Source organism: Myotis nattereri (genome assembly GCF_964212035.1).
Source record: "Myotis nattereri genome assembly, chromosome: 15".
Classification (NCBI taxonomy): Eukaryota; Metazoa; Chordata; class Mammalia; order Chiroptera; family Vespertilionidae; genus Myotis; species Myotis nattereri.
In genome coordinates this window covers 41,638,066-41,710,154 of record NC_138090.1, presented here as the reverse complement: position 1 = coordinate 41,710,154, position 72,089 = coordinate 41,638,066, and the positions used below count along the sequence as shown (strand labels likewise).

Genomic DNA, 72,089 nt, shown 5'->3' with positions numbered 1-72,089 from the left:
TGGTGTACTGTTCTTAATATGTTTGCTCCCCTTCTTAGCGCTATGTGTTCTAGCCAGGGCCACCTCCCCGAGAAAGGACTTATGAAGAACTTGGACTAAGACTGTTGGCAATAAATTTGGGACTTGTTGGGCCCACATCCCCAGGGGTCTGCCCACCAGAGAAAGCACCAAAGCCTATACGCCTGGAGATCCAATGACACAGGGCAGTCCCAGGGAAGGCAAGCAGCGAGGCTGGGAGGACATAACCTTTACTGGGTAGGATAATCTCCTTCAGTCACTTCCTTGTAGCTTATCAGTAAAGCAGTAGAATAGTGACCTTGGAATAGCCCTTATAATGGAACACAGAGATTAACCTAGACAAGATTAAAATCAACAGAACAAGATAGAGACAGGATTATGGAAATGAAACTAGGAACTGTAGGAGGTTTCCCGAAACATACCATGATGTAATTATAGAGGCATGCTTATGGGATCAAATAGTATAAATATAGGTGTAACAGGACAATAAAAAAAAGAACCTGACCATGCTGACCAACTGAACGCTGCCTCCGTGTCCTTCATTCTTCGCCGACTCCGTCCACACCTTTGGGAACCCCTGGACCTGCTGGGGATGGGCCCCAACAGAACATGACCCGCGAAAGCAGCCTTTTCCTCGGAGGGGCTTATGCTGACTAATCCACACAACCACGTACATTGTCAGCAGTACGCTGAGGTGAAACACACCCAAGGGGGACTTGAACACCTTGAACTTTCAAGAAAGTGTTCTGCACAGGCATTGACACTGAGCAGCAGCAATATGAGAGCTTTGTTTGAACTTTACATCTGAGCAAGTCATATTGCTTCTAACCCAAAAGCAAGTGCAAACGCAGAAAAGAACAATATGCTAGTTGGGCAGCTTGTCAAATAAACAGAGCTTATCAGTTTGCAGGTTGAAGGAAGAAGGAAACCACGCTCTCTAAAGGCCGTTGAAGGCATGTTGGAAACATGGCAGATTGCCCAGCCTTAAGGTTTCCAAACCTCTTTCCCGTTACCTTTCACCACTACACAATTGATCTTATTGGCCTGTGACTTATTTACCGAATGCCCATGCTATTGACATACTAATTTTCTGTTCAGGCAGTTGTAAAGGATGTGTTTATATGAATCTAAAAATGCCTTTTATTGCTGAACAGCAAGATGGGGGAAGTACATGGAAGAAAGATTTAAGAAGAGTCTTGTTGATTGTACACCATTCTCTTCAGATCACACACATATAACTGCTTTTGAACTATAATCTGATGTAGAAATAACCTCGTTAAACAAACCATAATAATTTATTTAAAAACATAAATAAATAAAGTATTTTACCCATAAGACAGGTACAACAATGCAAAAAACATTCATTGATAAGAGTTGGAATAAGTTGAACTTATTCATTCAGATGGCTAAGCCTTTTATTAATTTTTAGAGAAGACTTTCAAGATTTATATTTGCCCTTGGTAAACACTTTTTAAGGAGATGGGGGAGGTGGTGCTTCTTAGGTAAGGCAAGTTATTAGTCAATCTTTTAAAAAAGCTCCTTTCCCCATTTTCCCTTTGGTTTTTTTAGCCTCAGGCAATGTGGGCTGTGTTCCCATCCCTGGTAGCGGTAGGAAGGCCTTAAATGTTTCTGAGAAGGCAGAGACAGAAGTTACTCTCAGAGAACATTCAGGGTGAATGGGTCACTGCGGCTGGCACTCACGGGGTTGTGGGTTTCACACTCATAGGGTCCTGTGTCATTTCTTGTGACAGGGAGTAAGGTGAGAGTCCTGGTGTCCTTGGGCAGCTGCAGCCTGGCACCGGCCGGGGGAGTCTGACTGCTGATCAACCACAGGTAGGTGGTGTTCTGAGTCTGAGGTTCACACGTTAACACGACAGGGTCCTTGTGCTCCTCAGGTCAGAATTGTGCCTCGTGATGTTAGGTTTGGGTAACTCCGCTGTGCAGATAACAGAGAGAACATTGTCTTTTGAGTCCTCCAAAGGCTTCTTCAATTGGAGTTGGCACCTCTCACCTCTCAGCCAACTCGAGTTCTTGGAGAAAAAGCACAGACTCTCAGGTGTCAAATGTCAGGGTTTGATCACAGAAAGACACAGGACTGGGAATCACAGACCACCCAGCACCTGTCCTGGTTCCTCACTGACCAACTGACTGCCTGGCCCTTGGGGGCGAGCTGAGTCCCTTCCAGCTACACAGACCTACATAGCTGTGTTGAGATGTGTTTCCACTGAAGCCTCACAGTCCAGGGTTAACCTAGAGATGAGTAATGATGGGCCACTCCACAGTCCTTAAGCCCAGAGAGGACTGGGCAGGGTGTCCTGGAACTGGGTGTCTGAGCAGAAACAATACACAGGGGACCAGAAGCAAGTCTGGCAGTGAGGGTGAGTTTAGTACCCAGGCTGTAGGGCCACGAGGTGTGGCCATCTGCCCAGGAGTTCACTGGTGACTGACATGAAACAGTGACCCCAGAAAGAGCAGAGCAGAGTCCAGGAATGATTTAGACAAGAGTGGGGGACGGCGGGAGCTGGCTGGCGGTGGCAGCAGAGCCATGCTCTCTGCCCTTGGTCTTTAATGTCCTTTCTGCCACTGCAGAGGGCAGGGATCCTTCCTCAACACGCAGACAAGTGTGGAGGTGGGGGAGCATGCAGGATGGTCTTAGGCGACCCCTGTGAAAGGGTCGTTCGACCGCCAAAGGGGTCTCGACCCACAGGTTGAGAACCGCTGGGTTAAAGCATTGATGACAGGATTTAAGTAAACATCTGACTGACTGCAAAGTGTATGTTATTTTCACCGCAACATGCTGCCTCTGTTGGCACTGTTAAATGCCAGGCTTCTGGCACAAAATCAATAAGGAAACAGCAGCCTTACATGACACACTAGACCAGATGATTTGATTGATGTTATCAGGGCATTTCACCCCAAAGCAGCAGAAGATACATTCTTTTCAAGTACACATAGTACATTTTCCAGGATAAACCACATGCTACGCCACAAAACAATCCTCAATAAATTTAAGATTGAAATAATATCCAACGTGGTATGGAACTAAAAATCAATTACGATATGGGGAAGGGACATTCCTCTCAGTCAGTCGTTTGCCCCAAGATGGAAGGGTGGGTGAGCCCCCAACCATTGCTGACTGCCAAGAGCACAGGGCAGGGGTGAAGTTCAACACCACTGAACCTGCACTTGTCTCTCATAGCACTTAGCCCACTCTGCAATTAAATATTCGTGTGGTTATTGACCGTTTTCTGCCTCCCTCACTAAACTGCAAGTGCCTTGAGTAGCGGGGTAGGAGGGAATATGCTTTGGCTGACTATCCTAGGCTGGACCTCTAGAGCTGACTCATGTAATAAACCGTCATTGAGTTGTTAATGGAATGCCTGAACATGCTTCATCATGATCCAGGTCAACAGGCATCACTGTTTTACTGACTACCTAGGCCAATTCTGTCTAATCAAAACATGAGGCAAGCCACATATCCAATTTTAAGTTTTCTGGTAGCTGTATTATCAGTTGAAATGTGTCCCTCCCTCCCCAAATCCCTGTATTAAAGTCCTAACCCCAGTACCTTAGAATGTGATCTTATTTGGAAATAGAGTCATTGCAGATGTAATTAGTTAAGATGACATCACTAGGATGGGCTCTAACCCAATATGACTGGTATCCTTATAAAATAAGGAAATTTAGCCTGGCTGGCGAGGCTCAGTGGTTGAGCTCCAACTTATAAACCAGGAGGTCCCGGTTCAATTTCAGGTCACTGCAAATGCCACAGGTGTGGGCTTGATCCCCAGTGGGTAGCATGCAGGAGGCAGCTGATCAATGATTCTCTCTTATCATTGATGTTTCTATCTCCTTCTCCCTCTCCCTTTCTCTCTGAAATAAATTAAAATGCTTTTTGTTTGTTTGTTTGTTTTGTTTTGTTTTTAAAGAGGGAATTTGGACCCAGAGGCAGAGACCCAAGGAGAAGGCCATGTGAAGGTTGGAGCTATGTTGCCACAAGCCAAGGAACACCATAGAAGCTTGGAGAAAAACTTGAACAGATGTTTCCTCACAGGCCTCAGATGGAACCAATCCTGAAAATATCTTGATCTTGAACTTCTGGCCTTCAAGACTGTAAGATAAGTAATTTCTGTTGTTCTAAGCCATCCAGTTTGTGAAACTTTGTAATGGAAAAGGAACCTAGCAAACTAATACACTACATTTAAAAGTAAAACTAGCCCTAGCTGGTTTGGCTCAGTGGATAGACCGCCTGGCCTGCAGACGTAAGGGCCCCAGGTTCGATTCCAGTCAAGGGCACATGCCCAGGTTGCGGGATCGATCCCCAGTAGAGGGCATGTAGGGGCAGCCAATCAATGATGTTTCTATCTTTCCCTTTCCCTTTTTCTCTGAAATCAATAAAAATATATTTAAGATGCATAACTAAATAAAAGTAAAAGTAAGCAGGTTAATTTCATGGTATTTTATTTAATTCAGAATATTATAATTCAACAGGTAATCAATATAAAATTATTAATGAGATATTTTACACTTTTTTCATTCTAAGTCTTTGAGATCCAGCAGGTGTTTTACACTCATAGCAAATGTCCATTTGGACTAGTCCTGTTTCAATGGCTCAGTAACTACATGTGGGGAGTGACTCCTACCCTGGGCAGTGCTGACCTGAGTGTTACAGAGCTGAAGATTGCCATTTAGTCATATCTCTAGGGAGGGTTTTCCCTCCATCATACAGAGGTGTTCTTCTGGGCCCAGTTGGGATATAAAGTCTACTTTGAAGAGTTGATCCAGAGAATGAGGGAAGCCATAAGGGCCCATAAAAATACAGGAGATAAATTACCCCAAATTTAGTATTAGCCACACATGATCTTTGAAGTTTCTCAAAGACAGGTAAGACAAGGCTTCAGAAGCAACCCACTGAAACTACCCATTTACAACTCTAAAAAGAAAAATCTTTACCCAGGTTGGAAAAAGAACATCTATTTTTCTGTTTATTAGGGGTTCATACACCCTGGTTCCTGAATTTTAGACCCAAAATTATGAACTTGGTACTTTGTGACCTTTATGGGCCCTTCAAGCCTCCAACAGCCCTGACACCTGAGGAGATAGAGACCCCACACAAGGGGCTGTGTGAGGATGTGGAATGTGTCCTCAGCTGCTCAGAGCAGGTGCCTGCAGTTCTCCAGCCTCATGTCTCTGTATAGGCCTCTCGGAGAGGGTCCGGGAGCCACACCCAGGGCCATGTCCTTGAAGACCACTGGTCCCTAAAATTTTAGTCACATGCCTCACCCATCCAACATCAACACCATGTCACAGGATGCAGTGCACACAGCACGGGGAATAGAGGAGGGACCAGAAACAAAGTGATGTAAAATTTGGAGAGTCCAAGGTCAAAACTTACAGCATCCACCTCTCCTTCACTCCATACTGCCCATTCCCACCACTGATTTGTTTTTTAAACTACACCTCCCCTACTGTGAGGAGATGCAGTGAGATTGTTGGAGACTTGCTTGGACCACTTCATGCCCAAGCCCAGTTTGTAGCCAGACTGCCAATTCCATGAGCTGACACAGCCCCCTTTGCAGCTAAACTCAACTTGTGCTATTTTATTTTTTTAAATATATTTTTTATTGAAACTCAGGCATGTGCCCTTGATGGAATCGAACCCCGGACCCTTCAGTCCACAGGCTAACATTTTGTCCACTGAGCCAAATTGGCTAGGGCAGTGGTCGGCAAACTCATTAGTCAACAGAGCCAAATATCAACAGTACAACGATTGAAATTTCTTTTGAGAGCCAATTTTTTAAACTTAAACTATATAGGTAGGTGCATTGTTATTAACTTAATTAGGGTACTCCTAAGCTGGCCTTTGCTAAAAACGTCCTCACTCTGATTGAGGTATGTTCGCTGAGATTGACCCCTTCCAACTCTCCCATCCACACTCGTCTTGTATACTTGGTTCGTCTACCTCCTTTCGTTCATCCTCTCTATATGTCCAAACGATCTCACCATACCTTTCTCAATCCTCGACACTACATCTTCTTTCACTCCACAACGAAAACCGACCTCTGTGCATGGGCCACGAAGTTTCAATCCCACTGTACGTGCACGCCCACATGTGGAATTTTGTGGAAGAGCCACACTCAAGGGACCAAAGAGCCGCATGTGGCTCGTGAGCCACGGTTTGCCGACCACTGCTAGGGCAACTTGTGCTATTTTAAACAAATGTAGGTGCTAACTGACCCAGAAATTCATCCTTAGGACAGAACCCTAAAATGTGCAAAGGCTTGAGTTTGGGGTTAGCAGCCACACCTCCACCACAGGCTGGAGAACGGGACGCCTTACTGTGCAGCAGCAAATGCTCAATTGCTGTTCGCTGTATCTGGGATTCAAATGTCACTGATTCAATGAACGTTCAGACACGGCTGCAGTCAACTTCATGGACATTTGACACGGTGTGCTTGTGCATGTCTGTGCGGGAGTGTCTAGAAGTGTTCTTGCTCCCTCTTAGGATATGCACATGTGTAACTGAGTGCTATTGAACTGCCCCAAATACCTTCCATTAGTTTGGCCTTAACAGTGCTTAGCACTGCCTGAGCCCAACTCCCCACCCAGCCTGGGTACTACCACCGTTCTCAATATTTTCCAAATTCTTGGACCTCCACAAACCCTACCATGCATTTAATTGATTTCTGTGTAACCCCAGACCCCCTTCTATGGAATTTCCTATAGCACTCCTTGACCATATTGTACTTATTTGTTTACATGTGTTAAAGAAAAAATTATTCTCTCACTTGTGAAAGACCATAAGGCACACTCTATTCAGAGTGACTACCGCACTGGGGTTTGCAACAAGGAAGTGAGATTGGGCTCAATACCAAACCAACAAAGGAAAGCGGGGATTTACAGCCAAGGAGCAGGATGGGCCATCAGTGGATGGAAAATCGCCAGGAGGTGGAGTAATTCTTGCTAAATGGACCTAACAGGATTCTTACCAGAGGCAGGCCAGTGTAACCAGGTATTATCTGGAATGCTGAGGGATGAGGAATTTGGCCAGATATGGAGGCTGATCAGATATCAAGGGTGGGGTATTCTGGCTAAACTGCCTTAGCAGGATTCCTGCTAAATCTGGATTCCACAGGGACGGAGACATATCCAAGGTCAGCTTAGTTGAGCAGAGGGCTCAGAGGAGCCTGGCTAAAGTCTAGCCAAGTAAAGGGTCTGTTTACGTGTTTCCCTCCATCCTGCACCATTCACTTCCAAACCATGGTGTTGAGAGAGGGAGAGAGAAAGGGATGAATAGATATATTGATATAAATTTAAAGGGCACATATCAGGGGAATATAGGAGAAATTTTATAATTTGTCAGAGATAACCATGAAAGCTATACCAATATTTTTAAAAATATATATTTTTATTGCTCTAGCTGGTTTGGCTCAGTGGATAGAGTGTTGGCCCATAGACTGAAGGGTTCTGGGTTCAATTCCCAACAAGGGCATGTACCTCAGTTGCAGGCCCCATCCCTGGCCCTGGTTGGGGAGCGCATGTGGAGGCCCCCCACACTGACGATTTTCTCTCTCCCCCTCCCTTCCATTCTCTTTAAATATCAATGGAAAAGTATCCTCAGGTGAGGATTAACAACAACAGCTAAATATATATATATTTATATTGATGAGAGATAATCATTGATTGGCCGCCTCCTGCACACCCCCCTACAGGGGATCAAACCTTCAACCCAGGCATGTGCCCTGACTGGAAATTGAACTGTGACCTCTTGGTTCATAGGTCAATGCTCAACCACTGAGCCACATTGACTGGGCTATGCCAATATTTTTTAAAACTTAGATTAGATTGACTGTTATCTAGAGAAATGTCAATCACTAAAACTGAGTCAAGAAAAAATGGATAATATGGATAGACCATGAACCATTAAAGAAATTAACATGAGAGCCAGTATTGTCTCTCTGCCAGCACAACAATGGCCCAGGAGTCTTCAAGGGTGAGTTCTAACACATCTTCAACTTAAAGATCATCCTCAACAAACTCTCTTAGAGAATTCAAAGAACATTTCCATACTCATTTTATGAGGCTAGTATAGCTGATACCAAAGCAGATACAAAATTATGGACCAATACCTACAATATCAAATTAAATATTAGTGAATCAAATTCAGAATTAATAACAAACAAAAAGTTATGACCTGGGGGAAGTCTGTAATAATGTCGACATTAAAAATTTTTCATAAAAAAATGTTACCACTACCAAGTAGGGTTTATATGAGAAATGCAAGTGTGTTTTAATATCAGAATGTAATTCTTCATGTCAATGGACTAAAGTATAACATTTTGGTCTCAATAGATTTTTAAAAATTATTTTATCATATTCAATGTAATTCATGAACAAAAATCCTCTCACTTTCCTAGTAACTGTTAGGGAAAACATAGACTCCTCATAGAGCTGAGACCAAACGAGTTCATAGAAGTAACACATCAGAGCAGAGCTGATACCCACGGAACCCTAAACAAATGTGCACCTATCCCGACACCACTTTGGTCTCACATCCCATCTCTGTCTTCTCCCTCATGTTGTGGCTGGTTTCCTCAGTTTGGTCTTTGAGCAATTACTTTCTGGTTATTCAGCAATTACACTGAATTTTTCTGTGTATATTTTTAATTTCGGGGAACTCTTTCTGACTGTGCCTTTTCATGGGAGTTCATCAAGGAATCTTCCTGAATCCCTAAAGCAGTGGTTCTCAACCTTCCTAATGTCGCAACCCTTTAATACAGTTCCTCATGTTGTGGTGACCCCCAACCATAAAATTATTTTTGTTGCTACTTCATAACTGTAATTTTGCTACTGTTATGAATCGTAATGTAATTTATATGTGTTTTCCGATGGTCTTAGGCGACCCTTGTGAAAGGGTCATTCGACCCTCAAAGGGGTCACGACCCACAGGTTGAGAACTGCTGCATAAGGAGGTTTAAATGTTTTCTTCTGTACTTTAAAATGAGGTTTCCCCCAGTCATGGGTCCACTTGGTTATCATCCATTTGTTCTACATCCTGCCATACTCAACATCCTTATGTGTGTGTCTTGGTTTTCTTCTTTATTGCCCCCTTTTTTGTTTTATTATGGATTATTCTCAAATGTGTTATGCTTCTTGGTTGTAAAGTCTATATTTATTAAGGACTCAGTTGATTATCAAGGGCATATGGTAAAGATCTGTTCTGTACTTATGGTCTATACTGGAGCTTTTTAAAAATATGTTTTTATTGATTTCAGAGAGATATAGAAACATCAATGATGAGAGAAAATCATTGATCAGCCGTCTCCTGCCCATCCCACAGTGGGGATCAAGCCCACAACCCTAGCATGTGCCCTGACCTGGAATCAAACCGTGACCTCTTGGTTCATAGGTAGACACTCAACCACTAAGCCACACTTGCTTGGTGAACTATTTTTTTCTTCTTAAAAAGGAGGACTGATGCTTGGCTGGGTGGCTCAGTTGGTTAGAGTGATGAAAATCAAAAGGTTGCAGGTTGGATTCTCGGACAAGGAACATACCTAGAATGCGGGTTCAATCCGTGGTCTTGCAGGAGGCAACCTATCGATGTTTCTCTATCACATCAATTTCTCTCTCTCTCTCTCTCTCTGTCTCTCTCAAATCAATTAACATTTTCTCAGGTGAGGATTAAGAAAAAAAGAGCTGGTCAAAAACTCAAAACATTTTTTGTTTTTGTATTTCATATTGAATATATTCAAAAGAATCATTTATAACATCTGCACAGGGCATGGAGAACAACAGTTTTTAAAAACCCCACTATGTGTCTTCACCCAGTGTAAGGATAAAGAGAACCAGATCCCCATGGGTCCTGTGTGCTCTAACCTCCCCAAACCCCGCCCCCCCCCCCCCCCCGCCTCCAGCAGCGGTACTCAAAATAGTTTCCTTCCTTTATCATTTTCAACCACATGCTGTTTCCTGAAAAGCCATATAGTTCATTTAGAGTCTTTTGAAACTTCATAAAAATGAAATTACACTGAATTTTCTGCTACTTGCTCTGTTCAATCAAAATTATGTTCCCAAGATCCACTCATGTGGACATGTGTGGCTGCTGTGGCTTTTGCATTTTCATCGCTATGTAGTCTCTCATTGTATTAATTGACCACATTTTATTTCTCTATAATTAGTCATTGGTGTGCACTTAGGATGTCTGTTTTTGTGTTGCCCAAACACTGCCACTATGAACACCTCTCTATATGTGTCTGTTGTTGCACACACACATTTTTGGGGGGTGCGACATCTTCAGCTTTCTACCGCGTGGTCTTTATCTTATTGCTTTGTAGGACTCCTTCACATATTCTGGATACAATTCTTTGTTACTATACGTGCTGCAGATCTCTTTTCCCCATTTGTGGCTTGTAGTTTTTACTTTTTTACATTGCCCTTTCCCAAATAGATGTTAATTTTAATCTAGTAGAATTTATCTCTTTAGCCTTAAATTAGTGCTTTTTCTATCTAATTTCCTGTATGCACTTGTGTGTGTGGCCAATTTTTCCAGAATCATTTATGAAGTGTTTCCCTTTCCAAATTTATCTGTAATTCTATCTCTGTTATAAAGTTTCTGTGTGTGGGGAAGCGGGTAGCTCTCAATTTTCTACAGTCCTTCAGTGTCCCCTTTGTACTCTGTCTTAAATAGTGCAGTGACAACCCATCTTCTCTCTCTCTCTTTTTGGGTTTAATCCTCACCTGAGGATATTTTTTCATTGTTTTTTAGAGAGAGAGTGGAAGCGAGGGAGAGATGGGGAAGAGAGAGAGAGAGAGAGAGAGGAAGAGGGAGAGAGAGAGAGGAAGAGAGTGAGAGAGAGAGATGTGTAAGCAACACATCGACTGGTTGCCTCCAGCACATGCCCTGACCAGGGGCTGGGAACAAACCCTCAACCCAGGTCCGTGCCCTTCAGTAGGAATCAAACCCATGACCTTTGGTGCCTGGGCTGACACTAACTGCCGAGCAATACCAGCCTGGGCAGAACCATCTTTTTAAAAAAATGCTCACTCAAGGATACACTTATTGGAGAGAGAGAGAGAGAGAGAGAGAGAGAGAGAGAGAGAGAGAGAGAGAGAAACATAAATGTGAGCAACATCAATGGGTTGCCGCCTCTATGTGTGGCAACCAGAGATGGAACCTGCAACTGAACTGAGGTATGTGCCCTGGCTGTAAATTGAATCCGCAACCTTTTGGTGTACTGGGTGACACTCCAATCAACTGAGCCACCGGCTGGGACAGTTAGGATATATCTTGACAGCTAGTATGACAGTTACTACTTTGAGACTCTTCTTCAGGGTCCTTTGCTAAACTGTTTAATTTTGGAAATGGCTTGTCAAGTTAAAGAAAATGACTAGAATTCAATCTGAAAGCACATAATTCTATAGATTATCTGGGGAGAATGGAGATTTTCATTGTAGAGTTTTCCAATTGTGGACGCAAAGGGGCCACATGTTAACCTGACTAGCTCAGGGAAGGCCTGTGTGGTGGCGTCGCAAACTCAGAGGCCTAAACTAACCACAAAGGGTGGTCTGAAATAAAAACTTTTAAAACTAAAAAGCAGTTTATGGTGGGTAGTCATGTCCTAGGTCAGTATCTTCCCTAACAAAGGTCAGTCTTTACCTTAACTGAACCTGCCTATTGTCTTTTTCCATCTATGATAACATATCATTGTAATGTAAAAGCAAATTTCCTTTTTCCAGACCCCTCAAAGCACCGGGACCACTCTATGGAGACAATAAATCCCCTAATTGTTATTGAATTAATAACTATCCTGCACCCACCTAAGTAAAAAAGATGTATGTGTCTATAATTTTACTCTTTATTCGATCCTACAGGTTTCCCCGCTTTGCTTTCTCCCACCTCCTTAATCTATCACCAATGGATTTCATGTAACCCACTTACACATCCTTTTTTGATTGTAATGTATAAAACTGGGTGTGAAACTGCCATTCTCTGGAGCATTATCTTAATTCATTGAGAATTTGCTTCTAGGTATTTGTTGACAGTTTGGCTCAAATAAACTCACAAACATTCTTCACAGGTTTGAATGATTCTTACGTTAACATGACTTGGTGTAGTGCAGCAGGGTTCCAAAGAAGCTCACCCAGGACCACCCTGCAGACTGGACCTGGTGCCAGGATCCAGCAAAGGGCCTGCTGAGCCCTCTGACTCCTGTCCATTGGGTAAACTAGGGTGAGTCGTCTTTTGGATCAAGGACCTTCCCTTGCTTGTGGTAGAGGGTCTGACTTTATTTGAGATGTATTTTTAAATCCTTGAGGTGGAACTAAGTTTACGGGTTGACAGAACCCAGGTTAAGGCTAGACAGGAGGAAAAATGGGTGGCTGGGTTTTAACTCTGGCTTTTCAATTGGAAATGCTTTCTGAGAGTCCGAGCAAAAACCTCTACTGTATAAATGAGAGCTGAACTCTTTTAGCTCCTAAGATATAGGGGCACACCCTCCCTTTGGCCTGAATCTTGAATCTCGAGTGTTCGTAGGTGAGATTTCACTAAGAATCTTTGTGAAAGTGTCAGAGGTCACTCCTTATGATCTGCAGGAGCCCCATAGGCAAATCCCAACTCAACTGTAATTAAACTAACAGGCTCTTCTGGTGGAGCACCCATAAGGCTTGGTCAGTCAGCGTCCAGAGCCCTTCCGGTTGTTTTGGACAGCCGCCGGGAGAGAAACCGAGGGGCTTGGAAGGCGGATGGAATGTGGATGTGCAACCAGGTGTATTTTTAGGACAGTTTCAGTTCCTTACATGGTCTGACTCCTGGTGTCCAGCAACTCTTTTTTTCTGGTCTTTTTTGTTCTCTTGGGGCGGGAAGCTTACAAATGGTCATGAGGGATTATATTACCCTACAGTTCTAACATTTCCCTCCTCTTTGTATTTGTTAATAATTATTCTTAATTGAGTCTCTTTCTTCTGCCAGTCATCCTAAGGAACAAGGCACCCTGGTGCTGTTGGCAAGGATATATAATTAAACAGTTACCCCACAAATCAGAAACCTATCAGCCTGCAGTTTAGTATAAGAGAGGCTGAAATTATCAGAACGACTTATCTTGTAGTTATTAGATACTGAAAGACAATAACTAGAACACCCAGTGCAAGTCAGACATTCGCCATAGGGAGCTACTGCAACAACCTTTAGAAAAAACATTCTTGCATCCTTTTCCCGGGCAGTGGGTCCCAACGCATAAAGCTCCCCATATGTAACTTTCTTCCCAAAATGAATAGAATGAGTTGTATATTAGCAATAGGTGTCTCAACTCCTACTAGGCAAGATGTAACGGTCTGCTCCACCTAGGTTCCTCCTTGAGGTATTCTTGGGTTTAATCACTCCTTCTTCTTCCCCCTCTGGTGCCCATCCTACTCTGGTGTGATATACATCAAGGGCTTTACCCCTGCCAGCTTCAGAGCAGTTGGAGTGATGAGAAGCACGTCCCAGGGTCCCCATCCATGTTGATCATCCATGTTTTGTGTAGAACTCTGTCTCCTGCTAAGAAGGAATGTAGGGGAAAATATCCCTAGCACGTGCCAAATCATGAATTACAATCAGTGTTTGGTTAAGATGCTGAGTGGAGTTTGTCTGTGGTACCCAAGGCTGACGAACCCCATTGAGTGACTTGGGAAGTAAAAGCTGGTCCTGAGGCAGCCATAGGCCACTTGTCTGGTTTCTGGGCCTGGAGCTGAAATACAACTGAAGCCTAGATGTTATCTTTAGGGAGGAAAAGGTCAGAGGTTCTAAACTGCCTGACCATTGATACCTAGGGGAGGAAAGGTTACCCTGGGAGTGAGGTTCTTGTTTTTCCAGCTTTGCCCCTTTCTAGGCATCTGGAGCTTTTTGCCCTGGTGAGTTTCTGTACCTGGCCCATTGTCCTTGCTCTGGGGAGTCTAACTTCTGGGGGTCTTCTAACAATAAGTGTGTTCTATTTGTATACATATATTTTATTGAAATGTATGTTCTAGAAATTTCAGTCTGCTCTAGAAAGGAACTTGCAAAGATTCAGAGCAAGTTCAAACAGGAAACTCTCAGGGGTAGTAGGTGTCCAGTCAGTGACATCAGACAAGCCAAGAATGATGATTCCCTGTTGGGGCATGGGGGAGGGATATTCAGATATTTGAGGTCCACACATTGGGAGTTTATGAATTATTTCCAATGCTCAATGCACACTTCCAATAAACCATGTACAATGTTTTAAAATCTTACATATTATTTGTTCTTTGTATGTTGAAATTGTGTATTATATCTAAATACATATAGACTTTATATTATTATCTATAACTTTTTTACAGTAATTATTATTTACCAAGACATTATTGTCTTATAATGTTATATATTATAGAAAAGCAAAGTTTTTTAAAAAAATCAATTGCTTTATAATCAAATCTATAACTGTAACCAGACAACCAACAGGTCCAGGCTGCCTGTCACCACTTGAGCCAATTAAGCGGAGACAGGGTTGAATCATGTATGAGCTTTTATTCCAATACTGCTAGCAGTAAGGGAGAGCAGCAGGTCACCCACAAAAATCTGCTCTGACCCCCCTTGCCATTTGGCTGGTTATATACACAAGAGGGAGAAGATAGCTACATGCAGTTGCGAAGGGGAGGGTGGAGTCTGCAGTCTGGCCTTCAGGAGCTCAAAGTCTGATAACAAGGTGGCTAATCTTCTATGACGTTACAAACAGCTCAGCCTGTTCTGGGACCGGTCAGCAATCCTGGGAAAAACCCCCGGACGGGGTCCGGTCAGCAATCCTGGGAAAACCCCCCGGAGGGGGTCAGGGTCCAGGTGCAGCAACCAAATCAAAGCGTGTCCTGTCCTTGGTCTGTTCTCAATATGTATTTCTTTTCTGAGTAATGAACCCATCTGGACTCTGAGATGTCTCATCTTTTACAGGCCTGTTTCACCCTCCAGTTTCCCAGGGCCTGTAAGAAAACTTCTTATCTATAGGTAGTGAGGTGAATGATTATTAGATAACTGTGGCTCTTCTCTCATTACATGTCCTTCCCCACTCTCATCACCATGCCACTTTTGTCATCTACAGGCAGTCATTGTTTTACTCTGGTGCAGTTGCAGGTATGTACATCTTTAGAAAAATCCATGTAAAGGACTCTGACTTACTCTAAATTGCAGGCTTCTAAGCAGGTCATATCTTTGATCTGAAGAAGATTTATGGAACTCCAAGGAATAACTGAATTTATGAAAATACAGGCAAATAATCAGGATAAACAAAACTGGTTATGGGACTACATGAACTGAGGATGATGATTGTTCTTATTACTCTGTTTAATATATTGCTGATTTTTAAATCTGTTTGTTTTCCAAATAGAAGGAAAACTAAAAAGCAGACATTTTGCATTATCATAGGAACTGATAGTACTCCCAGGAGATAAAGACTTCAAAGACCACAACTTACAACCAGGAGATTTTTGTCCATTGGAAAAGACATCAATTCAAGACTCTCTCCAACGGTGTTAAAAGGGACCTTACCTCACCAGGAACCTAATCACAAATGGACATCTGCCCTGTCTCTGACACTTGCCTTCATCTCAAGGATGAGAAGTTGCCGGCCATGGAGGCAGACAGCTATCCTAAGACGTCAACAAGGCCTGTGTGCTCAAGGACTGATGCTGCTCAAACCTTATTCTTACATCACCTCATTGTTATTGATTGAATGTATATAAAACGATTTTTATATTGTTATTATCCTACTTATGGTTTCCTACTGGAAATAATAACTGTCTCTTCAGGCCCCAGCCATTAGATATGAAAAATTTAACTTGGGTACCTGCTAATCTTTCCACCTACTAGTCAATGACATTCTGATTATCAGTTATGATAATGAAATCGTAGAGAATCTTAATTCATCTGGCCAAACATATCATAAGGTACAAGTGACAGTGGATAAAAAGGAAAACATATAATTAAATTAATAAAAAATTGTGATAATACATGTAAAGGGGTTTCGGTTGGCTGGGATGCTTATTTCCCTCAGAACTTTCCTGTCTAGTATTAGATATTTTCCAAATCAGTATAACTGGTTTAATATTGTTGCTTTTGTTCCTGGTATGTAAATGTCATACTAGATGCAGAAAAACAAAATGTAAGACAAGCAGCAAAAAGACTCAGATCATGGTGGCTCAAAAATTAGAAATGACCCAGAATATTTTTTTAACAAGGACATATAGGGTATGACTGTCTCCCATTCACCTGCTTTTTTATTTTGAATGATAATAATTCGATCTTCAATGCCATCTCAGGTTATGGTCTTGCACCATCCCTAGTGGTCCATCCTATTCAGCAAGACAAACAATGACACTGAGACTTCCTAGGCATGAGCCATCCTCGCACCACGGACCCGTTATCCAAACAAAAGGTTGGTTATCAATACATCCTTTAGATTGATTTATGACCAAAAGGGGGATGTGTGGATGAAAAATCACCAAAAGGGGGATGTGTGCATAAAAAGGGGCTACATGCTAATGTGATTAGCGCAGGAAAGGCCTGTGTGGCAGCCTCGCAAACTCAGCAGCCTCAGAATGCCCTGCGTTTACGTAAAAGCCACTGAGGCAGAGCAATGTCTCTGGTCCCAGAGTGGGTCTGACTAAGGGCTCAGGAGCGCTGGAGGCCTCTTGCCACCTGGACCTGATCAGGCTCACCCAGGAAATGCATGCTGTAAGCTCAGAGGAGAGGCAGCAAGTGCTTCTCATGCCATACAAACACACTCGATTTCTCCTCCTGTCATACAAAAATGCTTGATTCGACTTAGGTCTTAAGTGAGATGAAGGGGATTGCTGAGGCTGCGGCTGGGACTCAAAACAGGAAAATTCCCGGTAGCACTGCAAGTAAGAGCCCAGGCCTCAGCCCCAGGAACCCGAAAGTGGGATCCCCGGTACTCAGCCCAGAGGAGTACCTCTCTTACATCCCTTCCTAGTTGCCAGAATATGTGAACTGGACAATCAGTGGGTCCAGGCTGCCTGTCACTACTTGAGCCAATTCAGCAGAGACAGGGTTGAATCATATACGGCGTTTATTTTAATAATGCTGACAGTATGGGAGAGTAGCAGGTCATCCACAAAAATCTGCCCTGCCCCCCACCATAAGTCAGATGCTTCTATTGGGTAGAAGGACAAAGATTACATGGGGAAGTAGGCAAAAGGATATGTCAAATGGCAGTTTACAGGTAACGAGGGCTGGAGATTTGCAAAGGCCTGTGGGTATGCAAAGGGCTGGGGGTCTTCAAAGGGATGGCAATAGGCAAAGGGCTGAGGGCTCTTATTTCTGCAATAAAATTGTTAATCTTTCCATGCCAATGGGCAGCTCTCCAAGGAGGACAATGGATTACATTTCCAGGTGAGCTCCCAGGTCCCACGTGCAACTCCCAGCCAGATTAGAATGTGCCTTCGTTAATCAGAACAAAGCAATCACGGTTAACAGAGCATGATTAACATTTCTTACAATTATAGCTGGTCCCCAATATTCTATTTCCAGCCCCATCAAACTCTCATTTAAAAAGGTCTTGCCCTAACCCAGTGGTCGGCAAACTGCAGCTGGCGAGCCACATGCGGCTCTTTGTCCCCTTGAGTGTGGCTCTTCCACAAAATACCACGTGCGGGCACGCACATACAGTGCGATTGAAACTTTGTGGCCCATGCGCAGAAGTCGGTTAGGGCCTAACTGGTTTGCCTCAGTGGACTGAAGGGTCCCAGGTTCGATTCCGGTCAAGGGCATGTACCTTGGTTGCAGGCATATCCCCAGTAGGGGGTGTGCAGGAGGCAACTGATCGATGTTTCTCTCTCATCGATGTTTCTAACTCTCTATCCCTCTCCCTTCCTCTCTGTAAAAAATCAATAAAATATATAAAAAAAGTAAAAAGGTCTTAAAGTTTAAACTTTGGGAAGGTTGTCAAATATACTTAACCAAAAGATTATATCATAAACTCTTTGTAAGTCTAGGTAAAACAAACACATATTTTATGGTAATAACTCTAAAAGACAATAATCAAATTTAAACCAGTTTTACTATTAAATATTTTGTTCAGACCACAGAATCCTGCTTGACCCATATATTTAATCTCTTTAGGCCAATAAAATATCATACCCTAGAATAATGCCATTGAGGCAGAAAACATACCACATATAATATAGACCATATCACATACAGACTATACACATAATTCAAATTACTAATTTTTGCAGAGTAAACGCAAGATTTTTTTTCCATTTGCCCTTGATAATTCTTTTTTCCTTGATAATTCTTAACAAGACTGGAAAAGGGGTGGGAAGATCCTAATTACCAAGCATGAAGATCTGTTGAGACTCTCGATAAAAAAAGCCTCAAGGGCTGTGAATGCAAGAGAGTGGTGGAAACAAGGAAAGTCTTGGCTCCAATTTACTAGTAAGTGTTGGGTGTGGCTGGAGAGGCACCAGGTGTTAGTCCAGTGGGGTCTGACCAGACCTGGGTTCAGCAACCTCAGTACTTGAATTTAGCTAGGAAAGAATTCAGAGTCAAGACTCAAACTATAAGAGAACATTCATTTATAAAATCACAGAGGTGGAAAAAGGAATTCGTAGAAGAAACAGGCTCAGGAGACAAGTTATAGTGGCAAAGGAAGGGCCCTTGGAATTTAGCAGTGAGGAAGGTAAAGGTGATGTGCCTGGGGGGAGTGGGAGAGGAATGAGGAAGCAGAGGCTTGGGCCTGCTCTCAGGAGGGAGAGCTTGCTGGGTCCTCCATCCTAAGGGTTTTAAGGGTGATTTTAAGGGGGGGTCCCAGGGGAAGATCTCAATAGAATACTCAGCAGCTTTCCAGAATATTCAGCAGCTTTCCAGAATATTCAGCAGTTTTCCAGACCCTTTCAGGGTCTAAGTCTCCACTGATTGATTGGCCCTGCGCCAGGGCAGGGGGTCATTATTCAGTGCAGCTGGTCCTGACGCAGCCGCAGCTTTGCATGTCTGGTTTTGCTACTTCGCTGGGCCGGGGGCTGAAATACAACTGAGGCCTCTAGGGAAGAGAGATCAGGAGATGCAACCACATGACCAGCAACACGCTGGGGGAAGAAAGGTCACCCTGGGGAGGAGGTCCCACCCTACAATTGTCCTTTGCTAGGCACCGGGGCTTTCTGCCCGGGTGACTGTCTGACCTGGTCCTTGCTCTTCTCATGTCTGTCTATCTGCCTGCCACTTGAGGAATTAAGCAACAGGAGAGAACCAGGCTGGGTTTTTTTTTTCTGTATAAACTTAAAACTGTCACAAACTTTTATAACCTTCACAACCTTTTACAAACTTTTCTACAATTTTCACAAACCTTATCCATTCTGAAATAACTATCCTTAGAACAACTCACTTTCTTCCTTTTCTTTAAAAAATGAATCTCCATACCTCATGAGGCCTTCTATTACCCAAACCATATAATTTCTTTCCAACTTAATTAGAATTTCTAATTTTTAGAAACCTCAATTTCCAATGATAACCAAAAAGTAAGAAACTAGTATTCCCTAGATGGACTTTTATGAACAAATTTTATAACCTTTATAAACATAGGTTTCTAGCCCCTCTGCAAAAGCCAAAAGCAGGTGAACTCAAGACTTGTTTAGCAATCACTGTCTTAGTATCCCATGTTATTTCAAAATATCTAGATATTAAATAATGATTAAATTTACTAATTTAGAAAAGAATAGCTGAAATAAGTTAAAATTATTTCCTTAGATGGCTGTCTTTTTTTTCTTTTGATAAGAATGCCTTTCCAAAAATTTGCATTTTATTTTATTATTTAAAAAAATTCTTTATTGTTAAAAGTATTACATATGTCCCCTTTTTCCCCATTGACCTCTTCTAGGCCCTACCCCAGGCCTTCACTACCCTGTTGTCTGTGTCCATGGGTTATGCATATATGCATACAAGTTCTTTGGTCGATCTCTTCCCACCCAACTAGCCTCTCTCATCTTCCCTCTGTGATTCAACAGTCTGTTCCATGCTTCTATGTCTCTGGATCTGTTTTGTTCATCAGTTTATTTTGTTCATTAGATTCCACATATGAGTGAGATCATGTGATACTTGTCTTTCTCTGACTGGCTTATTTCATTTACCTCAGTGGTCGGCAAACCACGGCTCGTGAGCCACATGCGGCTCTTTGGCCCCTTGAGTGTGGCTCTTCCACAAAATACCACGTGCGGGCACGCACGTACAGTGCAATTGAAACTTGTGGCCCATGCGCAGAAGTTGGTTTTTGGCCTGGGCGGGTCTATTTTGAAGAAATGGCTTTAGAAGAAGTGGGGGGTGTCGGTCGGTCGGTTGGTTGGTCAGGCGACGGGAGACAGGGCACAGGGGAGGTGCACACGCGCACGATTCATGCACAAGTTGAGTGAGCCAGTCAGTCAGCAGTCTCATGTGCAGTGGTTAGTGCTAGTCGCATCCGCAATTCGCGTGCAGGTGACAAAAGTACCTACTCGAAGCATAAAGTTACCTGTATTTTTCCAACCAGCTGCAAATCCTACAGGTATTTTTTGTCATCAATTTAAGAATTGTAATTATTTTGTGATGGTGGCTTTATTATTATAAAATGAAACATTTTTTTAGGTGCCCTGTATGTTGAGATGGTTTGGATATATAGAGAGGATGAACGAAAGGAGATAGATGAAACAAGTATACAAGACGAGTGTGGATGGGAGAGTTGGAAGGGGTTGACCTCAGCGAACGTACCTCAATCAGATTGAGAATGTTTTTAGCAAAGGCCAGCTTAGGAGTACCCTACTTAAGTTAATAACAATGTACCTACCTATATAGTTTAAGTTTAAAAAATTTGACTCTCAAAAGAAATTTCAATCGTTGTACTGTTGATATTTGGCTCTGTTGACTAATGAGTTTGCCGACCACTGAGTTAGCTTAATTAATACTCTCCAGGTCCATCCATGCTGTTGCAAATGGTAGGAGTTCTTTCTTACAGCTGCGTAGTATTCCATTGTGTAAATGTACCACAGCTTTTTTACTGAGGGCACTTGAGCTGTTTCCAAATCTTAGCTATTGTAAATTTCATTGCTATAAATATAGGGGTGCATATATTCTTTCTGATTGGTGTTTCAGGATTTTTAGGATACATTCCTAGGAGTAGGATCACTGGGTCAAATGGGAGTTCCATTTTTAATTTTTTGAGGAAACTCCATGCTGTTTTCCATAATGGCTGTACCAGTCTGCATTCCCCCCCCTGCCGTACTAGGTTTCCCTTTCCTCCACAGCCTCACCAACACTTGTCCTTTGTTGATGGTAGCGATTCTAACAAATATGAGGTAATACCTCATTGTCATTTTAATTTGCATCTCTCTGCTGATTGGTGACTTTGAGCATTTTTTCATATGTCTCTTGGCCTTCTGTACATACACTTTGGAGGAGTGTCTATTTAGATCCTTTGCCCATTTTTTAATTGAATTGTTTGTCTTCCTTTTGTTAAGTTGTATGAGTTCCCTATATATTTTGGAAAGTAGCCCCTTATTGGGTGAATCACTGGCAAATATGTTCTCCCATGCAGTGGGCTCCCTTTTCATTTTGTTGATGGTTTCTTTTGCTGTTTAGAAGCTTTTTATTTTGATATAGTCCCATTTGTTTATTTTCTCTTTAGTTTCCTTTGCCCCTAGGAGATGTATCTGTATTGCTACAAAAGATGTCTGAGATTTTGCTGCCTATGATTTCTTTTAGGATTTTTATTGTTTCACGGCTTACATTTAAGTTTTTTAAAAAAATCCATTTTGAGTTTATTCTTGTGTTGGTGTAAGTTGATGGTCTAGTTTCATTTTTTTTTTTTTGCATGTATCTATCCAATTTTCCCAACACCATTTATTGAAGAGACTGTCTCTAATCCAATGTATACTCTTGCCTCCTTTGTTAAATATTAATTAACTGTAACAACTTTGGTCGATTTCAGAGTCTCTATTCTGTTCCATTGATCTATATACCTGTTCTTGTGCCAGTACCAGGCTGTTTTGAATACTGTGGCTTTGTAGTATAACTTGATATCTGGTATTGTGATTCCTCCAACTTTGTTTTTTTCCTCAAGATTGCTGAAGCTTTGTGTGTGTGTGTGTGTGTGGCTTCATATAAATTTTTGGAATGTTTGTTCTATATCTGTAAAATATGCTGTTGGTATGTTAATAGGGATTGCATCGAATCTATAAATTGTTTTTGGTAGTATGGACATTTTAATGATGTTGATTCTACCAATCCATGAACACAGTATATTCTTCCACTTGTTTATATCTTCTTCTATCTCTTTTTTCAACATCCTATAGTGTTCCAAGTGTCCCATTTAGCTCCTTGGTTAAGTTTATTCCCGAGTCTTAATTTTTTTGTTGCAATGGTTAATAGGATTTTTTAAAAATTTCTCTTTCTGAGAATTCATTATTGGTATATAAAAATACCATGGATTTCTGGATGTTAATTTTGTATCCTGCTACATTGCTGAATTCATTTATTAAATCTAGTAGTTTTTTGATGGAATCTTTAGGGTTTTCTATGTACAGTATCATGGCATATGTGAATAATGAGAATTTTACTTCCTCCTTTCCAATTTGGATGCCTTCTTTTTTTCCTTTTTGTCTGATCACTATGGCTAGGACTTCCAGTACTATGTTGAACAAGAGTGGTGAAAGTGGGCATCCCTGTCTTGTTCCTGTTCTTAGGGGAAATGTTTTTAGTTTTTGCCCATTGTGTTTGATGTTGGCCGTAGGTTTGTCATATGTGGCTTTTATTATGTTGAGGTCTGATCCCTCTTTGCTGAGAGCTTTTATCAAAAAAGGCTGTTGCCCCCTATGTTCATAGCAGCACAATTTACAATAGCTAAGATCTGGAAACACCCCAAGTGCCAATCAGTAGATGAGTGAATAAAAATATGGTGGTATATTTATACCATGGAATACTACGCAGCAGTAAAAAAAAAAAAGAGAAGGATCTTGAACACTGTTTATGCCTGATTTTCTCTAAAGCTGAGATGGCAGCCAAGCACATCCTCTTTTTTTTTTTTTTTGATGAGCCTATTAATAACATTTATTGAGTTTCTATTGGGTCTATTCTATGCCAGATACATATGCATTACGCCTTTTCTGCAATTTGAAAATCCAAAAAGCTCCAAGACTTAATTTTACATAATTAATTTAGCAATGAAGTCTGACCTGAAATTATGTAAAACTATTTAAACAGTCTTAATTAATCCCACTTCTATTCCACTGCAGAAATATGATGGTGTTTGCATTTCGGGTGCTGTCCTAGATCCCACTGTAGAACTGTTAAATATTATACAATATATGCACCATGCTGTCCTTCTAAAAGGCAAACTAATCTGAATTCCCAAACACATGACTCCCAGTTTTTCAGATAATGAACCTTAGACCTGTAGCACTTTGACTGATTAAATTGCACGTATCAGTCAATTAATACTGACTGGTCAGACATGGAAGCTGAGTCATTATCAATGCAAAGGAATAAGGGAACCATAAAAATAACTAGGCTGTCCACAATCATGGGTATTTCTGGGAAATAAAATCTGGAAGGAGGATTTAGAGTTTCAGAAAATAAGACACTTAACCATCCCTCCTAAAACTCTGTTCATTTTGAGAAAGGAGAGCTCACTGAAGGGTCTTTAGGATGTGGTTACACATCCTCTCTTAAGAGTGTAGCATTGCTATTAATCATGTGGCATCTTATGAGCTGCACATCAGTGATGCTCATTTATTTGTGGCCTGTTATCCCTTGGAAGGCCCAGGAGAACCTTGTTTTGCTGCATTCTTTGAAGACCAAGCTGAGATGAAGAGGGAACATGGAAAACAAATCCTAAGATATCTAAGAGGATATGAGTAAAATCTGCCTTCCAGGGATTAAGAGCCCTGAGACAACTGGGGAACCAGCATTTAAACTCTAGAGTCTGCCCTGAAGCTGGAGAACAAGTTAAGCAAGCCCCTGCTGGACCTGAAGGCCATAGCTTCTGCCAAGAATGAATCCATGTCGTATACTTCCTGGAAACGTACCTGGATGAACAGAAGAGTAACATGAACTACCTGCAGCGCCAGCTTGTATATCATAAGGAATTAGAAAAGCAGGCCCGGGAGGAGGAAGACTCATTTAAAAAGCTGGCAGGAGTGTTAGGTAAACAGACCCAACATCTGAAGGCAACAGAGCAAGTCTTCCAGTTGAAGTCGGTCCCAAAATCAGCCAGTTAAGAATCTTCTCCATTTGACAGAAGACTGCTTTCCTTCATTGGTGTGTGTGCATTATAAAAAAAAAAAAAAAAAAGGAGAAAAAGGATCTCTTATTCTTTGAGACAGCATGGAGGGACCTGAGAGTACTATACTAAGCAAATAAGCCAGTCAGAGAAATACAAGTATCACATGATCTCACTCATATGTGAAATCAAATGGACAAAATAAACTGATGTACAAAATGGATCCAGTGACAAAGAAGCATAGAATAGACTGAAATCTCCAAGGGAAGGCAGGGGAGGGTGGATGCGTGGGAAGTGATTGTCCAAAGGACTTGTATGTGTGTATATACATAGTATATATGCATAACCCATGGACCCAGACAATAGGGTAGTGAAGGCCTGAGGTAGGGGCAAAGGCAATGGCTAGAAGGGGTCAATAGTGGGGAAAAAGGGGACATTCTAGTATGTGATGCTGTAACCGGACAATCAGTGGGTCCGTGCTGCCTGTCACTACTTGAGCCAATTAAGCAGAGACAGGGTAGAATCATATGTGAGTGTTTATTCCAATACTGCCAGCAGTATGGGAGAGCAGCAGGTCATCCACAAAAATCTGCTCTGCAGTCCCCCATAAGCCAGCTGCTTATAGGGTATAACAAGGATTACATGAGAAAGTAGGGATTACAGGCATGGGGAGTAGGAGGCTGGGGTGGGACTCCATTGTTTGGGCAACAAGGTTGTTAATCTTTCCATGGTAATAGGCAGTTCTTGAATGAGAGTGGTTCCATGGTTGATTCCCAGGGCCAAGGTTGACTCCTGGGAATGTACAACTCCCAGCCAGGTCAGAATGTCCTTACTTTAACTAACACAAGGCAATCACGGTGAACAGAGCATGATTAATATCTCCCATAACCATAGCTAGTCCCCAATATTCTATTTTTGCCCTGTTATGGGTTGGCTCAACGAGATAGACCACTGACTCAGAATTTAAATTTAAGAGCCTTTTATTAAGCTGGCCAGCTGACCACAGCACCTATCTCCCCCTCTGGGAGATTCGGAGCATGTGGCAGAGATCAAGGGTGCAGTATGATCCTTTATAGCAAAACAGTGTTAGAAAAAAATACAAAGCATTCCATTAGCTGTTCCTTAGAAGTTCACAGAAAGTTCATAAGCACAAAGGGGGGGTAAACAGAGTCACACCTGGCTGGAGCATATCATAACACATTGTTTTTCTAAGACAATCTAGCAATTTTTCTTCTATGGTTCCTAACCCTGACACAATCCTCCATACGTCAGTCCCCCCTCCCAGCACATTCTGTAACATTCTGTAACCCTCCCATGCCACAGTTCCTCACCCTAGCACATTCCCTACTGGTCTTATGCCCGAATCAAATCTTTGATTCAGTGCCCTCCTCTATGATATGAAATTGAGGAGGCATTTGGCAATGTAGGGGTCGAGCCACTGGGGAAGAGTCCGGCATTTGGTGGTGAAGAATTGGCTCGGCCGCTGACATAGAGTCTTAGTTCCCATGTCTTTCTCCTTCCCATTGGTCAGTTCACCAGGTGAGAGGCATGAGGAGGACGGGGTTACAATTTCCAGTGCCTCTTTCCTGCGACTTTGATGGCGGTTGGAGTGCTCAGCACCACCTGGTAGGGTCCATCCCATCTAGGTCGTGGCGCATCACCCAGACGAGATCACCCGGAGAGAAGGCAGGCTGTGTTGGACTGGATCACAGCACGTCCTCCTCCCGTATGGCTCTCACCACCCGTTGTGCTGACGTGGTGCTGCTCTGCAAAGCCTGTAAGGACTTAAGCAAATTTCGGGTGGACAGCCGGGCAATTTCTTCCTCCCTTAGGCGGGGAAGAAGAGGTGGCGGCCTGCCAAACATAATTTCAAAAGGGGTGAGTTTTTTTTATATACGGAGTACACCTAGCTCTGAGGAGGGCAAAAGGAAGGAGACTTACCCAGTTTTCGCCAGTCTCTAATTTTAACTTAGTTAATGTTTTCTTTAAGATCCGAATTATCCTCTCTACCTGTCCAGAACTCTGTGGTCTATAAACACAATGCAATTTCTAAGTAACTTTCAGGGCCTTAATTATGGATTGTAACTTTGGAGATAAACGCCGGGCCATTGTTGGACCCCATATATAGTGACAGGCTAAACCGGGGGACAATTTTAATGAGGAGTTTTCTAACTACTACCTGTGCTGTCTCTGCCTTGGTTGGGTATGCCTCAGGCTAGCCAGAGAAGGTATCAATGAAAACCAGCAGGTACTTATATCCTCCTCGTCCTCCTGGTATCTCAGTGAAGTCCACTTCCCAGTGTTCTCCGGGGTTCTGACCTCGGAATCGCTGTCCCAGTGCGGCCACAACAGGGGGCCCTTGATTCACCCAGGCACACACTTGACACCTTCTAGCCAAGTCTTGGGATATTTTCTGGAGCCCTGGGATGTAAAATTCTCTTCCTAGTAGTTCTTATAGCTTCGTTCCCCCCAGGTGGGTGCTTTGGTGGGTCTGGGAAACGATGGTCCACCCCAGGGCTTCTGTCACTATAGGCCTCCCGTCTGGCAGAATTAGCCATGCAGCCTCTCCTTCCTGGGCCCTTACTTTCTCAGCTAGCCACTGCTCCTCTGGCAGATGAGTAGGCTTCTCTGGGAGCCTTGGTGCTGGCAGGGCTACGAGAACTTCTAGGGGCCCTACTGGTCTTTTAGCCACTTCCTTGGCCTCCTGTAAGGGCAGTGTGAGGAGATATATCCTTGGAGTCCCTGGTAGGTCTGACAGAGCCAGTGCCAGGGTGCTCACCAGGGCTTCTTAGATCTCCCCTGGCTCCTCCTCATGTCACTACTGCCGCCCCCGCATACCGGGTACCTTCCTCTACGAAGCTGCTCCCGTCTGTGTAGAGGGTCTCATCTGGATTCTGCAGGGGCTGGTCCACAAGGTCCTCGCGGAGGGAAGTGAGGGTAGTCAGTGTCTCCTCGCAGTCATGCAAAGGGGCCTCTGCCTTCTCATCAGGGAGGAGTGTGGCAGGGTTCAAGGCAGCTGTTTTCAGGAAGCTGAAATGTTTGCTCTTTTTCCCTTTCCCACCAGAGGGCCTGAGTGAGTGCTATGAGTTCCACAAGGAAGTCCACCTTTTGGCCCCCCATTGTCAGGGTCATTCTGGGCTCCTGGGGGCCAGCTGAGCCCCGACAACTCCAATCCACCTCCTCCACCAGCATGGGAGGGAGTCGGTTCCCCTGCACGTTCAGGGCACTCCCTTTTCCAATGTCCTTCCTTTCTGCAAAATGCACATTGATTTTTCCCAAGCCTTGGTTGGACTCTTTTTCTTCCGCGAGGCTTTTCTTTGTCTTATTGTCTCTCCGGCCTCTTGGGCCTCCCTCCTCGCTCAGGGCCAGGAGGACCTTGGCCATTCGGGTATTTAAACTTGCCATCAGGTCCTCCCAATTGTTAAAAACCTTCTGGGCCACCTCAATCAACTTAGAGATTGATTTCTTTTAAAGCTTTCTAACTTCTGTCATTTTTTCCTAATATTTGGGGCTGACTGGGAAACAAATGCAACATTGACAGCCCTCCGACTTTCTGGGGCATCAGGGTTAGGCCCCTGGACTGTCTCTGTCACCTTAGAGAGGTTTGTGGGTCTCCAAGCAGCAGCTCGGATGCCCTCTAATAGAGTCTGGTGATACTGATCGAGAGCCTCCTTTCCCCTGTCACTGTAGGGGTTCCAGTTGTGTTGCCTGGAGGGAAACACAGCCTTTAATCTGTACTAAAGGAGCTTTATTTCCTTACAGGGTCTTACATGTCACAGGACCTCACAGGGTCTGTAATTCCTATAACAGAGGGCTAGTATTCATCACTTTATTAACACCCTCTGTTCTAGACAGGCCTTTCCCAGTTTTCTACAGTTGAGGTTTTGTGCCACCCCTGACATGGGCATGGTCGCACAGGCTGTAAGACAGTATACAGGTTGCTAACTGTCAACTGTCTCTCAGTAGAGACCAAAATTTAATGGGTATTCTTTGCCCACCTGGGCAACTGCCCTCTCGGCAGCTAGACACCTTTTACCTTTTGGGTTCATCCTAGATAGTCTTCTTTCAGGACAGTTTACATATAGGCTAATTCTTCTTTCTAGCCATAAATACAGTTTGTCCAATTTCCTTAAAATGTATTCTGGCACAGGAGAAAGTTGTTTTGCTGTACATAGGTAGCTTAACAGCTATACAACTGGGCTCGGACCTCTGCCTAGCAAATTGCAGTCTATAAGTTCAATATGCAGCCTCCGGTCCTCCTAACCCAGCGAGGTTTCAGCTAGTCTCTGAGTCAGACTCCTCCTCTCTTGGAGAATTTCAAAGTCCTGATGGCTCCCAGGTCCAGAGAGAGTGCTCTTTTCTTAACTCTGTTTATTAGTTACAGGGCCCTGCTTTCCTTGTCTTCCCACCAGTCCCCTTTATGGCAGAGCAGCGACCAGGCCTCTTTGAAGGGAGTGTGCTGGAAGGGGATATCAGCCCCTCCTCTTCCAGCAGCAACAGGTACTAAACCCTTTCAGTACACTTGCAAGCAGGGAGCTTTTACTTGCTCTATCTGCAGTTTTCATAGATCTCAGGCTTGCTACTCTATTTCTGGGGCTGTAGGAAGGCTAGTACCAGTCACTGGCTTCTGGCTTAACTGCTGTAGCCTGCAAGCAAAAGGCCCAAGTACTTTCTCGCTGCTGCTGCTGCTTCTCTTTTTTAGGGCCACTGCAGGCAGCTCAGGCATCCAGCCCCCCTTCTTTGATCATTCATTCCCCAATCTGGTCTGGAGCTGGAGAATAGCGCCTTTATCTGCCTTGCATCACCAGAGGGCTGCTTGTCTGGCCCCAGATCTATAGAGGGCCAGCCTGCCCTAGTGGCAACATAGGAACAGCAGGACTGGCGGATGTCACAAGGTCCTGCAGGTTCTCCCCTCTCTCTCTCTGTCAAGAGCTGGTGGCGTGGCCTGGGCCTGAGTCCAGGGCTCACCCAGATCCGGCGCCTGGGGACTATAGAGGGCAGCCGGCTAATGGGTTCTTCCTGCTCTCCCTGAAGGACCGGGGGAGCCTTTCCCTTCTGGGGCCCAGCCAAAAGAATTGTCTGTCTCTGTCCCAATTTTCTCCTCGGGAGGCAAGCCCTCATCCACCGGGTGGACAATATGTCAACCCAAACCTGAATATAAGGAATTTGATTAGGGTGCCCTGGGCGGCCGTATATGACATAATGGGCCCGGCAGGCAGTGGTCAGATCAAAAGACCCTGCATCCGGCCACCCCTCCTGGAAAGTGGGCCACTCCTGTTCACAGAATCGCTGTAAATCAAAAGCACTAACATTATAATTTTTAAATCTACCCCAGAACTTCAGTTTAATATAGTAAATTACAACCTAGGTAAGAGCAACTGATAGACAGAAATCTTTATTAACTAAGTAGGCTGATTCCCCTTTAACAGTGAGCAAAAGACTCTGAGAAAAAATAATTCTCGCAGCTGCAAGAGGCTTTGAAGACTCTTAAAGGGGCCAGCCCAAACGTTCAGCCAAGCGCATCAACAGAAAGCAGAATAAATCAAAGTAGCTTTTACTTTACACAGACCAGTAATGATTTACACTTTCTTAGTAGATCAGCCCAGGCTGGAGCTGTATCCAGTCCCCCTTCTCTATAGTAATTTGGCTAGTCCCAAACAAACAAACTTTTTCCCGACCCCATGATGATTGGGGGTGAGAGACAGACAAGGGAGGGGGTGACCTGTTTTCACAGATCCTCACGCAGATGCCCGCCTGGCTGCGTCCCTTGGGAGCTTAGATTCGTCGTAGCTAAGGTGCACCCGTATAAACCCCGGGCCTGGTCACCTCCACATGGGGGTGAGTCACCGTTATGCCATATGACGAATAGCGGAACCGCAGGTTGGGGCCCACTCGGACTCTGTAACCGAAGTCGTGGAGCCACACAAAGGAGAGGAGAGGGCAGGCCCCCTCCCTCCACACTCACACACTTTCACCAGACATTCACTCAGAGGTTAAACAATCCACCCAATTCCTAACAATTTCCCAATTCCTGAGGGAGCTCTATAGCTTCCCGGGAGGTGATCAAGCTCCCCTTCCACTAACCCGGAGTGGGCCTGACTGGTAGGGGGTCGACGAAGATGACTGACCCTGTCCCATTTGACAAAGACAAAGACAACAAAGAACAAAGACAAAACAAACCAGCCAAATGCAACCCAAGGTTTCCCAGAACCTGCAGCTCGCTCCTTGAAGTCCTGAAAATGTTCAAAAAACATTGCAGCAGGGTGTACACAGAAGCAGACAACTTTTTGACAATAAACACCAAGACAAACAAATACCAGACAGACAAACCCAGTGCAGCCTACAGCCGCACGAACCAGGGACCCCGGCCACCGTCGTGGCCGTGGGTCAGGACCAGGAGTACCGCTGCGTCCAGCCCTCCGTATAGGTCCTTCCGTGGGACGTCCCAGTTCCTGTTTAACGACCGGTCCTTACCTCTCTCGAGAGTCCAGGTGGCCCGGTTTCCGAATTGAAAGTTTTGGGTGGAGTGGAGGCCTCCTTGGTAGTCGTTCTCCACAGGTGTGGGGTATCTCGCTGAGTGCCCTGCGACAAGTGGGGGAGAGCCTCCTGCCTTGAATAGGGGGTCCCTCTCCTCCCTGCTGGGGGAGAGCCTCCTGCCCTAAACAAGGGGTCCCTCTCCTCCCTGCCGGGTATCTCGCTGCGGGCCTCCAAATGTTATGGGTTGGCTCAACGAGATAGACCACTGACTCAGAATTTAAATTTCAGAGCCTTTTATTAAGCTGGCCAGCTGACCACAGCACCTATCTCCCCCTCTGGGAGATTCGGAGCATGTGGCAGAGATCAAGGGTGCAGTATGATCCTTTATAGCAAAACAGTGTTAGAAAAAAATACAAAGCATTCCATTAGCTGTTCCTTAGAAGTTCACAGAAAGTTCATAAGCACAAAGGGGGGGTAACAGAGTCACACCTGGCTGGAGCATATCATAACACATTGTTTTTCTAAGACAATCTAGCAATTTTTCTTCTATGGTTCCTAACCCTGACACAATCCTCCATACGTCAGTCCCCCCTCCCAGCACATTCTGTAACATTCTGTAACCCTTCCATGCCAGAGTTCCTCACCCTAGCACAGCCCCTAACAATACTTTCAACAATAAAGATTTAATTTTTTAAAAAGAGTGTTGGATTTTGTCAGATGCTTTTTCTCCATCAATTGATATGATCATGTGATTTTTGTCATGCAATCTGTTTATGTGATGTATCACGTTGATTGATTTGTGAATATTGTACCAGCCTTGCATCCCTGGAATAAATCCCACTTGGTCATGGTATATAGTCATTTTAATGTATTGCTGGATCCAGTTTACTAATATTTTGTTGAGGATTTTAGCATCTATGATCATTAGGGATATTGGCCTGTAATTCTCTTTCTTTGTAGCATCTTTATCTGAAACAAAAAATTGCGTTTTAAAAAGATGGCCCAGATGAGAGTTCTTGATGAAGTCCACATATTTGCATTTCAAAGGTTCTAGGATTTTGGTTTCATAAAGCCAATTATCTACTGTTAGGGTGAACTACCCTTCCTCTGTCCTGCTTGGACATGTTTTCTGAAATATATATTGTTATAAACTTTTCCCCATAGCTTGGAGCAGATGGCTGGCACCTGCAGAAGCAAGGTAAGATGAATCCCCCTTGCTTGACCGACCCCTGCACTCTCCTCCCTTGACTCCCTTGACCAACTCATGCCCTACCCTCCGCTTGACTGACTCTGCACCCACACCCTGGCCCAATACTGCACAGTTTCACCCTATGTAAGAGAACCTAACCACCCCCTTGGTGCTGACACCGACACACTGGTCTCAGCTCTCTGTGGGAGAATGAAATAAAATTTTTCAAACTCACAACCTTTCTTGGCCTGGCTCCTTTCGGCAGGAACACAACATTTTGGTGCTGAAACCCGGATAGCTAAGGGAGCCTGTGGGGACCCCACTCCTGGTTGCAGGCTTCTCCAGACCACACTGGTCACTTGAATTTCTGGTAAGAGACCCTCTGATTTGCCGGCTTTTGCCTCACCAAAGTCCTCGCACTCTTTGGGGACGAGGTCCCTGGCTACCCTGTGTTAGTGGGATGCCTTACATAGAGGTCAGCCTTCCTCTTCTCTCCGTTGCTTAGTTCAGACTAAGGTTGGGATGCCTTCCCTTCAGACTTCTCACCTCCGGGATAGACTTCTTACTCACCTTTCCCCTCTCCACCACACCAACCCATTATGGGAAACCAGCACCCCTTCAGATTGCCTCTTACGGAATCTTAACCATCTTAACCTCACAGCTGATGTCAGACCCAAATGACTCATTTTCTACTGCAACTTGGCTTGGCCCCAATATGATAATGAGCTGAGACAACTATTGCCCCCCTCCCCCCCCGCCCCCCCTCCCCCGCCCCCCCCGCCCCGTACGGGGCAATGGTCAGAGATTCTCCACGTCCAGGCCTCCTTCCTCCTCCGCAGTCGCCCTTCTCTCTTCAGGACTGCACTGCTTATCACTGTCTTTGTTCTCAACCTCCCTGATGAACCTCCTTTGACCCAGCTGACCATTCAGCCCCCATACCAACTGGGGGACAGGGAATTCTGGCCTGTAAACAAACCTCTAAATTGTAGCACTGTGCTCCGATTAAGTTTGTTTTGCTAATACTTATAGTCCGTTACCAAGCAAGGGATTTAGGGGAAACTTAGAGAGTGTGTGTTGCCACCATTTCAAATGAGTTAAAGGGAACTTGCCTCACAGTCGCAGCAAATGGCCTGCCTCTCGCAGCCGTAAGGCAGAGCAGCCTGCTTCCCACCCACCCCCTTCCACAGAGCAGTTGCCTGTTTAACTCTTTCTTTGCTACAAGACTGCAGGCACTTGTTTGCAAAACTGCAAAAACCTACTTAACAGTCCTGCCACTATCAGGATCAGAGCTCATTATCAATTAAACCCTAAAATATTACCCCTAAGGAAAGCAGTAAGTAAAAGCCTAGTAGAGGAATTGTTCAGGTCTGTTAGGGCCCAGCACTTCGGGGATACATTTTAACCAATAGACAGCCTCAGGCATTAGGGAAAAGTTCGCCAAAACTAGCCTTAGGACCCCAGACCCCCACTGAGCAATTGGTAGAAATAACTGGCAGTGTGGTTTTTAAAAATATATATATTTTATTGATGTTTTTACAGAGAGGAAGGGAGAGGGATAGTTAGAAACATTGATGAGAGAGAAACATCGATCTGCTGCCTCCTTCACAACCCCTACTGGGTATGTGTTCGCAACCAAGGTACATGCCCTTGACCGGAATCGAACCTGGGACCTTTCAGTCCACAGGCCGATGCTCTATCCACTGAGCCAGACCGGCCAGGGCCTGGCAGTGTTTTTTAACAACAGACTGGGCAGGGAAAGAGCAAGAAAGCCATCGCATAGAAACAAACGGCTCGGTTTTTAGCCATATGCCACCGTATAAGGGCCGTGCCCCCTCTGCCACAAGTTCAGCCACTGGCAGAGGGACTGTCCTGGGGTTCTGGACGGTCCCCAGGACCAGAACCTGTTAGGGTCACTGAAGGAGGAACGCACGAGGCCAATAATGGTGAGGGATTTATACGATCATCCGCAAACCAGATGGGCTGAGCCCCCAAATGGAGCCAGCACTCAGAGACAGGGGGTCAGAGATTTTAAAGGACTCTAGGCGGACTTTTTCTGGGAGGAGAATTCTCTGGGTGGTCTGGATCCTAGGAAAGTCTGGAGGGGAGAGATAATGGTCTTAGCAAGTGGAATGTGGTCTAAGCAAGAGGGAATGTCCATTGTGAAGTGGCCTAAAGGTCAGTTCCCAGGGGAGGGGGTATCGATTCAATTATTTGACCAGACCTAACAAACCTACCCACACAAAGGACAAGGCTCCAGACGGCCCCCACTAAGAGCATCACCACTGAAGGGATGGAGTCAAAGGTGGCCCTCAAACTGACAGGTAAGACAAGTAAATTTTTTGTAGACATGGGGGCTGCTTACTCATTCACCAAGGCCTTTTTCTTCCAAAACTTGCTTGATCACTGGGGAATGTGCATCCTCAATGCTACACTTTCACTCTACCCCTCAACTGCAGCCCCAGAGTCTCACTTTTAGCCCTGCCTTTCAGAAGCTACAGGGAGGAATACGGCCCTGTCTCTAAGGAAAGAATGTGGTGCTTTCGACTCCAAGTGGCTGGAGGCTGCAGTCTTGAGATAGAGGCTGCGGGGCCTGCTCTCCCCCACCCCCCACTCTCCACCCCATCTTTTCTCCAGTCTCCTAAAAAGTTGTCACGGTCATGCTAATCCTGTTACAAAATTTATCAGGGAAATGGCTTGGATAATAATTGGCTTTAAAACCTCATAGAGTTGTTAAGACAATAAATGTAACTGAAATGAAGGGTTTTTAATAAAGCTTTTCAGTGGTTATATATGACTCAGTTTTCCAAAGTCGTTGGTAACCTAAAAAACTTTGAAGCATTGCTGGGTTAAATAATAAAAGTTATTGAACATCTAAATATTTTAAAATGACATAAAATACTAAAACATTAATTGCTAGATAAGTCTTAAGTTTGCCTGCTTTTTAGCTTTTTATTACAGAAGATCTACAAAGTGGATTTGGAACTGTTGATGTAATGTCTTGTGCTTTATTGCAGGTGCATTTTCTTGAAAGTAAGAGTATGTTTAAAGTGTGTTCATAAATATCATTCGAAGGAATACTGGCTATTGTTAGGTTGGAGAGAGCCCAGGATCAGATACATGCAGATGCGTGACGAGATAATGGACCCTCCCTGGAATTTCTAACAGATCAGCGTGCCAGACACAGATACTGACTCCTTCCTGAATACCCTGCTGACCTGCTGCGGCGGGAACTTCCTCAGTTCATGTCCCCGCCCCTCACCCAACCGCAGTATAAAATAGAGCGCCCCCCTCTCTGTTGGCGCGAATTCACTGGCCCCACCTTTGGGCTGGTGGGTTTCGCCCGGGGACACAGAATAAAACTTTCTCCTTTCCTATTCTCTGACCGGCTTGGTTCTCCTTATTTTCTGTGCCGCCTCCTGAGCCACCTAACAGTTATTTACTCTTGGTTATCATTGGAAATTGAGATTTTGAAGAATTAAAAATTCAAACTAAGTGGAAAAAGACATTGTATAGTTATAAGAATAGAAGGCATAAAGTATAATAAAAACACATTTTTGCAGGACAAGGATCGAAATTGAGTGATTCTAATGATGGTTATTTCTAAATAGATAAAAAGAGGTTTGTACAAATTGTAGAAAGGTTTATAAAAGGTTGTGAAAGTTTAAGTTTATAAAAACACCAGTCAGGCTCCAGTGCCCTTTCTCCACCTGATTTCTCCCTGGTGGGCCCAGAGTTGCTTTCATTACTTGCTCTTGCTCTTTGTGGGTGTGGGGGAAAGCTGCCTGTCCAGCTGTGGAGTAAGTCCTTTCCCAAAAGGCCGAGATGCTGAGACAAAAGGTAAATCTGCCCTCTGGATATGAAGTCACCCGCCCACATGACCATTCCTGGGCAATGGGGTTGGGGTCTGGTGAGTCAGAAGAGACCCCTTCTCTCCTAGTATTTCTAACAACCCCATTCTTATCCTGTTGCATCTGAGGTCAACTTTTCTCCAAAGGGAGCTGTTAGAATTCCTTTATGTCAGTAGAGAGTGATAGTGGAGGAGACAGAAGGGGAAGGAAGAAGGGAGGGGAAGGGCAAGGCTGAACAAGGAAGCTCTGAGAGCAAAGGATATAGTGGAGGAGGTATAGAAGAAGGAAGAATAAAGTGTAAGCATTTATGAGCTTCAGAAGAGTTCAGAGACAATCTCTAGAATTTATTATTATTATTATTTTTTAAAATTTATCTGTGCTTTTCTTGGGAACTTCTAATTTCCAAATCAAGACACATTTCCCATGTTATAGAACATGGTTGATGCTCAACCACAGTCGGCCTGCAGACTGAAAGGTCCCAGGTTCGATTCCGGTCAAGGGCATATCCCCTTGGTTGTGGGCATATCCCCAGTAGGAGATGTGCAGGAGGCAGCTGATCGATGTTTCTCTCATCAGTGTTTCTGGCTCTCTATCCCTCTTCCTTCCTCTCTGTAAAAAATCAATAAAATATATTTTTTTAAAAAAGTGTGCTTACTGCTTATGGGTTGACCTCCAGGAAGCTCTTACCCCTTGAGTCTTATTCAACCCTCTTATGTGACTTGATTTCTCTCCCAGCTGTCTAAGACAACTAGAGGGGCTTGGGGCACCAGGTGGCCTCATGGGTGCTCCGCCTCATGAGCTGGTCAGTTTAATTACAGTTGAGTTGGAATATCACTGTGGGCTCCTGCATGTCATGAGGAATGACCTCTGACACCTCCACAAAAATCCTTAGTTATTAAGAACACCGGAGATTTGGGCTGGAAGGAGGACATGCCTCTTATCTTCAGAGTTGAATGACTTCAGCTCTCATTTATACAGTGAACATGTACTGCTCAGACTCTCAGAAAACAATTCCAATTGAAATGCCTGGATTAAAAAAAAAACAGCCACTGATTTTTCCTTCTGTTTCAGGGTCAGTTAAAGTCAAAATTGACTTGCTAGGTAAGAGTCTAGCCTAGGACATTACTAGCTGCCTTAAACTGCTTTTAGTTAAAAGGTTTAATTTCACACCATCCTTTGTGGTCACTTCAGGTCTCTGAGTTTGCAAGGCCACCACCCAGGCCTCCCCTGAGCTTGTTATGTTTAGTGTGTGGCCCCTTTCAGTCCACACTTTACTATCAAATTTTTAAACACTCGTTTTCAGATTAAGGAAGTTCCTTTTATTTCTGGTTTATTAAGTTCTTAACATAAATAGAGGCTGAATTTTAGGTGGAGTTTTTCTTGAAAGTGTCTTTTGAAAAATGTACATGGTTTTTCTTTAAACCTTTAATGCTGTGAATTACAGTGACTTTTATATTGTGAAACGGTGTTTCTGAAACAAACCCACATTTCCTGCACATTATCGTTTTTTTTAAAATATATATTTTATTGATTTTTTTACAGAAAGGAAGGGAGAGGGATAAAGAGTTAGAAACATAGATGAGAGAGAAACATTGATCAGCTGCCTCCTGCACACCTCCCACTGGGAATGTGCCCACAACCAAGGTACATGCCCTTGACCAGAATTGAACCCGGGACCCTTCAGTCCGCAGGCCGACGCTCTATCCACTGAGCCAAACTGGTCAGGGCACATTATCGTTTTTATTCATTGCTGAATGTGTTACTGTTCATGAAGGATGTTCATACTTGCTAATATTAGCCTGTTATTTTCCTTTCTGAGTTTTGAAAGAATTAAGTGGCCATCTCAGATGGTGATTAAAGAAAATGGAATTTATTTAAGGAAAAGGGGATGGGAGATGAGGATATGCATGGGAAGGACTACGCAGCACTGAGCAAAAGGTATTGTACCCCATGATGGCAGCAAAAATGTACTTAGGACCGTGAAACAAGGGCATAGATGACAGTGGTTCTCAACCTTCTGGCCCTTTAAATACAGTTCCTCATGTTGTGACCCAACCATAAAATTATTTTCGTTGCTACTTCATAACTGTAATGTTGCTACTGTTATGAATCGTAATGTAAACATCTGATATGCAGGATGGTCTTAGGCGACCCTTGTGAAAGGGTCGTTCAACCGCCAAAAGGGTCGCGACCCACAGGTTGAGAACCACTGGCATAGAAGAAGCAACAGAGAAGCCTAGGCTGGGCTGCTTTGACTCTGAGAAGTCAGAGAAAAGGGCCCTTGGAGACAAGTGCAGGGGGTTAGCCGGGGACAAGCTGCCGCTGCCCATTGCTCCCCTGGTTGCAGGTCTCATGGGGTCCCTTAGAGGTTGGGGGATACATGCTTGTCAGGGAATGGGAAGGGCATGCTCCTTGGAGGGAGAGTGCACACTGGGTCCTTTATCCTGAGCACATGTCTCTCTTTCAGGTGGAAATCTTAGGGGAGGTCTCAGGGGAGGGTCTTAATGGAATATTCATCAGCATCCCAGGTGTACTCTTTCAGGATCGTGGTTGCCACTGATTGGTTGCTGCCAGGGCAGGAAGTTATTAGTCAATGCAGTAGGTCCTGAGGCAGCCTTGTGTCATTTGTCTGGTTTTTCTGTTTTTCTGGGCCTGGAGCTGAAATACAACTGAAGCCTAGATGTTATCTTTAGGGAGGAAAATGTCAGCCGGTCTAAACTGCCTGAAAAGCAATATGAAATATGGGGGCTGGGGGGTGAGCATAGGTTCTTGTTTTCTCTTTTTTAAAATATATTTTTTTATTGATTTCTTACAGAGAGGAAGGGAGAGGGATAGAGAGTTAGAAACATCAATGAGAGAGAAACATCGATCAGCTGCCTCCTGCACACTCCCTACTGGGTATGTGCCTGCAACCAAGGTACATGCCCTTGACCAGAATCGAACCTGGGACCCTTGAGTCCACAGGCCAACGCTCTATCCATTGAGCCAAACCGGCTAGGGCAGGTTCTTGTTTTCTCAATTGTGCTCCTTGAGTCATCTGGAGCTTTCTGCCCTGGTGAGTCTCTGTACTTGGCTCATGTCCCTGCTCTGCTCATGTCTAGCAAGTTTCTTCTGATTTGGTGGTCAACATTATACCAGCCACACAATCAGAGCTGGGGGGGTCTCTCTCTTGTTTTCTGTAAGAGCACCTGTAATATTATAATTAATTGATCCTTGCCTGGCTGGCATGGCTCAGTGGTTGAGCACCAACCCATGAACCAGGTCACGGTTTGATTCCTGGTCAGGGCATGTTACCCAGATTTCGGGCTTGATCCCGTGTGGAGTGTGCAGGAGGCAGCCAATCAATGATTCTCTCTCATCACTGATGTTTCTATCTCTCTCTCTCTCTGAAATGAATAATAAAAAAAAAGGGAATTAATTGTTGCTTGAATGTTTGGAAAACTTCCTGTCAAATAATCTAGGTTATATGTATCCTTTATTGGAAAGATTAAAAATATAAACTCAGTTTGTCTATTGGTTAATAGGGCTACTCATAATTCTCTTCCTTTTTGACTTAGTTCTGGTTTCATTTTATTTTTCTAAGCATTTATTCCTTTTAATCTAATTTTTCAAATATTTGCAATAAGGATGCTCCTGATGTCCTCCTATTGCCTGCTGTCATTGTTTTCTTTTTTACTCCTATTATTGCTTATTGTGCCCACCCTCATTTTTTCTTAATCATTCATCCAGAAGTTTGCTTTTATTTTTTAAAATATATTTTATTGATTTTTCACAGAGAGGAAGGGAGAGGGATAGAGAGTTGGAAACATCGATGAGAGAGAAACATCGATTAGCTGCCTCCTGCACACCTCCCACTGGGGATGTGCCCGCAACCAAGGCACATGCCCTTGACCGGAATCGAACCTGGGACCTTTCAGTCTGCAGGCTGACGCTCTATCCACTGAACCAAACCGGTCAGGGCCAGAAGTTTACTTTTTAAGGAATCATCTCTAGACTTTGTTGGTTCTAGTACTAATTTAATGAGCCAAATTTCAATGCAAAGGAAGGTTGGGCTTCCTACAGACTCTTTTCACCTGTTGACACCAAAGGGAGGGGCTGTGACCAGGAGCCTGGAGCTGCCTCATGACAGAGTGTGTGTGTGTTGGGGGGGGGGGGGGGGCAGGGGTGGAGGGGAAAGAGGCTTTCCAGGTGTGCTCTTCCGGGGTTGTGGTCGCATCTTCTCCTTTTCCCTGAGGGCAACGGGGTCTCCTAGTGATGGGATGAGACTGGAATCAGGCAGCAGTGTGATGAGCTGGGCTGGCTGCATTACTTCTTTTTTATTTCCGCATAAACTGGTTCTGTGGCTGGTGGGGATGGGGAGGCTGACGTTGGTTTCTTTGATTCTTGGCCACTGAAGCTCAGCAAAGAATATGTAACTTCATGGGTCTGAAAGGGATAAGAAGTGGTCAATTAAATCAGTGTCACAGGCCGGGCCCTCACCTGGCCTCCTGTCATTTGGCACCACCTGCTCTCACCACTTGAAACTTCTAGTTTTGGAGGATTTTTATTTCCCATTTTCTATGCTTGCTGACATCATTTGAATGATCATTAGAAGACAGATTATGTTATTCATACAATGGAAGAGGGGGATACAGCAGTGAGAATGAACAGCTACAAATATATACAACAATATGGATAAGTCTCATGAAAACCATTTTGAATGAAAGAAACAAGACACAAATAAGGATATACTGTGCTTTTTAATGTAAGAGCACAAACAGGCAAAAATAATCTAGTGCATTGGAAGGCAGGATATAGGTACTCTTTGGAGGAAAGTGACTGGAGGGTTTCATTTTGCAGGGAGATGACATGTTTTGTTTCTTCATTTCAGTGTTACTTACCTTACAAGGGTATGCTTAACTCGTGGTAATTTATACATTGTTAACATATACATATGCTTTAAGCACTTTTCAACACATATGTGTGCTCTGTTGAAAGGCTAAATGAGAGAAGCTCAGTAACGTTATTATAAAGTGAAGGAACTAAGACCTCAGACCCACTGGAATGGACATTATCCTTTAACAGGAAGAACAGGATCAGATTGAGGTAGAGGAAGGAGAATGACCCAGTGCCTTCCTGATGTTGGGCACCGTGCTGGTGCTTTGCATGTGTTATCTCATTTCATTCCTTCAGCTTCTCTCTGAATTAAGCAGCATTTCGTGTTTACAGATGACAGGGTGAGGATCAGAGAGATTAAGTTACGTGCCCAAGGTCACAGAGAACTAAGAGTCACAGCCAGGATTCAAATTCAGGACGGGGGTAATTCCAGAGCCCACATTCTTGCATGAGGTAGGCTCATGGGAGTAGTTAACCAATACACCTTGGTTTGTTGCTGCATTGAGGAACCTTGACTCAAACGTGATTGCACTTGTGTCCTCCAGTGTACCCCATTCTCTGTAGAGGTATATGCATGGGAAAATGAGCCAGTGAAACTGGCTGTGCTTACCTTGTTCGGTGAGCTGTCAGAGTGGCCCTGACCTGGGAGTTGAAAGAAGAGTTAGCAATCCATGAAAATGCAAAGCTGACTTATGGTCTTACAACCTTGGTGTTCCTAAGCTGCTGTGGTTTCTAGCTGAAGGAGGTGGCAGGTGGTGGGAGGAGGGTGGGATGTGGCCCATGATTACTTAAGGAAATTGCTTCTTCTCAGAGTCTGTGGTCCAGACCCAGGGTGTTAGTACCGGCAGGAGGGGGTAGGGTTGAGGGGTTAGTGGGGCAGGGAGGCCTCAGTCCACTTCTGAATTTTTTCCCCCCAGCTCACAAGGCATTGTTTTTGCCCAGTTGAGTTTCTCAGCAACAGGCACCAGTGGCAAGGAGGGGCATAGAGACTGACCGCACCCAGAGCACCACAAGACAAAGAAAGTCTCACCAAAGGAGAGTGCCCACACCCGTAATAGAGGAGGAGGGGAAGGGGTAAGGTGAGGAATGGCTTTGGAAAACATGTCCATCTTACTCAGGCCTGCCAGGTCTGGCTGAGTGAGTCTCTCCCAGGGTTGGGTCTCAGGGGAATCTTTTGTGACTAGAAGGGTGTGAGGACCTATGGCAACCTAAGGTTGGGAAGTGGAGATCTCCTCTAACATTTCAGAAGGTACTGAGTCCTTGGGACCAGGTTTCCTGCTAGGGCAGGGCATGTGGTGGAACACACCAGCTCTCACTGGTGATGGCTTTACTTACTGTTGTTGGAAGCTGAAGGTTTGTGCTCTGTGAGATCATGCTGGTCGCTTGCCCTAAACAAATATCAGAGACTGTGACTGCTATTCCCAAGCATGGGATCTTTGCTCCTTGAAGTAGGAAGGACACTGTCAGCTCATTTATGCAGAGTCAGTATTGCCTTCCTTCTAGGGCTCCTCTTCAGTGTACCCACCATCCCTCCTATAGTGCACTCCTTTCCTGCTGCACTAACGTTCACACAGGCCAATCCCTTTTAAAAAATCTTCATCTGGTATTTATTAACTTCAGAAAGCGGAAGGGAGGAGACAGGAGAGGGAGAGAGAGAGAGGGGAAGAGGAAGAGAGAGAGAGAGAGAGAGAGAGAGAGAGAGAGAGAGAGAGAGAGGTGCCCCATCAGGGGATAGAACCCTCAACTTAGATTTGTGTCCTTACTGAGAATGTACACCTGGCCAGAGCACACTGAAAAAGAGTAGTTTTTATCAGTTGCTTCTGAGCCTATTTCTACCTGGACACCTTTGGCTTTGTTGATTCTGTTTTCATTCTTCATTTATTACCCAAAAGGCCTTCAGTTTCAGCTTTAAAAAATATATAAATCTGTTGATTTTAGAGAGAGGAAAGGGGAAGGACAGATAAAAACATCAATGATGAGAGAATCATCCATCAGCTGCCTCCTGCAAGCCCTGTTCTGGTAAATTGAGCCTCCATCCTTGCATGTGCCCTGACTGGGAATCGAACTGTGACCTCCTGGTTCATGGGTCAAAGTTCGACCACTAAGCCACACAGGCCAGGCTGGTTTCACCTATTTTTAAGGTTCTCTTCCTTACCTGCCCCTCTCTTCTCCTCTTCCTGTGGTTGACAGAGCACACAACTCACTTTCTCCTGCTACTCTTTTCATTTATGATTTGTTTTCCTTCTTGGACCTTGGTTTCCCTGACTATAGGACCAAGGAACATAGTCAGATCTGCCCACTCTAAACCACAGCGGGATGGGAATAACCATGTCCCAAAGAGAGTGGGGTACAGGAAGCTTGAAGAACAGGGAAGAAGAGGCCTCAGGAATCAGTGCTGAGAAGCAGGGATTTAAGAAGGAGGAGGAGCAGATCCAGGCCCAGAGACAGAGGGGAAGTCTCCTTCCCTCTCCCAGGATGGTCATCAGCCATCGAGGAAGCGGAGCAAGAGGGAAGGCCATCATACCCTCCAGTCTTTCTGATATACAGGAAGTACGCCAGCGCTGCTATCAGAGCTACGCCAGCCAGGACGCCAACCACGATGCCAGCCATAGCTCCAACTGAGAGGCCAGGACTTGGTAGTGTTGGATCATCTGTCATGGATAGAAAAGAGAAGAATGAGTGAGGTGACGTTATTTTACAGTGGGGGTGCCCTGGGAAACAACTCCCAACATGAAGTAGTCTCTACTTGTTCCTCGAAGGAAGAAATTTCCCCTGGGAGGGTTGCTATGAGGAAAATAGCTCACTATATCCTTGTAATTTTTTTCGCTCATTGTATTTCTATGTTGGTGCTCAGAATTGACACAATTCTAACCTGGACTTTTTGCACTGAGATATGGTTGGAGCTCTGGAAATGTGAGGAAGCTGATGGCCATTTTTGTAAGTCATAACTTCCCACCTTTCATGGTTGCGTTTTTTCTGTACCAGGTGTGGCGGCCATCAATAGGTGCCAGTCGGGTCTCCTTGGTGAGGACTTAACTGATGGAAGGTGGTGAATGCACCACCTACTTTGCACAGAGGTCCCCCAGGCTCCCAGCAGGGATCTGAAATAAGCCCAATGCTGTGAGCAGTGGTTTTCATCTTGTGGGTAACTTTAGCTCAAGGACTCCCCATCAGCCTTGCAGATACTGTCTTAGAAGGCACTGTAGCCCTGGCAGGTGTGGCTCAGTGGCTGGAGCATCGTTCCCTTGCACCAAAAGGTCACTGGTTCGATTCCCAGACAGGGCACATGCCACTGTTGCTGACTGGATCCCCAGTGGGGGGTGTGCAGGAGGCAGCTGATCAATAATTCTCTCTCTCTCCCTCTCTCTTCCTCTCTCACACAGACACACCCACCCACAACATTAAAAAACATGGCACTGGAGGTGTTTCCAACATGCTTTAAAATAAGAGCTACTGGGGATCTAAAGATATTGTCCACCCTGCTTCCCTTCACTACTTCCAGGATTGAATAAAAAAGCAATTAAAACTGGTCTTTTCCTGAGGCCTAACTCCCTAAATAAACCTAAAGGTGTCTTGTGCAGGAGAATTTTTTCCTATTCAAGTTAGAGCAAAAAGTTCTGCCAGCTCCTGTACCGTGAAAAAAGAGTTTCCATTTAAGGATTGTGGTGGCAAACCTAGAAGGCACACTGACCATAGGTTGCGGAAATGTCGCTGTTTAGACAGTCTGTGAACCACCAGCTCCCTTTTCTAACCTGAAACAGACATATGCTCTCCAACCACCCTGAGAGGGGTAAGTGTAATTCCTTGAGAAGTAAATGATTCCATCCCAAGTAGTCACCACTAACACCTTTGTTTTGTTCCACAGCATTCCATCCTGGAAAGCAGGGATGCTCGAGGGAACATAGCAGAGAGATGGTGCATTGGGAAGTGATAGGTTCTCATCTCATAGGCCCACGGCTCATGGAGAAAGGTCACATTTTAGGAAGCCGTTTGGAGCTTCCAAAAGCCCTGGTAGCAGAGTTAAAGGGCAGTCTCCTAGTTTCCTCTGGTAAAAATAATGGGTTGGTCATTACAGATATTCATGCTTGATTATCTTTATGGGCAATTAGGAGTGTTCTTTAGATTAGAGGGATGTTTAGCTCCGATAGTCATGGTGTCTGAAGAGTTTGTATTCCTTTGACTTTTGCATGAGATCCACAGTGATTCTAGGAAGAAAACACTCCCTACCCCAGGACTATTTTTTGTCTACAGATGTTGTCTAGAGGTACTTGAGACCTTTAAACCAGTATGTCGAAACGTAGTATTTCAAAGACCACCTACAACAGAATTCTTTGGGATATTTTCTAAAAATGCAAACTTCTGGGTCCCACTCCAGACATTCTGAATCAGATCTTTAATGGGCAGAATCTAGGAATCTGGAAATTTTAACAAGCACCCTAAAGATTTCCTATACAAACTAAAGCCTGTAAATAATTGTCTAAAAGGGGCATAATGTCAGCACTTTTCTTTTTCAGTTTGCCAAGTAAGTACTAGACAGTAATGTTATATCCTTTAAACGTTCTCTAAGTATTCTTATATAATAATCTTTCATAATTTCAAAACTTTTCATGCAGATGGCTTGCTGTCTTCCAAAGTTAATTCACAAAGATGGGTAAAAAAACAAACAAAAAAACAACAACAGAAAAGATGGCACTTCAACCTAAATCTTTCTTTTCTTTCAACTACACAATAACCAGATCTGCATCCTTGCCAGAGGAAACTTCCAGGCTCCTCCCACTTCCATCCCAGGTTCTTTTCTTCACAGGGATTTTTTTTCTAAATAAATATTTGTATGTCTAATCCCATCATGGCTGCCTCTCAGGGGATGAAAACTAACAAACCAGGCTTGAGACTTTGCACTCAACTCCTCTTTTCTTTTCCTATAATGATTTTTTGTGTGCATGTAATGCCCCCCTAACCCTAAATTAAATCATTTTGCATCTGTGTCTTTTTTCCCCCATTTCTGTTGCCCTCACTAGTGAACTCAAGATTAAGGATTAATATTAATTTTAGCTGCTGATATGGGCCAGACTCTGTGCTAAATACTTTTGTTATATCTCATCTGATTCATATAATAACCCTGTCAGATAGACATTATTTCCATTTTACTGATGAAAAAATTGAGACTTAGAGTGGTGAAAAATTTACTCAAAGTCATATGATTAATAAGCTGTGGATCCTGGACTCTAGAACCACTGACTTCATAGAGGCCAGTGATAATAGAAGTAATAATAGCAGCTAACACCATGGAACATTTCTGCTGTGTGTGACATTTTGCTAAGGGTTTGATTCAATAGCACATTAAATATTTAAAACAATACCATGAAGCAGGTACTCTTATTGTAATTTTCTGTTGTGGAATATGAGGCTCAGAGAAGTTGAGAATCTTGTACAAGAAATTTGCAATTGTAAATGCTTACTTTAAAAAGGAAGAAAGATCTCAAATAAGCAATCTAACTCTACAACATAAGGAACTAGAGAAAGAGAACAAACTAAATTCTAATAAAGATTAGAGTGGAGATAGAAAATTACAGAATAGAAAAACAAGAGAGATAATCAATGAAATGAAAAGTTGGTTCCTCAGAAGAGATGAACAAAATTGACAAAACTCTTTCTAGATTGACTAAGAAAAAAAGTGAGAAGACTCAAATTACTAAAATCATAAATGAAAGTGGGTTCATTATTACCAATTCTATGGAAATAATAAGAATTATAATAGTACTATGAATAATTGTATGCTAGCAAGTTGGATGACTTAGATGAAATGGACAAACACAAAACCTTACCAAGATGGAATCACAAAGTGTAGGGAGCGGCTCTAGAGTTAAGCCTCAGATTGGCCTGTGGCAGAGCCACAAACAAGTCCCAACTTAGAGGGCAGAGCCCTCTTAGCATAATTAAGCTTGACCATATTGCCCTCCCTAGTTCCTTCCTGGGTAGGTAATGGGCTGTAGGAGATCCAGCAAGTGTTGCCAAAACAAGTGAAACTCACAAGAACATGGTAACTATGTTGACCACTACCTTGTTTTTCTCTGACTATAAAATAAAGCCTCAGAGTCCCAGCAACAACACAGAGCAGGGTAACGAATAAAGAACCAGCTCTGGGCAGTGGACTTCCCCAAACCAGTTTTAAGTGCAATAGAGAAAATAAACCCTTGCTACTGGATAGAGAGGCTGTATAGCCTCAGAGGCCAATCCAAAAACACTGCCACCCAGAGGCTGAGCCACAAACTGACTCTTAGGTAAATACAAATTAAGGCAGTGTGGGACACAAATACAGCCTGCTTTAAAATCAGGACTGTGGTTTACAACAAGGAGGAACAATGTATCACAGGGAAATTCGACACTCTCCTGAATACCTGGCAGGACTAAGGCGAGCTGGACTGATGAGTAGAAGAACCGAAGGACCTTCACTACTGCAAATTTAAAAAAATTTTTTTTTATTATTCTTTTTTCACCTTTTGACTAAGAAACCAATTTTGTTTTCTTTTTCCATCACCTGATTTTACCCTTTTAATTACTACATTTTTATTTTTAACCAGTATTATTACTGCTACCATTTTACCATTTTTTAAAGTGCCATTTTATTTTCTCTTTATTTTATTTTGGGATTAGTGTTCTCCATTCTATTTTCATTTTTCCTTTAGCATCATTTTTTTCTACCTCAATTTTACCTCTATGCTAAAACCCTCTTCCTAACTTTTCCCCTTTTGTTGTCCTGTTTCTCTTATCCTATTCCTGCTTTAGATTTTCCCTATTCCTTCTTTTTACCCCCTGTCAAAATTTCACCCTACTTATATATCCTATTTCCAATCCACTGCTCTAAGTCCTTATACACCTCTCCCTTATCTTTCTTCGCTATCTAATTTTTTTTTCTTCTTTTACCTTTCTATTGTTTTGTTGCTGTTTGCTTGATTGTTGAGTATAATGTTTTGTTTTGTTTAGGATTGGTTGTGAAGTTGTTTGCTTTTTCTTTTTATTCTTTCTGCTGGTCTCCCCCCCCCCCCCCCGGTTATTTTTGTGCTTCTGTTTTCCCTTGCCTCACTTGATATTATTGGTTGTTTGTAGTTTGCATTCATCTCCAGGGATCTGTTGCTGGAATTTTTTGGGATTAGTGGCAGTTCTATCAGAGTTTTCTCCTCATATAAAGAGTCTCTTCCCCTCTTCTACTTCATTCTCTCTTTTCACTCTTTTTTTTTTTCTTTTTCCCCCCCTCCTTTTCCCCAATTTCATTTTTGCACTCCTTTTTTTTTCTTATTTTTTTTTCTTTTCTTTTTTCTCTTTTATCTTTTTCTATTCTTTCTTCCTTATCCCCTAATTCTCTTAATTTGGGTGGTCACCTTTATTTGGGGTTATTAATACCGTGAATACATTTGTGTTCAGTGCCTGGTACGTTGTGCCTTATTGTGTTGTATTTTGTGCCTTTAAATCAAGGCAGCAGATCCAAGCAACAGCAGCCTCCTGATCACCACACCCTCTGTCTGAGGAACAACAGCTGTATTTGAAGCCTCCCTGCACCAGCCAGAAGAGCCACCACAGCTGTGAACAGCATCCACCAGAGGAGCTGCTGCCAATTGAGGAGCAGCTGCTCCTGCAACTGCCCGAGGAGCAACCACAGCCCGAGGAACCACTGCCACCCAGGGAGCAGCCACTGAACGACTCAACATCTAGATATGTCAGTGAGATCAAACATGGGTAGACAAAGAAACCCCCAAAGGAAAGAAAAGGAGGACTCACCAGAAAAGCAGCTAAGTGATACAGAGGCATGCAACATGACAGAAAAAGAATTCAGAATAAGGGTCCTAGAGTGCATAAACCGGATGGAGGAAAAAATCAACAACTTATGCAAGAAGCAAGAAGAAACAGATGAAAAAATCAATAACCTATGTAAGACCCAAGAAGAAATGAAGAGCGATATAGCTGCAATAAAAAACACCATTGAAAGTATCAACAGTAGACTAGGAGAACCGGAGGACCGAATTAGTGAATTAGAAGACAAGGAAGCAAAACACACCCAAACTGAACTGCAATTGGAGAAAAAAATTAAAAGACAGGAGGAGAGCCTAAGGGAGCTTTGGGACAACATGAAATAAAAAAACATACGAATAATAGGGGTGCCAGGACAACAGAAAGAGGAACAAGGATTAGAAAACCTATTTGAAGAAATAATATCAGAAAACTTCCCTGAGGTGGGGAAGAAAAAGTCACACAAGCACAGAGAGTCCCAAACAAGGTGAACCCGAAAAGACCCACACCAAGACACATCATAATTACCATGGCAAGTGTTCAGGACAAAGAGAGAATCTTAAAGGCTGCAAGAGAGAGGCGGAAAGTTACATACAAGGGATCTCCTATTAGAATATCAGCTGACTTCTCAACAGAAACATATTCAGGCCAGAAAAGAATGGACGGCAATTTATAAAGTGATGCAAAGCAAAGGACTGAATCCAAGAATACTCTATCCAGCAAGGCTAGCATTCAAAATTGAAGGGGAAATAAGAAGCTTCACAGACAAAAAAAGGCTAAGGGAGTTTATCACCACCAAGCCAGCAATGCAAGAAATGCTAAAGGGACTGGTGTAAAAAGAAGAAATAAAAAGCTCAGAAAGAAAACAGCCACACACACAGAAAAGAAATGGCTACAAACAAGTACCTTTCAACAATAACTTTAAACGTAAATGGACTAAATACTCCAACCAAAAGACATTGAGTGGCTGGATGGATAAAAAAACATGACCCATACATTTGCTGTCTACAAGAGACCCACCTCAGAAGATGGAACTCACACAGACTGAAAGTGAAAGGATGGAAAAATATCTTTCAGGCAAATGGAAAGGAAAAGAAAGCTGGGGTAGCAATACTTATATCAGACAAAATAGACCTCAAAGTGAAGGCCATAACAAGAGATAAGGAAGGCCACTTCATAATACTAAAGGGATCAATACAACAAGAAGATATAACTCTGGTAAACATATATGCACCCAATGCAGGAGCACCCAAATACATAAAAAAACTCCTGGAAGATACCAAAGGAGAGATTGACAACAATACAATCATAGTAGGGGACTTTAATACACCACTGACATCACTGGATAAATCCTCTAGACAAACAATCAGCAAAGAAACAGCAAATCCTAAATGACTCACTAGATCAGATGGACTTAATTGACATCTTCAGAACACTTCACCCCAAAGCCACGGAATATACATTCTACTCAAGTGTTCATAAGACTCATTCAAAAATAGACCTCATATTGGGTCACAAACAACGTCTCCCAAAATTCAAGAAGATTGAAATCATACCAAGCATCTTCTCAGACCACGATGGCATAATATTAGAAATAAACTACAATAAAAACAACCCAAAATACTCAAACACCTGGAAGCTGAATAGCATGTTATTAAATATTGATTGGGTTACCAATGAAATCAAAGAAGAAATTAAAAACATCCTGGAAACTAATGACAATGAAAACACAACAATCCAAAACCTATGGGATACAATGAAAGCAGTCCTGAGAGGGAAGTTTATAGCTCTACAGGCCTATCTCAAAAAACAAGAAAAAATGGTAGTAAATCATCTAACTCTACATCTCAAAGAATTAGAAAGAGAGCAACAAGAAAACCCCAGAATGAGCAGAAGGAAGGAGATAATAACAATTAGAGCAGAAATAAATGACATAGAGACCAAAAAAACAATACAGAAAATCAATGAAACCAAGAGCTGGTTCTTTGAAAGGATAAAAAAGATTGACCAACCTCTAGCCAGGCTCACCAAGAAGCAAAGAGAGAGGACCCAAATAAACAAAATCAGAAATGATAGAGGTGAAATAACAACAGACCCCACAGAAATACAAATGATTGTTAAAAAATACTATGGACAACTCTACTCCAACAAACTAGACAACCTGGAGGAAATGGACAAATTCCTAGAAAAATACAACATTCCAAAACTAAATCAGGAAGAATCTAAAAATCTCAATAGGCCAATAACTATGGGAGAAATTGAAACAGTCATCAAAAAGCTTTCAGCAAACAAAAGCCCAGGACTAGACGGCTTCAGAGGGGAGTTTTACCAAACATTCAAGGAAGAAATAAAATTTATCCTCCTCAGACTACTACAAAAAATTCAAGAGGAAGGAACACTTCCAAGCGCATTCTATGTAGCCAGCATCACCCTAATACCAAAACCAGGTAAAGACAACACAATGAAAGAGAATTACAGGCCAATATCCCTCATGAACATAGATGCCAAAATCCTCAACAAAATCTTAGCAAATCGGATCCAGCAGTACATCAGAAAGATCATACACCACGACCAAGTAGGATTTATCCCAGGGATGCAAGGATGGTACAATATCCGCAAATCAATAAACATGATACATCACATAAACAAATTGAAAGAAAAAAGCCACATAGTCATATCAATTGATGCAGAAAAAGCATTTGACAAAACCCAACACCCATTTTTGATAAAAACTCTCAGCAAGGTGGGAATTGAAGGATCATACCTCAACATAATAAAAGCCATATATGACAAACCCACAGCCAACATCATACTCAAGGGACAAAAACTAACACCATTTCCCCTAAGAACAGGAACAAGACAGGGATGCCCACTCTCACCACTCCTGTTCAACATAGTCCTGGAAGTATTAGCCATTGCAATTAGGCCAGAAGAAGAAATAAAAGGCATCCAAATTGGAAAAGAGGAAGTAAAACTGTCCTTATTTGCAGACGACATGATATTATACATACAAAACCCTAGAGACTCCATCAAAAATTGTTAGAACTAATAAACAAGTTCAACAAAGCTGCAGGATACTAAATCAACAGGTAAAAATAAGTTGTGCTTCTATATATGAACAATGAACAATTCAGAAAAGAAATTAAGAAAATGCCATTTACAATAGCATCAAAAAGAATAAAATTCTTAGGAATTAATTTAACCAGGGAAGCGAAAGACTTATATTCTGAACAACTACAAAAAAAATTGCGGGAAAAATATGGGAAGACATTCTGTGTTCATGGATTGGAAGACTTCATATTGTTAAGATGACAATGCTGCCCGAAGTGATCTACAGATTCAATGCAATCCCTATCAATATCCCAATGACATTTTGGGAACAAAAATAGAAAAATCCGTCCTGAAATTTATATGGAATGTCAAGAGACCGCCAATAACCAAAACAAACTGGAAAAAGAACAAGATTGGAGGATTCATACTTCCTTATTTCAAAATTTACTGCAAGGCTACAGTAACAAAAACAGTGCGACATATAGAAATGGATTAGAAAGCCCAGAAATAAACCCTCACATATATGGTCAAATGATTTTGACAAGAGTACCAACACCTTCCCTGCCAGGTGTAGCTCAGCTGTTTGGAGCATCGTCCCATACACTAAAAGATAATGGGTTCTATTCCTGGTCAGGAAACATTACCCAGGTTGTTGGTTTGATCCTTAGGCAGGGCATGTGCGGGAGGCAGCCAGTTGATGTTTCACTCTTACATCAACAGTCTCGCTCTCTCTCTTTCATTCTCTAGAATCAATTAAAAAAAAGTGCCAAGAACATACAAGAAGGAAAGCACAGTCTTTTCAAGAAATGGTACTTGGAAAATGGTATCTACATAAAAAAAATGAATTGGAACTACTTAACATCATATACAAAAAAATTAACTCACAATGGACCAAAAATCTAAGTGTGAGAGCTAAACTTAAAAAAACTCTTAAAAGAGAATATAGGATGAAATCTTTATGATATTGGATTTGGCAATGAATTTCTGGATAGGAAACTAAAAGCACAAGCAACAAAGAACCCTACATAATAAAAGGCTAATATGCAAATTGTCCCCAAGGGTGAGAGTTCTACCGACTGCGAGTTAGACATGTTCTAACCACCAGGGAGTCCCCGGCTGGCAGCCAGCAGCTGCTAGGGACCCTACCCATGCATGAAATTTCATGCACTAGGCCTCTAGTAAATAGATAAGTTGGACTTTATCAAAATTTTAAAAATTGTGTTTATGAAAGGACAGTGTTAACAAAGAAAAAAGACAACACACAGAATGGATGAAAATATTTGAAAATTATATATGTCAAAAGGGATTAATATCCAGAATATATAAGTAACTATTAACAACAACAAAACAACGGATTAAAAAATAGCTAGAGTAATTGAATAGAAATTTCTTCCAAGAAGATATAGAAATGGACAAAAAGCACATGAAAACATGCTCAGCATCACTAATCATTAGAGAAATGCAAATCAAAACCACCATGACATAACACCTCAAACCCATTGAGATGGCTATTACCAAAAACCAAAAACCACCCAGAAAACAATGTGCTGGCAAGGATGGGGAAAACAGGAAATTCTGTGCATTGCCAGCAGGAATATTTAATGGTGCAGCCACTATGAAAAATGGCCTGGCAGTTCCTCAAGAAATTGAACAAAAATTACTATTTGATCCAGTAATTCTACTTCTGGGTAAATACTCAAAATAATTGAAAGCAGGGATTTGAAAAGGTATTTGTATACCCTTCTTTATAGCAGCATTATTCACAACAGACAATAGGTAGGAACAACCCAGAATTCATGGACAGATGAATGATAAATTAAATGTGATGGATACATGCAACAGAATATCACTCAACCTTAAAAAGGAATGAAATTGTGATATATGCTACAACTTGGATGAAATTTGAAGACATTATGTTATGTGAAAAAAGTCAGACACAAAAGGACAAATATCATATGATTCCACTTATATGAAGAACCTAGAGTAGTCATATTCACAGGAAAAGAAATAGAATGGTGGTTTCCAGGGGTTAGGGTTGGGGATTGGGAGCTATTGTTTCATGGGTTTTAGTGTGGTAAGATGAAAAAGTTCCTGATGGATAGTGGTAATGATTGCACAACAATGTGAATGCACTTAATGCCACTGAGGTGTACACTTAAAAGTTAAAATGGTAAATTTTGTGTATAGTTTTTTACATAAAAAATAAGCACAGAAAAACAATCTTGTGCAAGGTCAGAGTGAATGCCAGACCCAGGGTCGGAAACTGAGCTCTTAACCACTTTGCCATTCTGTTTACTGTGAAGTCTCCTGATTGACATTCTGCCCCTGTGACTTCTGTCCATTTATCACACCATTGGTAGAGCAATCCTCCCAGGGAGATGTAGGATGGGGCAAGGGGTCACTTACATTGTACGTCTAGCTCAAGAGGGTCACTTTTGCTGGAACTGATAGGGTTGAAGACCTCACACTGAAAGCCCCCAGCGTCCTCCCTCCTGACCGGGTCTATGGTGAGGATGCTGTTGCCCTGGGACAGCTTCATCCTGTGCTTGTGAGGTAGAATCTGGTTCTTGAAGAGCCACCGGATGGAAATCCCCATGTCATTTGTGAGGCAGGTCAGGACCACGGCGTCCTTATGCTCTGTGACTGTGGCATTGCTGGCTCGGAGAGCGGGCTTTCCCACGGGCTCTGTGGAGAAACAGAGGAGGTGACTGACTGGGAGTGGGCTTCTTTCTCAGAGATGTCAGCCACTCACAGTCCACAGTGATCTCTGTAAAGGTCACCAGAGGAGGACTCTGACCTTTGCAGGGTGAGGACCTTTGTTCAGGTGACAGTCTGTAAGGAGAGGGCTATACCTCCCCTCTTCCCTCCAGATCACCTCAGGATGACCCCTGATCTGTCTCCCTGGACATCTGTAGTATCAGCCCAGGAACCTCTTATAACACTGTGTGTCCAGTATCCTCATCAGGTGAAATTTTCCACCCATTGACTTTTAAAATATATTTGTTTTTACTGATGTCAGAGAGAAAGGGATTGGAAAAGAGAGAGAAAGAAACATCAACGATGAGAGAGAATCATTGATTGGCTGCCTCTCTCATGCTCCCTACTCAGGATAAAGCCCTGGAATTGAACCATGGCCCCCTGGTTCACAGGTCAATGATCAGAGCTCAACCACCGAGCCACATCAGCTGGGCTTCACCCAAAGACTTTTGTGTGACTTTTTCCCAGACCTTACTTGACTTTCTAAATACTCACACCCTGTCTCTAATATGGTGGCTATACATAGAGATGGAAAGGCATTTCCTTTTTGTTAAACAATTTATTAGAGAATGAGAATGGCCCAGTCATGACTTTAGGACCTGGAGAAGTTTCAATCTAAAGGATTTCTCAGTCTGAATAGGACTTTCACTTCCTGGCCTATGGATGGAATATCACAGAGAAGGAATCCCTAGAGAGAAGTAGTCACAGTTTGAACAAAAGGCGGGTACTCTTAGCTTCCTCCGTAAACTACAAACTCTGTGGCACTGCACCTTCTGTCCCATGAAGGGACTTTGTGGATGAATCTACCTACTTGTCAGGTATGCACCACTGCTCACTGCTCTCCTCAGCAATGTCACATACACTTGTGTCCCACAGTGTTGTACAGCTGCTGACTTCAGAGTCAGGACACAGCTCAGAGGAATCTCCCCTGTGGCTCACTCTCTTCCAATTTCCATGCAACCTGGTCTGAGGGAAGCCACGGTGTCGATGGGTGACTCACAATGGCCAGATTGAGGACAGGTGCACCTTCACTATGAAACTCTATCCCACCACAGAGGGCACAGAACAGCCCGCCACCAGGTGAGCCTGGAGCAGAGCAGGGAGCAGGGGTGGTTTCCTCCATTAGTTTGGAAGAAAACAGGTGAGCTTGTTCAAAGCCTGGTATGTTCCTTGTAGCACATGGAGCAGGTAACAGACAAGAGGTGACAGAAGGAAAGTGTTAGTGACAGAAGAAGCAACGTGACCTTGAGGACTCTTGTTTTCCCCTCTGAGAAACTCCCTCCCTCCACCACTTGACTCTTTCTGGGGCTGAGAGAACCCCCTCCTCACTTTCCAAGGCTGGACCCCAGCTCTGCCATGAGAGATCAGAAGAACAATAAAGGAGAGTCTAGAGATGTAGTGGGAGGGCTCAGGGGAAGACTGTGGTTTGCTTGTGTCCATGGCCACAGGATGGGAGACAACACCCGCCAGGCTCTGTTCTGAAAACCAGACAGACCTGCACCCCACAGCCTGGTGCCGATGGTCCAGGAGGCACTTACCAGAGACTGAGAGATCTTGACCGTGGTCCTATAGGGATGAATGACAGAGTTCTGGGTGAGGCAGATGTAGGATCCACTATCACCTGCAGTGATGCTGGGGATAAAGAGCTCCTGTGTGAGTTTCTGGGACCTCCCATTGATAACCTAAGAATACTGTGCAGGCGGGTTAGAGGCCGAGTGGCAGGAGAGGCTGAGGTTTGCCTCCGGAAGGTAAGGATCCTCTGAGGGGGAAGCGGTGGTGGGGGTGGGGTGGGGTGGGGTGGGGGGTAATAAGGGCCATCTGGAGAAGAGAGCAAAGAGAACAAAGCCACACATGATGTAATCAGAGGGAAGGGGAAGCTTCTGGTCTGTGTAAGGGCCACACTCTCCCTCTCAGCTGGTTTTCAGCCTGTTTTTTGTTTGTTTGTTTGTTTTGTTTTGTTTTGTTTTTAGATCCAATTCAATTCACACTAACAATCAATTTGAATTACATAACTGTTATGCAGAATGCTTGCCCAAATTCTCTTTCTGGGGTCTAAAAAAGACTTCCTAACATTAGTATGAAATTAAATGATTTTTCCTTACTGGGGGAAAAATATGAAATTTTCAAACTGTTCCTACTGAACAATTTGCACCATCTGTATGCAGCTTTTAGATAGATCCATTTCACAACCTGCAATAAATGAAACAGCTATTGGGATGCATGGAATATAGGAAATCTCTACCCAAATGGATGTCTCTGCTACTTGATTTTGCTACCGAACTACAGAGAATGACCTGCCTGTGGACACTTCCTCAGTGATATTGCCTTCTGAGTAGATACCATCGCTGCCAAGTGTTCCTGCTCCAAGAGCAGTTATAAAACGAGTTAGAACAACTGCCCTTCTCTGAAGCAGTTGTTGTTTATGTGCAAAACCCTTTGTGTCCCACACACGACTCTCCCTACTCCTCCAAACAAAAGCATGAAGGTCCTGGTGGTCAACTATAGCTACCCTGAAACTTCCACCTCCCAGTATATTTATACAAATTTATTAGTATCTTTTACAGATGTCCCCCTTGTTCTCCATTGGCCTCCTACACCCCACATCAATCCCACCCCCAGCCTGGTTTTAAAAAGCTCGGCCCAGTCCAGCCGGCATGGCTCAGTGGTTGAATGTTGAGTTATGAACCAGGAGGTCATGGTTCAATTCCCAGTCAGGGCACATGCCTGGGCTGCGGGCTGTATCCCCAGTTTGGAATATGCAGAAGGCAGCCGATCAACGATTCTGTTTCATCATTGATGTTTCTCTCTCTCTCCTTCTCCCTTCCTCTCTGAAATCAATAAACATAAATATATATAAAAAAAGCCCCAGACCATTAACCCCTATGTTTACTGAGCCTGAGTCTGAGACATTAACTTGTTTGTCCCAGTCCCAAGAGCTGCCCAGATGTGCCTGGTATAGGAACTCCTGGCCGCCCTGGGGGTTTGGAGTTCGTGTCTGTGTATGTGGCCTGAGAGGGACAGATGTAGCCTGGCCCTGGCATTGTGGATTTGGGTGGGCAGCCTGGCCCAGGCAGGAACAGAAGTTACTCACAGAGAACATTCAGGGTGAATGGGTCACTGCGGGCGGCACTCACGGGGTTCCGGGTTTCACACTCATAGGGTCCCATGTCATTCCTTGTGACAGGGAGTAAAGTGAGAGTCCTGTTGTCCTTGGACAGCTGCAGCCTGGCACTGACCGGGAGACTCTGACTGCTGATCAACCACAGGTAGGTGGTGTCCTGAGCCTGAGGTTCACATGTTAACACTACACGGTCCTTGTCTCAACGGTTGGAGTTGCTGCTTGTGATGTTGGGTTTGGGGAAATCCTCTGTGCAGGTAACAGAGAGAGCACTGCCCCGTGTGGTACCTTGGATTCCTCTAAAGCAGGGGTCCTCAAACTACGGCTCGCGGGCCACATGCAAATACAAATATTGTATTTGTTCCCGTTTTGTTTTTTTACTTCAAAATAAGATATGTGCAGTGTGCATAGGAATTTGTTCATAGTTTTTTTTTAAACTATAGTCCGGCCCTCCAAAGGTCTGAGGGACAGTGAACTGGCCCCCTGTTTAAAAAGTTTGAGGACCCCTGGTCTAAAGGCTTCTTTCATCAGTGTTGACACCTCTTGCTTCTCAGCCAACCTGAGTTTTTAAAAGAATAAGGCAGGTCTGTGCATCACAAGACAAACAAATGCATGAGGATCTGAGCGCACAGAGATTAAAAGGCCGCCTGCTCTATGTCTGGGAGAAAAAGCACAGACTTTCTCAGGTGTCAGATGACTATCAGGGTTTGATCACAGAGAGACACAGGACTGGGAGTCAGAGACCAGCCAGCACTGTCCTGGCTCCTCACTGACCAGCTGACTGCCTGGCCAACCTTGGGTCTCACCTGGAACGTGCAGGAGCTGAGTCCCTTCCAGCTACACAGACATACATTGCCGGGTCGAGATGTGTTTCCAGTGAAGCCTCACATTCCAGGGTTAACCTAGAGATGAGTAATGATGGGCCACCCATGGTCCTTAAACCCCGAGAGGACTGGGCAGTGAGGCCCCGAACTGCGTGTCAGAGCAGAAACAATACACCGGAGACCAGAAGCAAGTCTGGCGGTGAGTTTAGTACCCAGGCTGTAGGGCCACGAGTGGCTGTCTGCCCAGGAGTTCACTGGCGACTGACATGAGACAGTGACTCCAGAAAGGGCAGAGCAGAGTCCAGGAATGATTTAGAAAAGAGCGAGGGATGGTGGGAGCTGGCTGGCGGTGGCAGCAGAGCCAGGCTCTCTGTCCTTGGTCTATAATGTCCTTTCTGCCACTGCAGAGGGCAGGGATCCTTCCTCAACACGCAGACAGTAGCACGTACAGAAGGGGGGCTTGTGGAGGTGGGAGAGCATGAACTTGCTGAAAATAGGGCCCTCATGGTCCATTTGTGTTTGGCAGTTATGAGATAGATTTTGAGTTAAACTGTGAAAGTATATGTGAAAATCACTCATGCCCCAAAGTTTTAATGCCCGTTTTTGGAGGAATCTCTGTCTAGAGAGCATGAAGGTCATAGACCCAGTTCTGCAGTTCAATCAGGTCACAGTTTTACCAAAGGAAGATGTCACAGTGGGTTTGAAATCAGGGACTCCCTGGTATGAAGAGAAGGTGAGTCTTGAGAAGAGAACAGAAGTGACTGGGGGGTGGGGGGAGGGCGTCCAGGTGACTCTGCTGTATACAGGGAGGGAAGACACCAAGTTGGTAGCAAGGACATGTGCCATGTTAGTAAAGTTAGGGAGAAGGTCCCTCCCTGTTTCTGTGGACAGTCAGGCAGGTGGGGAGGAGCCCCCACACGGCATGTGGCATATGTTCTTCCTTGTCTTTCTAACTCAGGAAACAACTGGATTTTAGTCAAATTCATTCAAAATCGGCTGCATCTAAGTGACAGAACAATGGCTGGTGGATCTCACCATCTGAGAGGATCCCACCCTGTGGTCAAGGTATCATGAGTAGCCTCATACCAGGACCAGGATGTGAGTCACAAGTCAGGGGTGAAGTGAGCATAATAAGGCCCTTGGAGTGGAGGAGAGGCCTTGGCATGACTGACATTGGTCAGTCACAGTCTGTGTGATTCTGATTGAGTGACTGTATCTTCGTGTAACTCAGTTTTTCCTGAATGAAACAGGATAAATGGTAAATGGTCTCAGGTTTGCCATGTTGCCTGTTAATGAACCTTGAATCTTTCATAATTTCATAACCTACATCTTGGAAGAGAGGGCCTGCCCAAGTTAACAGCCTCTGTTATTATTTGTGTCCGTGAGAGAGGATGCCATGGGCAGATCCCTGGTGGACTAGGCGCTTCGAGGAACATCTTCTCTTTTCCTCCCTGGGGAGACCATGTTCCTCTTCCTTCCTATGTCCCCCAGGGAAGTTGGCTAATGGCCTGAGGACCTTGTCCACATACTCCCACACGTGGTCTCAGGTGAAGGAGCAGGCTCCATCCCTCCTAGATGTTGCTCTTGAGGCTGAGCCCTGGCTGGTGATCACCTCAGCAACCTTGTGACTTGGGCACCTGGGAAATTGTTGCTGCCAGTCAGCCCTGCCCACAGATCAACCTCAATCACCCAGAGGCTCCTCAGGTTCCCTGGTATCAGGAGCCCTTGGACAGAGGTCTGCGGAGGGGCTGCCTGGTTGAACTTGTCTGTGAAGATCCCAGGGTTCCCCAGGCCAGTCCCTGTATGAGTCCTGCAGGGTTGTTCTCTGGGTCATGGTTGGGAGGGGCCTAGGGGCCTGGACTGAGATTGGAATCCCTCTGCTGAGTCACTTCCATCAGACTGGCCCTTCTCTCTGTGGAGAATGTCTGCAGGGCTGGAATCCAGGAAGGAACTCTGACCTTAGGAAGTTTGTCTCCACTGTGTGTGTCCTGAACTAAATGCCCAAACCCAACCTGGAATGTGAGGCAGAGGGGGATGGAGCAGAGTCCAGCCCTGGCAGTCCTGTGTGTGAAGTAGAACATACCCCACCCGACACCCAGAGGACAGAGAGCAATCACTCACGGTATACACGGAGCCGTCCAGTTACTTCTATGCTCGTATAAATTTTCTTCATGGCTAGTAGGGTGTAGTATCCTGTGTCCTGCAGGGTGACTTTCTGGAACAGCAGGGATCCATTGGGGTATATTGTCTCTCGATGGCTGTATGCGGGCCCAAGGGTAGTTGTTTGAGTGTCTATTACATATGATAAAATTTGAAGGTCACTGTCCACTCTTTCCCCTTTGTACCAAGCATAGCCTCCAAGATCCCCAGGCAGGTTGCGGACACGGAGAAGCACATCCTTCCCTTTGGCAGCATTGGGCGGCACTGTTTCAATAGTGAGCTGGGCAGTGGTGGGCAGGCTCCAGAAGGATAAGAGTGAGGCTAGGAGGGAAGAGAGAAATTGATCAAGATTTGGAGCTCTGTATTGGGATGGAGAGATGAGGCCTGGATCCTAGCACGTCTCTTCATCTCTCAGCTTTGGTGTGTGTGTGTGTGTCCTGTAGTAAAGTTCAGCAGCATGGTTACCAATACTTTATTTAGCACCTCTGACCTTATTTCCTGTTTGAAAACTTCCAGATGGCTGCCTGGCTCCTGAGGTCAGACATGCTCACGGGCACAGCTCAGACCCCTGTTGACACCAAAGACCTGTGTCTCCACTTTCTGACCTGTCCCTGTTCTGTCTCCTCATGGCACTTGTGGGTCCCTGACCTCACATCTAGATGTTTCCTGGGTGTCTCCTCTCCATAGGAGGTGAGCTCCATGAGGAAAGGGGTTTGTCTGATCTCTTGTACCCCCAGGGCTTGCAGCAGGGTGAAGTGCCTGTGGGTAAATGAATGAGTCCCTGGGTCCTGCACCCACTGGGGTGCATGTGCCCATTTCTGAGGTTCATGGTAAAGACAATGCTTAGTGCCCCTGGTTCATTTTTTTCTTGTGTCACCCTGACACAAATTGTTATTATTATAATCAGTTTTCAGAAAGTATTTCAGTGATGAATAACTTGTAAAACTTACCATAATCGAGGTGTTCCTGCCCCTCACCACCTCCAGATCCTGGGAGTGTCCTGCTGCTGAGCCCCCTCCCCCACCCTACTCTGCTCCCTGTCCTCTCCCCTCAGATCCAAACAGAAGCCCTCTGTCTCCTCTCAGAGCGCTGTGCTCCCCAGGAGACCCTGAGCCAGTCTCTGTCTCCCCTTTTCCTGTCCACCCCCAGGGATTGTCCCCTCCTTACCAGCCAGCAGGAGCCGCTGCCAGGGGACGCACACTCTGTGCCCAGCGGCTGAAGGGGACTCCATGGTGTCTGCTGTCTGTTGTGTCCCTCCCTCTGTGAGAAGAGCTTGAGGTCCAGAAGCACTCACAGGCACTGCTCTCCCTACTGGTGGGACCTGCTGAGCCTCCTCTAAGGACAAGATCTCTTCCTTGGTCTCATGGGCAGGGGGCGGGGTCTGTGCTCAGGACGCTCCCTCTTCCTCCCCTCCTTTCCGCCTCCCCTCTCTCACCTTCCTGGTTATCTTCCATCTAAATGTCAGATGCTGGGAATTGCTGAGGCCTCTGTTTCCTCAGTGATTCTCCACCCCACCCCCCACCCCCACCCCCATAGGCACATTACCTTTTGAGATAAGCTTGAGTCTTGGACATGGAGGTGGGGGTGGGGGAAATTCCCTAGAGCTCAAGTTGAGTGCCCAGTAGCGCCCCCTGGGGCCTCTCTTATTCCTTCTGGACTTATGTTTCAGAGCAGGAGCTCTGGGGTGACATGAAGAACTCTTGTCACAGGGATGTCACCCCCTCGTGCGTGGGGTCATCTGTGGAAGGTGGTAAAGAAGGTGATGCCTACAAGACACTGTAGAAATGCTGCTTATCAGCTGCCCAGCTAATGTGGATGCCCACCAGGCTGAGACCCTGTGAACTGGGGTTGTGGCAGCCCCACCCCTCTCCTGTGCACAGGAGTGTCTGCAGATCCTGTTCAAAGGCAGATTCTGAGAGCCCTGGCTGGGGAGCTCAGTTGGTTAGAGCTTCCTCCTGATAAGCCAAGGTTGCAAGTTTGATCCCAGGTCAGGGCACCTGCAAGGATCTACCAATAAATGAATAAATAAGTGGAACAACAAATCGATGTTTCTCTCACCCTCCCTTCCTCTCTAAAACCAGTCAATTAAAAAACATAAAATAAAAAAGCCAAAGACGAATGCAGATTCTGACTCAGTAGGTGTGCAGTGGACCAGAGACTCTGCATCTAACAAGCTCTCAGGGGAGGTGGATCTCACTGGCCTGTGGAGCCCATTGTCTTTCTTTTTGTCATTTATCACGTATTTATTGAGCCTATTCTGCTCTCCCAGGCAGTATAGCTGGGCATACAGCAGTCCACAAAACACAGAAGTGAAAATCCAATGCTTATTAATAAATCCATGCTAATGTTTCACTTGACATTTTTTGTAAACATCTAAATTTGTTTGTTTAAAAATTATGAGAGCATCAGAGCACAATTGCATAGCAAGGCTCATGGAGACCCCTTCACCTGAGAGGATGACCCCATCACGCCAGCGTTGGCCTCTGCTGTGTCCTGGTCTTGGGTCTGTCAGCACCACTCAGATAGCCCCTCAGCTCCCCTAACCTGGGGACTTTTTTCCAGGTGTAACACTCAGCCCAGCTGGGCATGGTGAAAGGAGGCAGCAATAGAATTTGTGGAACCAACTAGTCTTATAAGAAATATTAATCACGCTCTGTTAACCATGATTGTTTTATTCTGATTAAAGAAGGCACGTTCTACCCTGGCTAGAGCTGACCTGGAGCAGCGCTTCCTCCCCATTTGGAGCTGCCTATTACCATGGAAAGATGAACAACTTGGCTGCAGAAACTAGAATCCCAGCCCTTTGGAGATCCCCCAGCCCACTGTGCACACCTGCAGGCCTTTGCACACCTCCAACCTGCTTACCTGTTAACTGCCCATCTGGCACTCGCTTTGGCTACTTTCATGTAACTCCAGCCTTTGCATATCACTAAGCCCTTTAAAGACCCTTAGTCCTTTTGCATGTCTGTAAACTGCTTTTTTGTCTACTTTTCCTTTGTGTTTATTTATATAAGCAGCTGGCTTATGGGGGGTTGCAGAGCAGATTTCTGTGGCTGACCTGCTGCTCTCCCATGCTGCTGGCAGCATTGGAATAAACGCTCATATATGATTTTGAAGTATGGTAGCAATCATCTCAGATTGAAACTGTAGTTTAACTCTAACCCTGTTGTTTGGCTTAACAATAGAAAAGTTATTTTGATTTTCTGAATTATATAAATCATCCCATTCAATTAAATGCCTTATTGATGGTAATGTGAATATCCCATGGGTTGGGTTCATACTGGTCTTAGAGAGCACATTCTTCTGTACCTGGAAACAGGACAGCATAATTACCCTAAATTGTTTTAGTGGCCACAGGTGGTGTGTTCCAGCTGACTCAGTGGTCCCAAGACCAGGACAGCACAATTATTCTAAATTGTCCTGACAACTCAGTGGTCGGGAGACCCGAGGGCTCTAGATAATGCGTGATCCGGAGACCCAAAACTGTAATTTAGATAACATGCCTAAGTTTAACCCAGATTACTCGAGGGCTCTAGATAATGTATTTCTGTCAATTCAGTGACCCCGAGACCCGAAACTGTAATTAACATGCTTAATTCTGCATCTGTAATCTGCTTTTTTGCGAGCCAGGTGCCTCATTCCAAACACTGGGATGTAATCAATACCTTTGTGATTTTTGCCTATATAAGTCTGGTTTTGCCACCATCTTATTACTATGAGATTTGGGAATGGCCCCTCATAGTCCCGGATTGCAATTAATGTGACTCTTTAATTCAACTTCTTGAGGCGTCCTTCTGTGTTTCGCGGGGTACGTTACAACAATTCCATCCTGTCTCTGCTTCACTGGCTCGAGTAGTGACAGGCAGCATGGATCCACTGTTTGTCCGGTGACCCTGGGTCTTCTCTGTGTTCTCAAATGCTCTGTGAAGGTTGGATTTCCTCCCAGAGGGAAGGCCACAGAGAGGACGCTGGGGTGAGAAGGGGGCAAGCTGGGTGATGACTGAAAGGGGACCTACCTTCTATCTCCAGATGCCAGCAGCCAGTCCCCTACTTCCTGGCCTGGGTGTCTCAGAAGGACCTGCAGTTCCTGGGTGTGAAGGGAGAGGTGTGCAGCATGTCCTGGGAATAAAGGTGTTGGTGGAAGGTCATGTGGCTGTGGGCTCCCTGGTCCACAGGGAACAATTTCTGGGAGACCCTCTCTCATGTCTTGTGGGAAGATGCCTATTGTCTTCACTAGCAGAGAGGTGTGGACATAGAACCCGGAAGGCTGGTGATCCTTGAAGCCCTGGCAAAGGTCAGGGCTGTGCACCCACTGTTAGTCCTGACAATGGTAGCTGAAGCAACTTCCCAGTTATTATTATGTAAATCCTTGCTGATGGGCCAGTCTGCCTGTTACTGGAAATTGCCTAAGGGCTATAGTTGTATTCCAAACCAATAAAAGGTTGGCAGGCCTGAGCACCAGTGGAAGTCCTTCCCTTGAGTTGGACTTGCCCGCCTGGCCCCCCCAATATTTCCAAATTATCTCTTGTCTCTTCTCTTTCATTTGTGTGCAGCTCCTCTTCCAGATCCTGAACCCTGAACCACGCGGGACGTGGGAAGGAAACTTTTCACAATGTCTGTTGGCTGAGACTGTCCATGTGCAAATGGGAGCTGGGGAAAGTGAGTCTTTCTGGCAAGTTTGCTCCCCTGGGAGAAGGCAGGAAGGAGGGGGCAGTCAGGGAGATCGCAAATCTTTTGAAAGGAACAACTCTCTCCAGTATGCACAGGAGGAGAGTTCATATCCAAAGGGGTCCTGTCTGGCCTCATCCTGGGTGTTCACACAGAGGCCTTGGGCCTCCAGCCTCTAGACAGATGGGTGAGGAGCCCTGCGGTGAGCACAACATCCTTGATGGCCGAGGCTGGAACCTGGGAGTGCTCGGTTCACAGATCTAGAAGAGGCTGCAGCAGCTGAGGTCTCAGCTGGGGTTGGTGTGATGCAGACACAGGCCACAGGTGTGTGTGATGCCCTTGGGGTGGCAAATGTGGGGGCTGAAGTATTGAGGAGGGTGGGAGGGCAGGGCTGGGAGCTGCTGTAGCTGGGACTGGATGGAGATAACAAGCGGCTTCCAATCTTCTTTTGAGGGGCCCTAAATTAGATTCTATATGGGAGGAGCTGAGTGTCCAGAGGAAGTAGAGTGCAGGATGCTGGGGACTGAGATCTCATGATTCCAAACACACTCCTTTCCTTGGAGGTCTGCACAGGAGAAGGACAGGAGTCTGGGAGGTAGGCAGGCCTGTCAGTGGGAGCTGGTGAGGGGCCTGTGGTGGTCAGTGGCCCCTGGTGGTGAGATGGTGAGATGCAGGCCCAGCAGGTGGAAGCAGCTGGGACTGGAGTCTCCAGAGGTGCCTGGCAGGGCTGGACCTTTGGGTGGTTGTGGGGGGACAGGGCAGGTGGGTGTCCTTAGCAGAAAATGGTCCCCACTTGTGACCCCTACTGCAGACTCAGGTCATGCTCGAGGCCCTGGAGTTGAGTCCTCAACCAGCTGAAGATTGGGGCCTGGGCTGGTGTGGTCCCACAGTAGTTTGGGTGTCATCCTCCCTACTGGGGTGAAGGCTTCTGCTCAGAGACCCCTCAGGGCACAAGGAAAGGACTTCCCCCATTTCTCATCTGGGGCTTCATCACCAATGGCCTCTGGAAGAAGAGCGGTTCCTGGTCAAACCTTGGTCTCCCGAGTGCTCAGCGCGGTCTCCCTGGCGCTGAGGTCTGGGTGCTCCTCTGAGGGTGGAGGCCCTACTGATCTGGGTGCCTGCCCCGAGGACAGGGAAGGGCCCTTCTGCGCTCAGAAGAGCGAGTTTGAGGTTCCACACTCCACTCTTGGTGTGGCACAGACCAAACACTCTGTGTCTAGTAACCCTCCCAGCATTGGAGAATAGGGCTGGGTTGTGGGATTAGAGCCATGCATTGGAAAATAACTCCAAGTCTAGGTGGCTGCCACATGCCTGGAATGGCAGGCACAGGACCCTCACTTCTGCTGTTGACCTTGACCTGGACGAGCAGGTCAAGGGGTGGGTGCCTTGGTGCATGTATTTGGCTTCCAGAAAGTCCCAACGGTTTGGATGAGGCCCGAGTGAGGTGGGCAGGATTCTGGTGACTGTGGGCTATCGGATGGTGCCTGGCCGGTGCCTGGCAGACATGGAGACATCAGGGTTCAGCGGAACCCCAAGAACATGGTTGCAGGTAGTTGGCTCTGGGAGATGTGTCCAGAGCTGCCTCTAGTCTTGTATTTGATATTTAAAAGGAGAAAGGGTCATGTGGATGTGGTCTAAGCAAGTCTCCCACAATCTCACTGCAGGTGCTTCCTGAGCAGGTGCTTCAGGAAGGTGGGAAGACATATGGACTGAAAGGCAACCCCTTTCTACGTGGTGAACATGAAGATAATCCACTGGAATCCTCTTTTAAGGACAAAGAAACAACTTTATTTTACCAGTAACTCTGATGAATGTGCTTCTAGTTCATTATTAATGTCCTTTTGGCAGTTGTGCTCTTAAGGAAATGGTGAAAGCCACCTTCATGTTGTATCTGAAAATGTTGATTTTATGTAGACACTCCTATGATTTTAAGCTTTCAAAGGTTAAGCTAGACCATCTTCTGTGAATAGTAAAGCAAGTTCTCTGCCCATTTCTGTTACTCATCCCTGTACACAGAGAGTCACACGTTCCCTAAGGGCCTGAAAGCAGCTGAACCCCCATAGGGAGAGGAAAGTGTTCAAATGATGGCAGTCAAGGGGGAGGTCTGCTCGGGGTGGCGAGGGAGGTTCTCTCAGGACCCGAGGAGCAGGTGGTGTTGGGCTTTGCCATCAGCTTCAGATGAGGACCCAGGAGGTGGGAGTGTGAGGACCCCCCTGACCCTTCCCACCCTCCTCAGGACACCACTGCTGGGTTGTCTGTGGGGGGACTCAGCCTCCCCTCCCCCTCCCTGCAGTGCAGGGCAGGGACCCAGAGCCCTGTCATGTAGAGTGGACCATGAAGGAGCCCAGGTGAGAGAGGGCAGGTGGACGTGAGGAGAGAGCCTTATTCCTGGAGGTGGGAGCTGTGAGATGAGGGCCAGCAGGAGGCACACAGCCTGCTTAGCACCTGCAGCTGAGTCAGTGTGCCAGAGCTTTTTCTCTGCAGAATCCAGCCTTTTCCCTGCGAACATTCCATTACCTCCCCTTCAGTGCTCCCAGCTGAGGCCTCAGTCCTTCCCTACTCAGTCCTGCATCAACTCTTTGTCCCCCTCACCCTCGGGCAGCTCTGTCTGCCCAACTGCCCAGTCCCCCCAGGGCTGCAGAATAGTCATTGCTGCCTCTGACCCCACCAGTGTGGAGGCCCAGTCCTGCCTCCCTGGTCAGCTGTGGGACCAGGCTCTCAGGCGCCAAGTCCTGATTACCATCAACTGCCAGGAGGTGGCAGCAGCTGAACAAAGGAGAGATGCAGGGACAATTGTTATCACCCTGTGTGTCTGCAAGTGGACCTGTGGGGCAGGAACCCAGGGAATGATGGAACTTCCTGCTACTTTAGATGTCAGGAGTGTATGCCTTGGTAATTTAACAGAGAATGCATGGATATTTTCTTGTTTTGGAGGACATGCCTTTGAGTTTGGAATTACATGCTTCTCTTGGTTGTCACCATTAACCTCCATCCCACCTACTGCAAATTCAGCACCTTGGTTTAGGGTAGTTTTGGGATGAGGCAGGGACAGCTAGTCCCGGGGCCTCTCTGCAGAGAGATGCATTCTGTGTTGGAAATAGTGCTCCTTCCTGGACAGCAGTGCCCAGCTCCCTGGTCTCCTCCCATCTCCCTGCCTGTCCTGCCCCTTCCCAACCCCATCTCAGCTCTCAGAGCAGATTCTGAGCTGTCTGCCCCAGTCAGTCTTGTGGGCCATTCACTCTGTTTGCTCCTATTGACTGCCTGGTGCTGTCCATGACCATGAAGGTTCCTTGAGTGTTGTGTGTGCATGTGTGCATGTGTGTGTGTGTGCATACGTGTGTTTGTGTGATGTACCTCTGCATACCTGTGAATCTCAAGGTAAGTGGATTTGAGAGCCATTCAACAAATATTTATTTTAAATGTAAGGATTCATGGTTAGGTCTTCTATATCTATTTAACAAAGGCTCATGTTGTAGAAGGAATGACTTACCTTTTTTGCCTTCTGCATTAGAATGACACACCCACCCCTTTGCCTGTCCCTTGCAGGTCTTCCCTCTTGAGAGCAGCACAGCCCCACTCCAGTCCCATTTATCTCAGGCTTGGCCCTAAGGACACAGATCCAGGGGTCTCCATATGAAAAAGCACCTCAGGTAATTTCAAGAACACTGAGAATTTGAGAAACATTTCCCTAAATGGCATAATTTACAGGTTCCAGCAGGAGGTCAGATGTGTCCATATTATTGTTACAGAATTTACCAGGCGAATGGAAAATACACACACAGGAGTACTCCGAGATACAGGAAAAGCCCATTTGTTTCCAGATGTACTAGTACCATGACTCAGGGGAGTCTGTTTCCAAATCCTGAGCAACCCGATTTGGAGGAAGCTTTCTCTTTATACCCTTTGGTTTCTTTGCCCTTAAATTAGAATCAGACTTCCAGACATTTCACGGGCTTTGCAAAAAGCCCCATGTGTTGGGATGGGGACCATGAGACCACACCTAAAGGCCGGGCCTGGTGCCAGCATTGATAATGCCCTCTGGGGGTGAGTATGGTTCATGGTTTATGGCCTCTGTAAAATGTGAGTATTTAGGCAAACAGGTCTTGCAAGATCAGATAATTAAGAAATGGGCAGTGACTTGATTATAGGATAACAAGAATGTGCATTAGGGATACTGATTAAGTAGGTACAGAGTCAGATTACTAGCCCCTTCCCCAAAATGTATTTTTATGTTCTCCATCATTGTGAGTTACAGGGGATTTACAAATTTGTCCTGCTTATCCTAATGTATAAAACAAACCCACAATATCTAAGCAATGAAATAGAGATACCTGGATTCTTAGGAGATAAAAATACTACTGTCGGCTCTGAACCCCCCTGTTTCAAGGGCTCAGTAACCACATGTAGGGAGTGACTCCTCCCCTGGACAGGCTGACCTGAGTGTTACCTGCCAGAACTCTCAGCCCAAGGTTCCTACCAGGTCATGCTTCTTGGGAGGCTTCTCACTCCAACATGCAAAGCTGTTCTTCTGGGACCAGTTGGGATGTAAAGTCTGCTGGAAAGAGTAGATTCCCTGAGAATGAGGGAAGCCATAAGGGCCTGGGAAAGCATGCAGGAGACAAGTTACCCCAAATGGAGTACTAGCCACATATGATCTTTGAAATCTCTCAAAGACAGGTAAGATAAGGCTTCAGAAGCAACCCAGTGAAACAGCCCTTTACAACTTTACAAAAATGATCCTTGCCCAAGAGTGAAAAAGAAGGTCTCTTCTTCTATTTATTAGGGGTTCATACACCCTAGTCCCTGAATTTTAGACCTAAAGTTATGAACTTGGGACTCTGTGACCTTTATGGGCACTTCAATCCTCCCACAGCCCTGACACCTGAGGAGATAGAGACCCCACACAGGGGCTGTGTGAGGATGTGGAGTCTGTCCTCAGCTGCTCAGAGCAGGTGCCTGCAGTTCTCCAGCCTCATGTCTCTATATAGGCCTCTTGGAGAGGGTCCAGGAGCCACACCCAGGGTCATGTCCTTGAAGAACACTGGTCCCTAAAATTTCAGTCACATGACTCACCCATCCATCATCAACACCATGTCACAGGATGAGTGCACGCAACACTGAGACTAGAGGAGGGACCGGAAACAAAGTGATGTAGAGTTTGGAGAGTCCAAGATGAAAAAACTTACAGCCTCTTCCTGTCCTTCACTCCACACTGCCCATTCCCGCCAACAATTTTTTTTTAAAAAACTATGAACCACCACCTCCCCTACTGTGAGGAGATGCAGTGAGATTGCTGGAGACTTGCTTGAACCACATCCACGTGCCCAGTTGGTAGCCAGACTTCCAATTTCATGAGCTGACACAGCCCCCTTTGCAGCTAAAGTCAGCTTGTGCTGGGTTATTTATAAACAAATGTAGGTGCTAACTGACCCAGAAATTCATCCTCAGGACAGAACCCTAAAATGTGCAAACGCTTGAGTTTGGGGTTCGCAGCCACACCTCCACCACAGGCTGGAGAATGGGACGCCTTGCTGTGCAGCAGCAAATACAGCTCTTTGCTGTATCTGGGACTCAAGTGTCACTGATTCAATGACCATTCAGATGTGGCTGCAGTCAACTCCATAGGTATTTGATGCGAAGTGCTTGTGCATGTCTGTGAGGGAGTGTCTAGAAGTGTATTTGCTCCCTCATAGGATATGCACATGTGTAACTGAGTGCTATTGAACTGCCCCAAATACCCTCTATCAGTTTGGCCTTAACAGTGCTTAGCACTGCCTGTGCCCAACTCCCCACCCAGCCTGGGTACTACCACCTTTCTCAATATTTTCCAAATTCTTAGACCTCTACAAACAGTACCATGCAATTAATTGGTTCCGGTGTAACCCTATGGTCCTTTTTATGAACTTTTCTATAGCACTCCTCAACCATGTTGTACTTTGTTGTTTATGTGTGTTAAAGAACAATTCTTTCTCTCACTAGTGAAAGACGGTAAGGTACACTCTATGCAGAAGGAATACTGCACGGGGATTTGCAGCAAGGGAGAGTGATTGGGCTCAATGCTGAATCCGTAAAGAAAGTAGGGATTTAAAGCGAAGGAGCAGGATGGGCCATCAGCGGGTGGAAAATTACCAGGAGGGTGGAGTAATTCTTGCTAAATGGACCTAACAGCATTCTTAGTGGAGGCAGGCCAACATGATCAAAAAATGGTAAAGTCAGATACATAGGCTGATTAGATATCAAGGGCAGGGGATGCTGGCTAAACTCACTTAAGGGGATTCTTGCAAATCTGGACTCTACAAGGATGGAGATGGAATTGAAAGGCCTGTCTTACTTGAATAGAGGGGTTCAAGGAGCCTGAATAAGTCTGGTCCAGGAGAGGATCTTTTATACACGTTTCCCTTCATCCTGCAGCATTCACCTCCAAACCATTGTGTTGAGAGAGACAGAAAAGTGGATCAATTGATATACTGATATAAATTTAAGGAGGACATATGAAGGAGATACAGGAGAGATTTTATAATTTATTAGGGGACAACCACAAAAGCTATGCCTATATTTTTTTAAAGTTAGATTAAATGGACCATTAGTTATCTTCTAGTAGATAAATGTCAAGCACTAACACTGACTCAAAAAATGGGTAATATGAATAGAGTGTTAACCATTGAGAGCCAGTATTGTCTTTCTGCCAACACAACAATGCCAGGACCTGGTGTCTTCATGGTGAGTTCTAACACATCTTACTCAGCAAACTCTCTCAGAGAATTCAAAGGTTTAAAAAGAGAACATTTTCTTACTCATTTTATGAGGCTAGTATAGCTGATACAAAACCAGACAGAAAATTATGGACAAAACTTACAAACTCAAATTAAATATTAGTGAATCAAATTTAGAATTGATAACAAACAAAATGTTATCATGATCGAGTATGATTTATATCATGGATGCAAGTGTGTTTTAATATCATCATGGAGCTCTTCATGTCAACAGACTAAAGTATAAAATTTTGATATCAATAGATTTTGTAAAATAATTTGATCAAATTCAAGCCTAATTCATGAACAAAAATCCCATGAG

The 72,089-nt window shown here is 44.6% G+C and overlaps 1 long non-coding RNA gene and 2 pseudogenes across 3 annotated transcripts in view; 2 read left to right on the top strand and 1 right to left on the bottom strand.

Annotated features, from left to right (window-relative positions):
- LOC308530597 (ER membrane protein complex subunit 2-like) overlaps positions 1-933 on the top strand; it is a 1,448-nt pseudogene extending 515 nt beyond the window's left edge. The window contains exon 2 of the transcript in view: positions 645-933. The product of the transcript in view is annotated as an ER membrane protein complex subunit 2-like (transcript). The remainder of the gene's footprint in view (positions 1-644) is intronic.
- Positions 934-11,840: 10,907 nt separating this feature from the next.
- LOC308531079 lies at positions 11,841-35,423 on the top strand. Its single transcript, XR_013996891.1, has 6 exons — positions 11,841-12,250; positions 15,428-15,671; positions 16,321-16,436; positions 31,905-31,938; positions 32,195-32,299; positions 34,944-35,423. It is a non-coding gene; the product is annotated as an uncharacterized lncRNA (long non-coding RNA).
- Positions 35,424-40,082: 4,659 nt separating this feature from the next.
- On the bottom strand, positions 40,083-61,578 carry LOC308530596 (cell adhesion molecule CEACAM1-like; annotated as a pseudogene). The gene is made up of 9 exons: positions 61,515-61,578; positions 60,309-60,668; positions 57,333-57,612; positions 55,784-56,063; positions 53,895-54,173; positions 43,177-43,303; positions 41,988-42,040; positions 41,263-41,294; positions 40,083-40,202 (listed from the first exon to the last, which is right to left on the bottom strand). The product of its transcript is annotated as a cell adhesion molecule CEACAM1-like (transcript).
- Between the last annotated feature and the right edge of the window lie 10,511 nt (positions 61,579-72,089).